The following is a 68,754-nucleotide window of genomic DNA, read 5'->3' on the forward strand; positions in this document are numbered from 1 at the left end:
GGCAGGTGCCCAGCCACACCTCGAGGGCTGTGTCCAGTTCTGGGCCCCTCAGTTCAGGAAGGACATTGAGCTGCTGAAGGTTTTAGCCTGGGGAGACCTTATCACTCTACAAGTACCTGAAAGGAGGCTGTACAAAGGTGAGGTTTGCCCTTTTCTCCCTGGTAACCAGTCACAGGACAAGAGGAAATGGCCTTGAGCTGTGCCAGGGGAGGTTCAGGTCGGGCAGAAGGAATTTCTTTACAGTAAAGATTTCAAACTCTGGAATGGTCTGCCCTGGGAGGTGGTGGGGTGTCCATCCCTGAAGTGTTCAAGGAATGACTGGACATAACAGTGCTGTGGTTTAGTAGACAAGGTAGTGTTTAGTCAAACACCTTGATGTTTGACTAAACACCAGTCAAACACCTGGACTTGATGATCTTGGAGGTCTTCTCCAACTTTAATGATTCTCTGCTCAGTCTGTGTCAAAGTCTCCATTTTGAAGGCAATGTGAGGTGTGTCCTCTTGCTGATGCTGACTTTCCTCCTGCCTCTTCTTACCTTTACTGAGGGTAGAAGAGCCTTTTCCCACAGACTGCATTTGGCATTCTTTCCCCTTCTCTCTCCATCTTTGTGCAAATGTCTGTAAAACTATTTCATGTTTTGCTAATGAGCTGGCACTGAACCAGTTCCTCAAAATAATTTCGCTGCTCTAATGCTCTTTCACATAATAATAGTGTTTAATCTTGTATTAGTTGTGTGTTTCTTTGTGTATTGCACACCTCCTATTACTGCCTTTTCACATGGCCTCAACAGCAGCCATGCCCTTGCTGAGGCAGCCACTTGAGCAGTGCTCTGCAATGCTCTATAGCTCATGGCGTTGCCTGCCCTATGTAGAGAGCTAAAAATGATCCTGCATCCAAATACTAATTGCTGGCCCTTGTTTTCACTGTTTAGATCCTTACTGAATCCCTTGCAGGCAAAAGAAAATCTCAGCAGTCTGTGATTTTTGCCTTGCAAACTTTCAGCTGTACCCTAGGATTATAGTTCATTTCTGCAAATGAGAGAGAGGAGGAGGGAAAATGATTCAGAAGAACAGGCTCTTACAAAAAACAGGCTCTTACAAAAAAAACATTTTATGTTACAAATGTTAAAGGGAGAAGTTGCTCCAGTTGCTTGAATTGGTTCAAGCAGAGGGCAGGGGAGAGAGGGGACTCTCAAGCTCTCTGCACTCTGTCCCTATGTGCACAGCATCACACCCCTGCACCCCTGTGTCCTTTGAGACCCACGAGGCTGCTGTCTCAGCCCACCTGTGCTATCCCCAGCCCAGCACCATTCCTGCAGAGGGATCTCCCTGCACCAGGCTCCCAGGACAGCTCACTGCTCCACACCCACACAGCCAAGCCTCTCTGAGCACTTGCAATGGGTCAAGGTCCAAAAAAAGGGGAGTTACTGAGACTGTTCCCCTCTGCAGATCCTGGCATTCCCCACTGCTGCAGAGCAGAAGCACACATAGCCAGGAGGTGAGAGAAGAGGAGACAGGATGTTTACGTATGCACCTCGTGCCAAGCAGGTCTGAACTGGTTGCTCTGGTTTAACACAATGACCTCCTTGCCCAGGTAATGCCTCCAGCCACCTGTTCCACACACACTCTCTTCATGGGCAGCCCATGGAATGTGGTCATGCTCCTTTTCACAGTCTGTCAGTGGGTTTTAGTTACCTAGCACATTAACACATTTTTAGTAACCTAACACATTAATGTGGTTGTGCTCCTTTTCACAATCTCTCAGTGGGTTTTATTAACCTAACGCATTAACCTCCTATATTATTTGTAATAAAGAAGAAAACAATGCTCCTGGCTGATCACCCGTACCAATTCCAGAGCACACACATCCTGTTTGCCAGCCTTTCCCTTCGGCTGTTGATGCCTTTTGGTTGCCCACCATCCAGGATGAGTGCCAAGTTCCAGAGGACCAGCTCCCAATAAACTCCTCTCAGTCTGCTGAGTGCTGGTCACATTGATAGAATTGTGGAGCAGAAATTAAAACCTTTGAATGGATTTTATTAATATAGGTAATAAAATCCTGGAACATTATGTGTGTTATATTCATCAGTCATCCAGAATTTCCAGCTTTAAAAAAGCGTGAGAAGTTTTGCCTCTTTCTGTGTCACCAAAAACCTACAAAGCAAGTATTTCTTGTTGGGCTATTTACAGAATACTGTGGGCTGCTTCGTAGGAGATCTCAAGCCAACTGTCTTGATATTTTTCATTTATTGGCTGAGACAAAAACAATATACAGAAGCCCATGATTACATTAATTTACTACTACTTTTTTTAAACACAAATATTGCAGTTTGTTATTCCTGCATCATAGGCTCTAGAGAGCTGGCCTCTATTTATAACCATGTGACTGATGACAGTTAGTTACCTTTCCTGTGAAGAAATCTCCCAAAACCAAATTATTATTATTATTACAGTGAGGTAAACTGCATAGTGAACCTGGGAGCTTTTCCCACCCCCTCAGAGGAGGAAGGTGAAGGTTTTATGACTGCAATTATCCACACCACACAAAACCAGGAAATAAAGTGGGAGATCAGGCACAGTATCTAGCCAAAGCAAAGTAGTTTCTGCTACCCAAAACTGAAGGAAATGGTGCTCTAGGTCTCACTCTTTCCCACATGATATTCTCAGAACCACAGGGAAAATGAGATGCCAGGCTGGAAGCAAAAGAGGAAGAAAAGGGAATGTGAAGGATAGTCCCGGACAGACAGGATGCTGCTGCTTTGTAGAAAGGCAAAGCTTAGCTGCTAATGACTACAGATGGGACTTCTACCTCAAGGAAAACTTATTTTCCTCCAAAATTAAATCAGGGTTCCCAGAATAAATAGGATGACAAAGCCCATGATTTCCTACTTTTCTTGTTAATATATTCATGTGAAACAAAGACGGCACATTGCGAGGAAAAATAGATCTTTCTTTGTTCCATGGAAAAATGCAGTAATCTTCCACAGATAAACAATTGAGCAAAAGTCTGTGAAGGGGGGGATGGAAGGGGGGGGGAAGGGGAGTGGAGATTATTTACAGATAAAAGGCATTTTCTCATAAACGAGAAGGATTCAGCTCTAGCTCAAGGACCTCAGTAACCAGTTCAGAAGATGTTTCTTCACAGCAGCCATTCAAACACAGTTTTCTCAGAGTCTGTATTTATTAAATACTGCTTGTTCACACAGATGAGGCAAGGATTCATCCCAAGCATCCTCTGGTTTTCAGATGATGCCTGTGAACTTGATGGGATTTCAGCAGGGTAATGCAAACTTGGTGTGAGGTTCAGTGTGGTAAAAGAATCACCAACTCATAGAATGATTTGGGTTGGAAGGAACCTTAAGGCTCCCAGCCTCCCTCCCATGGGCAGGGACACCTTCTGCTATCCCAGGTTGTTCCAAAGCCCATCCAGCCTGGTCTTGAATACTTCCAGGGATGGGGCAGCCACAGCTGCTCTGGGCACCCTGTGCCAGGGCCTCCCCACCCTCACAGGAAGGAGTTTTCTTCTAAAACTAATCTAAATCTACCCTCTGCTGCACTTCAGCATTAGGTGGCAGGGAAATTTGGGGTCTCTTTCTGCACAGAAATGAACCTACAGCTCCTATTGACTTCCAGCTTAGAAAGATAGAACTTCTGTGGAAACGCCTTATAAGCTTCATATATTGTCAGTATAACCAATGAAAGTTTAATAAAGTGCTTGGTGGTGTTGATGCTAAAAGAGTAGCTACAAACCATTTGATTTCTAGTAATCCCCAGGACACATAGTGGAAAATGTACAGTTATCCAAAAGCTGTTTTGTCTGGCCTGTGTTGAAAACCCTGAAGGAGATCTGTTTATCTGCACCACCTGGATTTAAAAATCAAGGATTTTATTTAGCCCTGAAAAGTTGGAGCCATGCTCAAAAGGCCTTGGTTGTGTTTCTGCAGGTGGGATGATCTCTTGCTCTCTGTGCCTGCCTACGAAGCCAAAGGGGCTGTGTGACAGCATTTATTTCTCTCCACTTTCATTGCCCACCCCTGTGCTCACAATGTGAGGACGTAAAGCACCTCCTGCTGATCTCCCCAGCCATCAGAACTGTGCTGCTGCAATGCCCCCACCCGTGCAGAGAGGGGCATTTCCCCTGCTGTCCCCAGGACAGAGATTCCAGGAACATTTGTGCCTCTCCAGTCCTTTGTGCTCTCTGGCCCAGGTAAAAAAACCTGTAAAAAACCCGCAGCTCGCCTTAAATTCACTGTGGTTTTAGCAGGTACAAATATTCCATGAAATTTAAAGTCCTCGCAGGAGCATCCAGCACTATAATATAAATTTAATTACGGAGCTATTAGGAATAATTTGCATAACAATTAGCAATTAAAGGAGCCACCAAATCCAAGTCACTTCTCTTGAAGCAGTTTTTGTGCAACTGAACCTTTTGAAAACAGCAGGGTTTCTATTGATTCGGCATTAGAAACTGTGCTTTTTGAAATAACAAGGTGATTAAATGTAGCTGTGAGGTTTTATACAGTGCTCTGCCTTCACAGAGATCTGCCCCACGCTGGTGGCAGCAGGACAAAGGGACACAGGACTCCAGCTCCAGGAGGTCTGAGCAGCACAGCTCAGAGCCAGGAGGCAGCAGTGTGGCTCTTCATCTGCTGCAAGGTCTCACAGTTTCCTTTGTGCTGTGAATATTTCTGTGACCTGCAGCTCACAGAAACCAGCACCTGTTTGGGAATGAAAGGAACAGAAGGAAGTGTCTTTACAAACAAACTGGTTCATAAGCCAGATACAGAGAGGTGAAAGAAGCAATGGGAGAACCATAAATTCCATAGGAATTCCACTAATTGACACAGACTGTTACTCACTTGAGATTGTGCTAAATCTCTGGATTTGGAGAAAAAGAATGGAGACACGAGGAAAAACGGGGGTATACGTTAGGAGGGGTTATCAGGTAGTTTGAGAAGTCTGTACCTCTCAAGTACCTCTGCCAACAGGGAAAGAGAGAGGGAAATGTGGCCAGGAAATAGGGACAAAAAGGAGGCTGTGTCCTCTAAAACTTTTGAGAGACCCCAGTGGAAATTCCCCATGGTCTCTCCCTCTTTTTGAATTAAGTTACAGGACTCCTCTGTCTCCTTTTTGGACATAAACTTCTGGTGTCTGTAGATTAATTCTGCTGAGAGGAGTCAGCTTTTGTGAGCCTTGCCTTGTTACATTGTGCACTTTATTGTAACAGAATAGAGTTCTTACTGAATCAAAGTCAATTGCTTCTGCAAAAGTACCTGGCATTACAGCATTCAGGCTTGTTAAGCCAGATTTTTACGTTGTTTTAAATAAGGACTCACAAAGCTGATTGTGAATAAAAAATCCAAACAAAAACTTTCCAGTATTTATGTGTTTATTTTTGCTTGTTTGTGATATATGAAAGCAGCCTGGAAAGTTAACTGTGCTTCTGTATTAACTGTTTGACTTGCATCTGTGCCCCAGAAATACCAGGTTTTAGCTTCCACATTTTTGCTGAGGGAGCCAGGGAGAACTGGAGAACCTTTGGGAGTCAGCCAAAGAAACAAGGTGATAAAATGAATGTCTGGTCTGCAGGAACATTTCGCTCACAAGGGGTAAATGAGTAAAAGGTTCAGCAAGCTTCTAACACTGCTGGGGCTTGGCTTCAGGTGCCAGGGACATGCAGGACAGATTTGCTGTCCCTGGCAGCATTAAGAGCTGTGGCTGTGACAGCAAAAAGGTTGGGGGTGGTTTTGGTAATTTTTGGTGAACATAAATTAACAGATGGTGTTCAGCACTGACCTGCACTGTTCATGTCAGAGAAGTACATTTTTAAAAACCTGTCTTTATCCATAACTAAGATATGGATTAGCAGAATTAATTTGGTTGTAGGCAGTCTGCTCAGGAAGGAGAAAAAAAGCTCCTTTGACCTGCACTAGAACTATCATATTTCAAAAAGCAAATCATACACCACCTCAGAAAATGTCTTGAAATTGCTTAAAGGGAGAACACAATCTTCTTCCTAACCTCTGATGGCTCTAACCCTTGCCCTCCCTCTTCAATTACCTACATCTAAGTTTATATCCTGAATTATTTCTCCAGCATAAGCACAGTGCCCTTCTGGAACAAACTGTGTTTCCCAGAACTCCTGCAGGACTGTGCAAGTGGAACACAAGGAAGCCTGGGAAGAATCAAAGACAAGGAGATGTAAAATACAGACACCTGCTGTAACACAGTGACTCAGTGGCTGCCCTGGGTGGTGTGGGCACCGAGGGAGAAGCAGCCCTGAGGATGGGCTTTGAGCAGCTCAGCTGAGCAGATGCTGCTTGAGAGCAAAGGAGAGAGGGCTCTGTGAGTCCCCAAAGCTGCTGGGGGATTCCTACAGGGCCCTCAAAACCTGCGCAGTAACTGCTCCACTTTTGTGCACACACTGCTTTTCTTTGACTCCTGTGTGTAGTGGTGAGAGGGACCAATCTGATTTTCCCGTATGCCTCAGCCTGTGTTCTGCTCTTGTAGGGGCTGTAGATGCTCTGCTCTCACAGGGACTGTAGATGCTCTGCTCCCACAGGGGCTGTAGATGTTCTGCTCCCACAGGGGCTGGAGATGCTCTGCTCTCACAGGGGCTGTAGATGCTCTGCTCTCACAGGGACTGTAGATGCTCTGCTCCCACAGGGGCTGTAGATGTTCTGCTCCCACAGGGGCTGGAGATGCTCTGCTCTCACAGGGGCTGTAGATGCTCTGCTCTCACAGGGACTGTAGATGCTCTGCTCCCACAGGGGCTGTAGATGTTCTGCTCCCACAGGGGCTGGAGATGCTCTGCTCTCACAGGGGCTGTAGATGCTCTGCTCCCACAGGGGCTGTAGATGTTCTGCTCCCACAGGGGCTGGAGATGCTCTGCTCTCACAGGGGCTGTAGATGCTCTGCTCTCACAGGGGCTGTAGCTGTGCTGCTCTCACAGGGGCTGTAGCTGTGCTGGCAGTCCTGTCCCCCGCAGTTTCTCCTGGGTCAGGCCAGGGAAAGCCTCCAGGCCCGGACTGTCAGTGAGCCCTCACCTGCCCGGAGGCCGCGAAGAACGCAGGGGAAATCAAGCTGCGTGAGGAACCTTAGCCCATCAAAGCAGCTCACTGCGACACAGAGGAGCCATCTGTGCTTTGGGTTTCTTGGAGGAATCAGGGGCTCGATCGGAGCGTCATCTTGGCCCTTCTCCCCCATCCCGCCTTTTCTCCCCTGTGCTCCTGCTTCCCTGCCCGCACCTGCTCTGCCCTCCACCGTGTCCGCGAACCATCTCAGCACCGGGATGACCTCGTGCTCTGCTGCCTCCCGACCGTGCCGGGCACAGCCGCCTCACCGTGCCGGGCACAGCCGCCCCATGGTGCTGCCCGGGCACAGCCATCCCACCGTGCTGGGCACATCAGCCTCACCGTGCTGGGCACAGCCACCCCACGGTGCCTCCCGGGCACAGCCGCATCCTGCGCCCATCCCGCCGCAGCCCCGTGCGCAGCCCAGCCCGCGGGGCGCTGGCCGTGCCCGCCGCTGTTTGCTGCGCTGCCCAGAGCCCCGCCGCAGCCCCAGCCCGCAGTGACCGGCCTGCCGCAGCCCTGCCCTGCCCCGGGAGCCGGCAGCTGCTCCGGGAGCGTGCCCGTGGCCTCGGCAGCCTTTTTCCCTGCCGATGTTAGGGGCACGCAGCCTGCAGCTGCTCGGGAGCCACGCACACACACCGCGGCTCGCAGCCCGCACCTTCCACCTGCTGAGCTGAGGCTGACATATGACAGGGTTCTTGTGGTAACGCTGTCCCTGCCTTCTCTTTCCTTCTCCTCTCTTTTCCCCTCTCTGCTCCTTTTCCTATCCCCCTTTAGTAAAAACACCTTTTTTATCAATAAACCTGTCTCAGATATAATATTGCTGGGTTTGCACTTTATTTTTGTCCGAGAAATCCATCAAAAGGATCCTCCCCGAGTCCCCCTTTTATAGTGGAGCGGGACAAGTGGTAGGAGGAATTAATTTCTTGGGGGGTTCAAAATGATCCTCGTGAGTCACTTCATCACGAAGAGTGTTGCACGGAGAAGTATTTGGTCTCTTTGACCAAACTCAGCTCTCCAAATCTGAAGAATGGATTGCTCCAAGAGAGAGGGCGAGGACATGGCAGGGACAGAGTGGAAAGCCTGAGACGAAGCCAGGGCAACAGAGAGATGAGCGGTGCAGGTCCGGTCTAGTGCCCCAGCAGCGCCGGGAGCACACATGGCTCTGGTGAGCTGTTCCTGGGAAGCTGCACTGCAGCAGAGGGCACCAGAAAGCAACAGAACCGCTCTGTGCTAGCCGCCAGTGAAATACCAGTGTCTGCGTTACCGAGACTGGCGGTGCCCTTGGCTCTGTGCCTTAGGTGGGAACGACGGAGAAAGGCTCCACAGCCCTCTGTTGCATACCTTAAATTAGGATAAACGCGGGCAGCGTTAATGGCCGTGCGCTGTGTCCCGGCTCTGTGGCTGCCGCGTTACAGACACCTGGCACAGGGCTGCCCCGGGAATGCCATGTCCTGGCTCCGTGTGACCCCGGAGATGAGGCTCCCTCCCGCAGCCACGCTGCCCCTTCCCCTGCCAGGCCGCCCGTGCCATGTGCTCGCCCCAGACCGGCCCCCGGCCCCCGGCAGGGCCCGCGGCAGCCCGGGCGCTGCTCCCCGGCTCCCCCGGGCGGAGCGCGGCGGGCCCGCCCNGCGGAGGAGCTCCGGGAAGGGGCCATATTGGATCCATTCAGCCGCAGCCACTCGCGGCGGGCAGCGGCGGCAGCCGGAGCCGCGCCAGCCCGGCCATGGCCGCCACCGACCTGGAGCGCTTCTCGGTGAGCACCGCCCGCTCTGCCCCGCAGGCTCGGGGATCCTGTGCCGCTCGGCTGCGGGGAAGCGGGCGGTGGGTCCGGGGGATGCGCAGCCCGGCGGCGCGGGGGGCGCCGGGGAGGGAGCGGGGCGATGCCGGTGCCGGTGCCCGCGGCGAATGCGGGGAAAGTCCTTGCGGGAAGGTCCTGCCCGCGCCGTGGGCAGGGAACGGCGCGTGGAGGGTTCCGGGGCCTCGCAGCCGGCTCTGGTGCTGGCAGCGGCGCGTTCGGGATGCTCCCGAGGGGTACCGGACCTGCAGGCACGCATCAGCCCCGGAGAGGCGGCAGGAAACGGGGTCAGACCTTGCCCAGGAGCAGCTGTTTACACAGCGCTGGTAGCCAAACACTCCGCAGGAGGAACTTAGCGGTGTGTGTGTAACGCAGGCAGGGGCACGCTGGTTTAAACACGGGCAAAGCAAACCCTTGAGGCTGGCTGCTCTCTGAGCCAGCGTGTGAGGAATGCTGTACGGCAAACATGGAGCGTGACCCGCGCTGCCGCCTCTCTGCAGCTCACATGTTGTATAACTGCTATCGGAAGTCAATCTGGCTAAAATCTGTCGGCCCAAAACTATTCTTTGTCTACAGCTTGAATTTTTTGTTGTTATTGGAAGGGCTGTTCTCGTTAAGTAGCGTGGTGTTGTGTCTTGCACTCTCTCACAGCTAAAAACATTTTTACCGCATTAAATAGCATAGCTCTCCAAAGTCGGAATAGTCTGGTGTGATGTTACTGAATAAATGGGAACAGCAGTGGTGGCTGTCTGAATTATAGTCATGCCCTTTGAGCACAAACAAGTCCCTGCTACTGTTTTCTCTGTAAGCTCCTTTTTGCCAAGGATCTCAAACCCTGCTTCATTTCTTTGAATCCTGCCCAAAAGTTTCCAGCCCAGGAATTACTTTTCAAGACTGTAACTTACTTAAAACCTGCATGAAGGAAAATTGAACTGAGGCTCTTATTTAAAAAAGCTAATGTTTCTAGGCTCTGGGAGGAGTAGATTAAGGTAATGACAGTGACAGAGAATGAAAACACCCAAGACTCTCTCGCTGCAATTTGTTACGCATTTGTATCATATAAAAATACTTTTAATGTTAATTTGGTGTGCCTGCTGTTGCCTGTGCAGGTTTTCATAGGTATTACAGGAATCTAAAATATTGTCTATTTCTGGAGAAAAACAAATTATTTTGCTTTTTTTTGTGTGTACTTACATCAATGTTCTGTTACTTTGATTTAAAAAAAAAAAAGAAAGGGGGAAAAAAGTCCTCCTGGAGGTATTTGGCTGTCATTTGGGCACCAGAGGGGAATGGCTGGGCTCCAGCATGGTTTGAGTGCCCAACTCCATTAGGGAGAAACCTGCTTGCTTTGTGCAGTGAGCAGGGATGGGTTTATAGGGATTTTGGGGGTGGGAGAGCACCCTCTCATTTCCATTTGATGTGGGGCAGACATCTGTCCAGCTGCTGTTTCCTTTACCCTTAGCTTGCATCTCAGCTGTTGTTCCTCCAGCATCATGGAAACCTCATGATTCGGGTGTTCTGAGTTGTTCCTTCTGCAGGGCTTACAGGTTTCTTGTTGCCATTTTATGTTACCATACCTCAGCTTCCCGAGCATGAAGTCCATGTGGGAGTAGCTTGTCACTGCCAAGCAAAGGTGATTATACATTCTCTTATTTTTACCAGCTGTTTGTATTTGCAGAAGGAAGTAATGCTGAACAAGCCTCTGAAGTGGGGTTTTGATACACAATGGGTCATGATTGGTGAGGTTATTTATAGGTGTCCAGCTGACACTGATATCCTGGAATGTAGTGACCCTTAGGTTTGGATAACGTGTTTTGAAAATTCCCCAGATGCACGTTTCCCTTGTACAGTCCTCCTGAACGCCTCTGTCTCCAGCACAGTAAAGTTCCCTTCAAGTGCTGCTGTTGGAAATGACCAACAAAAACAAATTAAAGGAAGCTTGCCCATGGAAAGCTGCCTCTGAGGCAGCAGGATCACACCAGTGGTGCTCAACACCACCTTTGTTTTTGTGGCTGTAGTGTTGTGAGAGGATTTGCTTCAACCCCTGGAGACTTCTCTGAGTTTTCTGCTCATCTGCTCTGCTAGCCACAGCTGTGTTCAGGGCAGAAGTGATGCTGCAGGCATCACTTCTGGAGCTGCTCACCGCCAGGGTGGAAGTAGCCACAGCTGTGTTCAGGGCTTGGGCTGCAGGCATCACTTCTGGAGCTGCTCACCGCCAGGGTGGAAGGAGAACTGATAAAGTTTGGTTCATTTATGAAATGCTTTTATTTTGTCATTAAAGCTCACAGCTTCTCCGTCGCCTGGGCTGGAGTTAGCACACGTGGGGACAGTACTGGGGCAGACATAGCAGTATTAGCTGGGATGTTGGGACGTTGAGTGGGAAACAGCCCAAATACCACATGCAAGTGGCAGCCAGAAGGTGCTTGAAATGCAGAAGCTCTGAAGGAGCTTGGAAAAGCTGGAAAGAGAAAAAGTGACAGAGAAGTGACTGGAGATGCATAGGAGAATAAACGGGATGAGATGTGAGACTGAGACTGTAAGACTTCTGCTTTCCCAAATCTGTTGCTTTCTCTCTTTTTGAATAAAATGCATTGAGCTCACGAAAGTGTTAACTGCCTGCACGAACCCAAGCCTGCCATGTTGGTGCAAAGGCAGTGGGCTCCAAGCTGAGCAGTTCTGTGGGAAGCAGCACGTGCCCTCAGTCTCAGGGCTGGGCTCAGATAAGAGTTCAATGTGAAAACTTTGGCTGATTGCTGTGTGTGGACACCATGACTGCCTGCATGGACAGGGGTGTGTGACCATTGATGCCCAGGGCAGAGAGCACTGGACACATGACATGTACCTGGCAGTGTGTGAGCTGTGGCTGTCCATATGCAATCCTGAGACTTCCCTTCATGTCAGTGATTGACAGCTAGGCTGGTACTGGCAGCTTTATGATAAATTAATGTCCCCTAGAAGATCTTGGAGAGAAAACACCACTTCATACAGAGGAAGGCTGAAGAGCAATTTCTTTGCTGGAAGTAGATGATGGGATTTGCTTTGTCTCGGAGAGTTGCTGAGCTTGGGGAGGATCTGGCAAGTTTGTCAGCTGTGTGTGAGCTCTACCTGTTTACACACCACTGCCTTCTTGTCACCTGCTCCCAGCTCTGTGGGAGGAGAGGAACCTTTGGATGGTGCCTGTTCCTGCCACAACTGCCATTTGTGATAAACTTTGTGTGTTGCTGCTGCCTTCTGCAAGCTCAGGTTCACTTAATGATGGCACAGCCCAAACCCACTCTTCTATGTATGGGGCCAGTGTGATGCCTTAGTCTGTGAAAGATGGGCTTGGGGAGTGAGCTGAGAACAGCTCTGTGTTTCATGACTAGAAGTCTTATCACTGCAGGTCCTAAGCACAGGCTTACATTTCATTCTAAATAAACTCTCAAGGAAAACCTTTCCATGGCTCAATTCCAGTGGAAAACGGGGTTGATTTGAATTCAGACATTCCCTCTGCTCTCTTTTTCACCCAGGCAGTTGGCAGTGTTTGGAAGTTCCAGTATTAAATCTCTTTGTCTGTTTCTGCTATTCAGTTATTTTACCTTTTGCCTGGATAAACTCAAGTGGTCCCCCATGCAGCGTGGAGCACAAGTGACAGATTTTTCTCCAAGCTGGTAGCAGGCACCAGAAAGCCAACCCAGCAGGAGCAGCCCTTTTCCTCCCTATATTGGCCAGCTCTTCTGCCTGTAGTGTATACTTTTTTGGGAGGGAATGATGCAGAAAATGGCCTTCCACTGGAGGGGACAAATTGCTGGTTGCATCTCCAAGCCCGCGATCCCTCCCCTGCTCCCCTGGAATTTCGCCTGTCCTCATGCAGGAAGCCAGCTCTGACTGCCCCAACCACAGAATCAATTAACCCAACCACAGCCCATGGCAGTTTAACACTTATTTCCAATGTATGCACTGGCTACAAATGTTGCCCAGAATAAGACGGTTTTTGGTTTTTTTCTCTTCCCCGCTGCGGTGCTGTCGCTGCTGGTGAATCCGGAGTGTCTCTTCCTCCCGCAGCAGAGATGCAACATGTTGTTGTGCGTGGGAGCTCCCGAGCTCTCCAAGCACCCAGAACTGCAGTGAGTGCTCAGGCAGTGGGCGGAAGGACGTGAGCTGGCGGAGGCTGAGGCCGTGTGTGCCCTCAGCATCGGCAAAACAACCCGGAGCCTGAAGAATAACTCCCTTTCAGGAGGCCGGCACGGTGTCAGGGCTTGTCGTCTGTGCTGTGGTGGCAGCTGTCAGCCAGTCCCCAGCGCTGCTGGAAGGCCAGAAGCTCCCTAAATATTATCTTCTGTGGCAGAGCACCAGGGCTGTGCCCAGCTGCGGGGAGAGGCACAGCCGTGTCTCTGAGTGCCCGCTGTGCCCAGTGCTGTCGTCTCAAGGCACCACTGTGCCCAGCACAGGGCTGTTTGTCTGGCTGCAGCAGCGACTCACGCTCATCTCCTTTCCTTCCACGCTCCTTTGGCTCGGAGCTTGGGAGGGGGAGAAACTGGCACGATGCTGGATTGGCTTCTCCCGGGTTGTGCAATGAAGAGGAGGAATTTGGGAGGTGATGGGACTGAGGGAGACGTGCAGGGCGTGGGCAGGCTGCACGCTTCACCCCACCTGTGTAGGGTAAGGGCATGTTTCTGGGATTAGTTTTGATTATTCAGAATGTTTTGAACACACTTCAGGCTGTGGATGGGAGAGGCTGCCCTGTTTGTTTCAGATGCACTGTTTGTGCAGCCTTTGGAAGTAGCATTGTCCTGTCCCATACTTGTTTTGTTGAAGTGGGCCTTGTGTTTGTGCAGAATCTGCTTGTTTGCCTTCTTCCCCACATCTGCATAGCTGCAGTGAGCTCTGGGTTTATACCTGAAGCTTTGCATTTGTATTCACGTATCATAAAAGTGTCAGACAGCTAAGAGAGCCCACCTCTTCTCCCAGAGCAGTCCAAGTGAGGAGAAAAATCCTGAAAGTGCTCTTTGTCCTCAGTCCCAGCCACGTGCTTTCCTTCCAGAGCTCTTCTCTGGCATAAGCAGCCATGCTCATCCAGTTTGTGACATTGGGATGCAGAAGGTAAACCCAGACAGGGAATCAGCATCCTCCCAATGGGGTGATGGGAGACTTTCAGAGAGGAGTGGTGTCAGCGAGAACCGCAGGATTCTTGGACACAGCCCTAATCGCCGCTCTCGGCTTGTGGCTGACCAGGTCAGGGCTGTGAAGGCACCACTTTTAGATGTTCAGATTCCTTTGTGAAACCAGAAAGTGTCTGTCTCCCACACGCATGAAATTCCAGGGATGTCAGACAGCTCGAGCAGGGCTCCCATCAGCGCCCTGTCTCGGCTCCTGCCCTCTCTGGCTGCACCGCCTCAAACCAGACTGTCACAGGGAGCTGTGGAGCCAGGCAGCCTGGCCTGGGTTTCCATCCAGGGGCTGGGGTTCTCCATCCTCATCCCCATTGCAGGAGGTGCTGTGATGAGTGTGCATTTGGTGTGCAAACAAACGTGGGGAATGCCTCGAGTCCCCCGCGTGAGCTGGCTGTGGGTGTAACAGAGGCAGGGCTCAGCCCTCAGCTGCTGCTCTGCTGGGTGCATGTCTGCCTGCACAGGGCTGTACAGGCATGCCTTCAGCTCTGGCTGCTGTGCAGCATGCTCCCAGAGCTTGTGGTGGTGCTGGGAAATGGAACCTTCCCGTGTCTGCCAGGAGCTCCCTGCAGTGCTCAGCTGCTGGGAGAGGAGACCATCCCCTGTGCTGCAGTGTGTGCACTCCCGGGGTGCCCAGGGGCAGGAGGGCATGGCCAGGTCTCTGCTCCAGACCCTGCTTACAGCAGCCTTCCCTCCTGAGCCACACTGATCCTGGCTTTCAGCTCTGCCACAGGAAAATGCTGCTTGGGGAAGGTGGCAGCTGGCCTCCCAGCCATGTTCCCCTTCCCTTTTTCTGCAGCAAAGGTGCTTCCAGCTCGTATTCCTAAATATAGATTTATTCTGTATTTTCATACAGAACAAATAGTCCTTTCAGCTTATCTTTTTGCTGTGAGTATTTTTCAAATAGAGGTTTTCTTTTCCTTTTTCTGTTGCCTTGATTCTTCAGATTAAAGGCATTCTGTGCTAATACTTGGAGGCTTTCTGGAGGCATGTGTTAATAGGATATATAGCAGTCTGCTTATTAGTATGATGACTGGTGTAGCCCTCAGAGGAGCTGAGTTGCTATGGTATATTGTGGGATATTCTCTTTCTGATGTCCTCCAGGCATTATTACAAGAAGATGTGGTCAGTGGCTGGAAGATCTGTTGGTGGAGAAGCTGTGGGATGGTTGCATAAGGCAAACTGGGAAAAAACATAGAGTGGTGACCAAAAGCTTTTGGGTTCCCATTATATCTCTGTTCCCTTCTCTAAAAATATACTGGATAATAGTATTTATTGTAATTGGGCAATAAATTCTGGACATGTATGTGGGAATTAGCCATGTTTATTTTAAGTGGTAACTAAAGCAAATAAGCTTGGTGACTGCTATCCAGCATGGCTTGTTTGGAGTGATGGGGATCCAGATCCTTTTTCCCTTCTTCCACACTTCTTTTAAACTGCTCCAAACCTTTTTCATTTCTGTCCTTAAGGGTAGGCACCCCGTTTATCTCCTGGCTTTGTCCCACAGCCACTTGTGTTTGCCAAGTGTCTCCTCTTCCTGATGGAAGGATGCTGGGAATCCAGAGAGATTGCTCAGCTTAGAGCAGCTGAGCAAACTGGGAATGCATCGCTGCCTCGGGTGAACCTGGGGAAAGTCTGTGCTAGATAAGATGCTAAGATTAGGCTCTTGACAGGGTTAATTGGGAAGTCCATTAACTGAAAAGCCTCAGCAGCTTCTGAATAAATAATTTTAAAAAGAAACTGACTAGGGTACTGTTTGGTGGCATTGTTTGTATTTCAGGATCTTTTTTTTTCAGTCTGTTTAAAAAGTTTTGTTTGTGTTTTGGACTTTGCTTGGTTTTGAATAGTTTATGGGGGATGGAATTCTCAGGCTGCCGAGAAGCTGAACTTTCTCATCCTTTAAGGTCATTTTGGAGGAAATGTCTTTCATTTTTGGTTCCATAGCTTTCTTTATTTTTAACCAACTTTCCTTATTCTCAAAGGCAGCCTTCATGTTTGCAAAAACTATGTACATAATGCCTGGTAAATCCTGCTTTCCTCCGTTGTAAACTCTCGTCCAGGACTTGTGATAGAGGCAAAATGCCCATTTAATCCTCTCCTGGTAAAGAAAAACCTCACAATTAATTAATTAGGCTTTATAAATGGTATAGGGAAATCACTAAATAACAGCTTAAGAAAAGAAGCATGTGGGAATTTTGCCTGTGGTGAAAAAAAGAGAGGAATTTAAGCCAGAAACAGTCAGTTTGTTTGCAGAAAATTAAAACTGATATTGCATTCACAGGTTGTGAATGGATCAACTTGGATGTGTGTGGTATAAGAAGATGAGGAGCTTTACTCTCCCTTGAGACTTGGCTTTGAGCATCAGCAAAAACTGTTGCTTTAAGCCTGTGCCATTTGATTCTGCAGATGCGTGTAGGATTTTTATTTTGTGTTCTGTGGCTTGTGGTGTTTTTTCTGAAGGAGGAGAGGCTGCTGGGGCTGAAGTGGCGCTGAAGGCAGTGCCCTGAGCTGGGCTGTGTGCTCCCGAGTGCTGAGGAGCAGGCTGGTGCAGAGGATGCAGTCCCTGCTCCGGGCTGGCTGCTGGGAGTGCTGGCATCCGCCCGGTTGCTGGGATACAGCACAAGGTGTGCCCAGGAATCCACAGTTTGGCACCAGCGCCTTGGATACAGGAAAGCAATTAAGGAGTTTGCCTAAGGAGTTCCTCCCTTCAGAGGAGCTTGGCTTTCTCACTGAAACCCCTGTCCACCTAGTTAGGGAGAGGCTGCAGTGTGTGCTCAGCGCTGGGCTTGGCCCTGTGCAGCAGAGCCTTTGCTTCCCGAGACTGCCCTGGGGCACGTGGGACATTGTGAAACCTTGGCACTGGCCCAGGAGTGTTTTGAAATATTTGTTTTCCATAGGTGCTGAGCATTGCACTTCGAAGTGCACTCGCTGGTCACTCGCTGGTTTGTGAATTGCTCTTAAAAATGGGACCAAAAGATAAAGGCAGGAGCCTCAGCGCCTGACCCTTCTTGCTTCTGTAATATAAGTGGCTCTGATTTGTACTTGGCATGTCTTGGTGGTGACTCCATATGCGGTTTCTTCAGTGATGTTTTTGCCTGCCTGCAGTGCAGCTGGGAGCCAGGAGGGATATGAATAAAGGCTCGAGTGTCTGGGAAAATTCTTGGCATTCTTAGAAGAGCGGTTTAACGGGCTAGGGGGGCTGGGAATTGTGTTGGTTTAGTGTGAGGTTTTTTGGGGGGACTCCAGTGTAGGCTGGAAGCTGATTGTGAGCATGCAGCAACTGGAGAAGGCTGGCTGGCACAGCATCCCACGCACGCAGAGCTGGCTTGGATGTGGCTGTGCTGCTGTGTGCTGCCTGTTGGAAAACAAGGAAGGGAAGGCACTTGGGGCTCTGCCCTGCCATTGCTGGAGGGAAGAGCAGTGCTAGGCATCACCATGTTACCTTTTACAGCTCCTTAGGGTTGCTGCAGCAGAGGAAAACAATAGTTGCCCTCCCTGCACAGGCGTGGAAGGCTCATGGTCTCAGGTGCATCCTGGTTGAGTGACCATGTACCACCACCAGAGCTGGCAGGAGGCAGCAGAGAAGATGAATTTCTTCATCTTCTGTTGTTGGTATTGTAAGATAAGTGGTAAATCAGCAGAAACCCCACATCTGTGGGCTTGGTTTTTCTTCCTTTCTTCTTTCCCTGGCCTGTTATTAAGTGCTACATGATGAGGATCTGAATTTTAAGCCCATGTTTAAGATTAATTGAAAACCTTCAGACCTGGCTGTGTGCTTGCACTTCACAAATCTCCTTGAGATTAGGTGCCATTTAGATGTGACCATCCACTGGCCAGCCCCCTGAATGTGCTTCATCTTGTCTCCAGTGCCAAAGGCACCCACAAGGTCACGCCTACACCACCTCTGCTGAGCCCTCTGCTAAGACTGACTCTGCTCAGAATCCTCTCACTGTCAGATCTGGTCTCATTACCTCTCTTGGACCATCTCCTTCTGCTTAATAGGCTGCAAAGTGCAATCTCATTCACTGGTGCTGTTATACATCCAATAGTTATTAGCCTGTGAGTACAAGGTAATGTTTTCATGTGTGTTAGTGAGCGTTTTGAATGTTGCTCACACCACAGAGGTGTTTTTCTTATATGGGGTGTGGTGTTGCTGTTAAGTGCCCCTCAGCTCTGAGCTAGGCAAAAGAGGTATTTTCTTCACGGAAACATGAGTCCACGCTCACTGCTGTTGCTTTGTGGATGTCAAGTGGCATTTATTGAGCCAGCATTCAGAGATGGAGAGATTCTCCAGAGAGGTAATTTGTCAAATTTTCCTGCATTGATCCAGAAGCTGGGCCAAGCCCCAGGGAGTGCCTGCTTGGACAAAGAAGCTGAATTTGGCTTCTGACACTGTTTGCCCAAAGGTCTCTAGGCAAGTACTCAACTGCTCCATGACTCAGTGTACTTGTGAAATGATGATAACTACAAGGCCCTTGTAAGGAATCTTGCAGGGGTGGGCATTTGGGGGAGGTTGTGGAGCTGGGCTGGGGTCCTGCATGTGCTGGACCCTGAGGTGCCCCTCTCTGTTTGGTGGTTTGTGGAGCTGCTGCCCAGCCTGAGAGGGGGCCAGGCAGTGCCTGTGGCTGCCCCTGCAGCTGCTGCCGTGCCAGCACACAGGAGCCTGTACCTGGGACCAGCTTGCCCTGCTTGGGCTGGGTAAACAGCCCAATGTCACTCAGTCCTTTCTCTGCTCAGCTGCAGAACCACACTCCCTGCACCAGGATGGAATGATTCCTGGTTCCGTGTCTTTCCATGCTGGAGACAAGGGAATAGCATCCTACAAACGCCACTGGGGCATGTATTAATCTTTGTGTTGCACACACTGTTGTGGATTGTGGCTGGGGCACCGAGGGTGAAGTCATTGTTTTGTGCCCACAGCAGTGCCCAGCTGTGCCGGGTGCCAGAGCTCTGCAGTGGCGCCGTGGCCGTGCAGGGTTTGGGGAGCCCCCCCTGCTCTTCCTCCTGCTGCTCTGAGTCACTCTGCTCAGGAACCTGCAATCTGCTAGCTCTGCTTTTTCCTTCTGCTTTGACTCGGCTGTGAATCGGAGGGGAGAGGATCTGTGTGTGCCTGGCTCTCCACAGCCACGTGTTCCCTGCAGGGCAAAGCAGTGCTCCCCTGGGAATAGCCAGTGCCACGGACCTGCTGCAGGGCATCGTGTGACACAGATGATGCCTGGACCCAGGCTGCAAAGCACTGGAGGATTTGTCAAGGTGTCATCCAGGATTGAGGAATTTGGAAACAAAAGTCTGCCTCAGTAGTGGGAATGGAAGTGCTGTGGAAAAGCACCATGCAGATGTTGTGTTGTTGCTTCTTTGTGTTTTCTAAGTGTGCGTGTAAAATGTAAATGGGAGAACTCTGGGAAGAGAAGGACCTGAAATACAGCTGCCTGGTGAGCTCTTGGAAGACACAAGCTTCTCTGTGTGGGGCTGGCATGGATGGGGCTGCAGCCTGGTCACAGGTCCTGGGCTGGTGGTGCAGAGGTGCTGGAGGCAGGGTTTGGGGCAGCAGGCACCTTTGGGTTGAAGGTCACTGCTCCAGTGTAAGCCCTATTCATGTACTAGAAAGGAGAGAAAACTCAATTTCTTTACTTCTTCCCTGTAGGTCTTTGCTGTTTGGGCTTGGAAAATGTCAGCTATTCATCTTTTCACTTATGTTCTGCTGGGCTGTAGAAAATGGAAAGGGCAGCTCAGATAGAGAAAAGTTCTGTGCTATCCCTCAGGGTAAACGTCCAGGAGGCATCACTGTTTATCAGCTAAAGCATGTGATGTTTTGTTTTTCCTCTTGATTTTTTTCACCAGTTCCTTGTACGCTGATGAAGCAGGGCCCAGAGTTTACAAGTCCCATCATGCCAGGTTCACCATTTAAACCCTCTTGATTTTATTCACCAGTTCCTTGTACACTGATGAAGCAGGGCCCAGAATTTACATTACAAGTCCCATCATGCCAGGTTCACCATTGAAAAAAAAAAAAAGTATCACCATTTATGATTGAGGCATTCAATTACGCTTTTGTTTACCCATATGCTTTCACCTGCATCATTCAGGAAAAGAAGCCCAAGGGCTGTCTCAAGCAGGAAACACAAGCACATGTCACTAAGGAGAATTTTGTGGTGGGACTAATTGAAAGATGATACTTCTAGAGATATTTATTTTTTTTTAACCAACTGATATGAGAGTGGTCTTCTCAATACAAGGTCCACTCTGTTTATAGTGCTCCTGGTGAAAGCAAAGGAAGCAGGGCAGCACATCTCAAAGCAGTCAGCTGAACGTGGAGCTGGTCCCGCTGCTGACATTCCCCTCTCTGCTCTGCACCAGGAGCCCCAGCTAGGAGCCCTGCAGCTGAACTTGGAGCTGGTCCCGCTGCTGACATTCCCCTGGGTTGTGCAGGCAGTGGTAAAACCACTTTTCCTGGAACGAGCTGCTGAAAAATGTAATGACGCAGAGTGAAACTGATGCTAATTTGGAGGTGAAGCATGAAGAGAAACTGTGATCGGGTTTTTATTTTTTGAAGAATCATAGGCACACAGTTTGAAGCTGTAGCCTGTGCACTTCTCTCTGGGTTTCTTCACTGTCTATGAAGAAGAGCCAAATTAGTATGTGATGCTGTGTTGACCCTCTTATGGGGATCTGGATTTGGTCTTCCTGATTGTGTTTCTCTGCTGCCTTTTCTTGTTTGACTTGCAGTAAAGGGCCAAATAACATCTCATCTGCAGTGGATGTGGTCTGTGGTCAGCAGCCCATGGCAGCTCTGCTCCATCTGCCTGCCAGCCCCGCGGTCCTGCCGCCTTGGCGACCTGGGCTCTGAGCTGGTGTGGGTTTGGAGGGCAGATTTTGGTTCCCTGGGCAGCTCTGAGCTGGCGTGGCCACAGGAATGGGCTGGTGTGCCATTGTGCATCCCAGATGCATCCTCAGCCTCCAGGAGGGTGTGTCCAGGAGCTGGGGTGCCTGGTGCATTACAGCACATTTCAAGCACTATGGTTGGAGGTTTCATTTCAGTTCTTGTGGTGCTCGGCTCTTGTGGTGTCCATCTGTGCTACCAAGGACATGTCTGTCTTTCTGCCCCTAAGAAAAGGGTTCTGTGATGTTGCTGTTGAATCAGAACTAAAGATACATAAGATATCTGATACATCCCTCTGGGATGGCTGTTGTTCTTGTGGCCATGCCCCAGATGCTATTTCTGTGCCTGTTGCCTGGACAGAACATTTGTGAAAACGTAAGGACTTAGGATTTGAAAATACATAAGTTCTGCTCTGACCTTATGACGAATCTTTCATTTCCCACAAAATTCCAGATACAAAATATGATTTATCCCCTTGGCTCTCTGCTTCAAGCCTGAAGATCAGCTCAAGGCGTAGAAATCTTTGAAGAGCATGTTCAAAACCTACAAGTAAACCCTTGGCAGCTGCCCCATCATAGGATGTTATTAATGACCCAAGAAGGGATGTTCAGGGCCGCAGTTGCTGTTTGATGTGAGAGTTCCCACCTGGAGCCATTGCAGACTCTTAATTATCATGTTGTGCAATGGTGAAATGGGCTTCAGGAAAGGTTGGCTGCCTCGTGGTTATTTGCAGCCCCAGGATGGGGTCCTGGTAAGAAGCAGCAGAGCTGTCTCTGCAGGCTGTGAGATGGAGGGAGCTGGTTCACACTGGGTGCTGTGGAGGGCAGGAGTGTGCAGGACCAGTGCAGCTGGAAAGGGCAGGGCTGTGTTCCTCCTGGCTCTTGCCCTGGCTGATCCCAGCTGGCTCTGCCGTATGACCTGCTGGCAAAGGTATGGAGAAAGCTCTACTGAAATCCTTAGCTTTTGGTTAAAACAAACAGAAACACCAACAAAACCCCCCCTACATTGCTGCATTAGTGCTGCCCTCATTTATTGCAGCATTCGTGTTGTGGATTGATTATTTATGCTGAGCGTGGCAGGCTGGCTGCTTCTGCTGGAAGGGGTTCTATTTGGAGTGTGACCTTGTCTTCACTGGCAGGTGAACTTTCAAGCTGTCCTTGGGCCACCCAGAAGGGCTGGTCATTTGGGGCTGCTGACTCGGGCTGTGGGCAGGTTCCTCTCCAGCACAGCTCCACACACCAACTCCACGAGTGAGCAGTGCTTGTATTCACGAGGCTGTCAGGTTTCCAGGCTCGATGGATTGGAGGGAAGGAATAAAACAGTGTCAACTTTCCCCCCCCTTTCTTTATTTTCCTAGTCTTCCTACTTCCCAGCAGCTGTTGCCATTGTTTATCCTAACACAGCGAAATCCCTTTGGAGCTGAATGACAGCTGAACACGCTGCAAACACAGCAAATGGTTTTCTGCTTTGGTATCAGCAGTGCCTTGAACTTGAACCAGGTTGTTTCTGCTGCTTACAGAAATAAAGGAAGCTGCATTTCAAGGTCACTGGTAAAAATTATTCCTCTGAAGTTTGGCTCATTGATGTAACAGCTTTGAGAGATGGCAGGCAGCTCTGAGTAGGTGTATTCCTGTCCTGCAGTGAGCAGCAACTGAGTGCCAAAAAAAGAAGAGAAAAAGCCCTGTGTGGATGCATTTGGGTTTCCTGCAGCCAAGGCATGACCGAGTTCTCAATGCAGCCTTGCCTGGCTGGAGCCTATTTAAATGCAGCCTTGCTGAGCTGGAGCCTATTTTAAATCTCCAGCAGTGGTGCTGCCTGTTGCCTGGAAACCTCCTCCCAGCCTCAGGCACTTTCAGCCTAATCATAGCCATCGGCAGCCTTTATTTATTTCCCATCCAAAATGTCATTCCAGGCTTCTGGTTTGTGTTTTTGTTTGCTTGTTTTTGTTTATTACTTAAAGTGAAAAGACACAGAGTGTAAGCCTCAGGCCCGGTGCCTTTCTGTGGGAACAGCCTGCCCGGCTGTCACCGCATTGCAGAGCTGGGAGCTGGCATGTGGAGCTCTGGGAGGTGGTGCCTCAGAGGGACACGGGCAAGACGAGAAACAAGACGAGAAACAGGGGCTGAGAGGTTGGGCTGAGAGCCTGGGGAGCCCCCGAGCTCTGCTGGTGCCTGCAGTGGCTCCCTGTGCCTTGTGACAGCCTCTGCTCCGGGGAAAGACAGACCTCACCAGCTGTGAGTCTGCCCAGCTCAGTGTCCCAGGTTCCCCTTGTGCCACCCCATGTGAGATCCACAGCTCAGCATTTGGCTGACTGGAGCGGCACAGGTTCACCTTTAAAACACCCTGTGGGCTCTGAGTTGCAGCTCCTTTAAAACATTCTGTACCCCGGGCTCTGAGTTGCAGCTCCTTTTAAACACCCTGTAATCTGGGCTCTGAGTTGTAGCTCCTTTAAAACATTCTGTACCCCGGGCTCTGAGTTGCAGCTCCTTTAAAACACCCTGTGTACCCCGGGCTCTGAGATGCTCACAGCATCTCCCTGTGCTGACAGGGGAATGGAAGAGAGTTAAACTTGGAGATCTCCCTGTCTTAGGGGCTGTTTTTGTTTTTAATTCACTTAAACTCTGGTCATCTCACAACCTTAATTGCTGACATCAGTTACACATGGAAACTTTAAATGGTTGTTCTTTCTGCTAAGTTTGTGAGTGTGATTGGTCCTGATTGGACAGAATAGGATGGATCACAGGAGCCCAGCTATGATTCAATTGTGTTTTTGTCCAGGGAGTCTCTTGGGAGAGCACTGGGCTAAAATAATCTGAAAGTGGGTAAAAAACGCTAAATGGGACAGCCAGAAGGTTTGTGTGTGAGGCATGGAAGTTGTTTCAGCTGTTTGCAGGTTGTTCTTGTGATTTAAATTATTTATTTTACAAGACTGAGAATATTTGTTCTACCAAAGGCAGAGCTGAAGGGGGCTTTGACTCAAGATGCAGTTGAACAAAGGTTTGTGTTTTGTTTAGCAACCTTACTGCAGGCACAGAGCAGTACACAAGGCTTATCACATCATTTATTTTCCTCTTGACTTCATTTAAGTCTGACAGGCAGCTTAGGCTCTTCTCGGGGATGCTCTTGTCTCTCAGTCTTAGTGCTGGGACATTAAATTCCAGTTGTCAGGAACAGACAGAAGAACCAGAGCCAAACCAAGGGCAGACATTTTTTTTCCATTCCCATCTTCTGTATGTGCTGGTGATTAAGAAAAACAATCAATTGCCAAAGAAATTGTGGGGGTGAATTAATCACAATTCATTCTCTGAAGTCCTGTCTCCTTGCTTTTCCATGGGTGAATAAGAGTGCCAGAGGGGCTCTATGGACTGGTCTGTCCCTGGGTTCAGACATCATTTCTTAGTTGTGCAGAGAGGTGTGAATCTGTTGAAATTCCAAACTTTCCTGGTTTTAGCCACTAGAAAGAGAAATTATCCTTCTGTCAGCTCCTCTTTGCTGGACTTTCTAGCTGCTCTGCCTTACCTTTCTGTACAGCACAGGTCGTAGAGCTGCTGTCTCTCGGATTTTGTTGTCTTAGTTCCTAAGCAAAGCCTCTACAGGTGATCAGCTTCTGTGGGGGAGGGAGGGAACAGAAGGGAGAGCAAAGTGCACACGGGGGAGGCAGGAACAGGAACAGCAGAGGAACAGTGGAAACTGTGTGGTCACAGATGGTGAAGCAGGAGGGTTCCCTGCCCTGCCCGAGCCACTGGCACACCCAGTGCCTGAGCGAGCAAACCTCGCTGCTTGTGGCCACAGCAAAGGGGCAAAGACAAGTGCTCAGGGAAAATGCACAGTCTGTCAAGCTGAATTCAGTGCTGGAGGATTTGAGACAATAAAGTACAAAAAGAAGTCGAAGAGAAATGAGTGCTAAAACACACCATGGTAGGTTTACTTTCAGTAATCTCTCCCAGCTGCAGTAGTTGAAGCTCACACTAATATTTTCTTTACTTTGGAGCCTGGTAGCCTGGTTCTCCCAGCCCCCCAGAAGATCAGTATTTCACACCCTCTTTCCTGTTGTTGGTGGCTGTTGGGGGGTTTGTGCTGTGGTGTGCCAAGCACAAGCCCTTGAGGGCACCGCTGGGCTTTGCAGTGCCCAGGAGGGTGGGTGATCTTGGTCTCATCAGCCTCATTTGCCATCTCAGTGCAGTTTGCTAATCTGGCTTCTTCTCCCTGGCAGAATGAAGAGAAGAGGAACCTTTCCCTGGGGGGCCATGTGGGCTTCGACAGCCTCCCGGATCAGCTGGTCAGCAAGTCTGTCACACAAGGCTTCAGCTTCAACATCCTCTGTGTGGGTGAGCACAGTCCTTGCAAACAGGCATGGGGGAGGCTGGGACCAGCATTTGCTGAGTGTCCTGCTATGCCACAAGCCTTGGCAGTGACTGCAGCAAGTCAGAAATGCCAAACTCTTAAAAAACACATTGAGTCAAGACAGGAGAATTTCTGTAATCAGTGGGTTATTGCTCATCATCTCTGCTGCAATAGCTTTGCAATAGGAGGGATCAAAGGAAGGCTGTATATAGCAAGTTAAGTGTTTCCATATGCTGACTGGGGTGGCTGCATGAGCAGCTTTTGCTGGGTATGATGTCTAGGTAGATACAGTCAGATGCACCATGGGTTATGTGAGAGCTGCTGTTGGTAACTTGGTTATTTCTGAGTGTGAGCCTGCCCCCCAAATCTGGGCACAAGAGGTTTGTGTCTGAGCTGTGCCTAGTCAGTGCTTTCCAGGTGAAGCATGGTCATCTCTGTGCTTAGAAAGGGAAGGGGACTGTTCCTTACTGACTTTAAAATAATCTCATCATATTCTTGGCTTTTAATTTTGATATTGATGTGATCTAGCAGGCAATACTTGCTGGAGTACTAGAGACCAATTCCTTTCAGTGATGAGATGAACATAATTTCTTTTTTGGCTGGTTCTTTTATGGTGTATGGGGTCTGAAGTATGGTAACCTGCTAGACCAGCAGAAATGCAGCAGCTCCTACAGCTTTCTATAGACTGTGCAGTGAAGGTTATTTCCTTAGATTTTGCCTCTCTTCACCCCCATGACCAATAGGGCTGTGTGTCATGAATAAAGAGTTTAAATGAGGCTCCTTCTAGGCCAAACTGGAAAATATCAGTCTTGTTTCATTACCAGGAATAGCAGTTCAAAGCCTTTCTGGCTCACAAACAGCTTGTCAGCCAAATATTCTGGATAGAGTTTTTTTGTGATGCATCCCAAGTGTCCTTCAACAGCTACTAAAATTGTCCTCTCCACAGCTTCTCTAGTGCAGAATCCCAGGCAAAGTCAGGGGTCATGGAGAGGAGAACAGTGTGCTGCTGTGATTTGTGTGACACCTGTCTGTGTGACACCTGTGTGACAATTACATGTCTGTCCACGAGCAAAGGTGGCGACCTTCCACAGTGCCATCCAGTTCTCTAATTAATTATTAATTATTCTCTAACGTGCTTTGAAGTACCTGTGGCAAATTCACGCTGCAGTGAGCTGCTGGTTTGTCCTCCCCAGGTGAGACTGGCATTGGGAAGTCCACGCTGATGAACACCCTCTTCAACACCACCTTTGAGACGGAGGAGGCCAGTCACTACGAGAGCGCCGTTCGCTTGCGGCCGCGCACCTACGACCTGCAGGAGAGCAACGTGCACCTGAAGCTGACCATCGTGGATGCAGTTGGATTTGGGGATCAGATAAATAAGGACGAAAGGCAGGTCTTGTGCCATCTGCTCGGCGTTTCTGCCTCGTGCTTAGGCATCAGCTGCCTGCGGTTCCCCTTGCAGCGCTGCAGGAGTGTCTGTGGCTCTGGTAAAGGAGTCGCTGCATGAGTGGCTCTGGGGACAAAGGGTAGAGGGTGAGCAGCAAAAAGAGAGGTCACAGGAGGTCTTTGCAGCAGAGATTGCTGTCCTCCAGGAGTATGAGCTATTAGCCAGCTGTCCTTAAAGCAGGGTCAGGAATTATCTGTTCTGAACTTGTCTCATTTAACTACACAGACATCTTGTTCAAGCCCCAGGTAAAGGCTTTCTGGGATTCCAAGGTGTCTCCTTGGTCATGTTGCATTGCTGCAGAAAGATGGCTGAGCCCTGAAATCTGGGCAGAGTTTGATATGGTGCAGTAGTCATCTTTCTGTGCTCCACTGTCCTTAGGCTTTGCAGTGCAGCCTCAAGAATCTCCTTTGAATTATAATGTCTGTGTGTAAACACCACACTTTTCCCATTGCAAAGCTGAATTATTTGAGTCTTATAACTTGTTTTTAAGTGATATCGTGGAACGTCTGTGAGAATTCCTTCAGCCTTTAGACTTAGATTTGTGCTGCAGTGGCTGGTTTGCTAATGGGATGGTTTTAGTTACAGGCCAATCGTAGAGTACATTGATACGCAGTTTGAGAACTATTTGCAAGAAGAGCTGAAAATCCGCCGGTCTCTCTTCAACTACCACGACACGAGGATCCACGTCTGCCTCTACTTCATCACCCCCACCGGCCACTCGCTCAAGTCCTTGGACCTGGTGACAATGAAGAAGCTGGATAGCAAGGTAGGAGCCTGGAGACTACGGTCCCTCTTCCTGGAATGCTTCTGTTGGTGCTGATTGTCCTGTGGAAGGTTTTGTTCCTCCTGTGCAAGTGCTGCACTCCTTCCTGCATGGCAGCTGAGCCATTCTTAGGACTCTGGTAAAGCTTTGTCTGGCCTGGGGGTGTTTTCAGTGCTTGTTTTCTCACTGACTTTCCTGAAGAATGTCAGGGAAAGCCTCTTGTCCTGTTGGTTGTGTAAATTCCAGAGTAACTCTACTGTAAGAGTCTTACCCAGATTAGCTGATATTTATCAAAGCCATCAGCTGCAGCTCTGTTGGGTGTGCAGGTGAGGATGCCTTCCAGCTTCAGCAGTTAAATTGTGGAGTCCCCTTTGCTGCCCTGACCTGTCAGCAGGCACAGAGGGGCTGTCCCAAAACTGTAATTGTCCTAAGGTGGTGGTCAGTGCCGAGGAGACAAGGCTGAGAGAAGCATTGGCTGTGTGTGCTGCTGCACAGGGAGTGTGTGAGCTGGCACTGCCAAGTGATCTGGGTAGGAGATCACAGTATCTTCTTAGAGTGTAGATATGGTGAGGAATTCCCAATGCCATAGGAATCCTAGCAGTGGGTGATGAGAGGGTCTGCTGGGGTTGTTTCTTTGTGCATAAGCTATTCTGCCTTAGGGGGCAGGGTGTTACCTAACCAGCTGCTTGCTTATGTTTCTTCAGCTGGGAGCAAGTTTCAGACATAGTTTTGGGTGTTCCAGCTGGCTTCCAGGGAGCTGCAGGAGGCTTCAAAGGTCACTAGTGGCAGCAGAATCTTTTCTTTTCTTCTCAATGATTTCCTGTCTTTCAGAGTATTGTTTTAGCAGCAGGGTGGTTCCTTTCAGGTGGCAGGTGCTGTTCAGCCTGCAGAGGGACAGACATGGCAGGTGAGGCCCTGCAGGACCTGGGGATCCCCTGCATTACACTGAGGGAGCACTCTCCTCTCTGGCTGTTCACGTGCAGCCCTGTTGGGCTTTCCTGCTGGGTTGAGTTCCCTGTGCAGTCCCTGCTTGCCCTTGCCACCGAGGGCTCCTGGCCTGCTTTCCCTTGGCCCCAGTCCAGGCCAGACACTGGCTTCCTGTTGCAGTGGGCTGTTTGTAGCTTTGGCTGTTACACTGACTTCATCAGGAATCCAAAAACTTTCCCTTAATAAACTTTTGTCTCTTGGTACAGTGCCAGCATTACATATTCCCAGAAATATTTTTGGAGGAAAGCTTTTGCACTATTGCCCTTGATGCTGGTAGTCCCACAAAGCATTTCTCTCCTTTCCTTCTCATTCCCTACTTTTCCCATCTCCCTGTGGTTGCCTTTAATGTGGTCCTTTGGTAGTACCAAAATAAATCCTTTGTGCTTGTGCACAGATGAAAACTTTGTGCTCAGGCAAACTTTTTATATTTCCAAACTTCCACTTTAATAGCCCTCTCTGGAGTCATTTTACGCCTTTGTTCTCATCTCCCTTCTTGCCACAGCATGAGAACATCCTGGATTTCATGCTGTGGTGGCCTCACACAAGTGGGCACATGGAAATGAATAAGTAAGTGGAGCCCATTGATATTTTCTGGGCATCAGGGATTTATGTTGCATTTCTGCACTGGTGTCATCCCAGGACACGGGAGTGCTTCCCAGGCACTCCCTGAGGGTTTGTGCAGGCAGTGCTGTGCCCCTTTCCCAGTGCAGATGAACCATTTGTGCTGGGGGCAGGGTGGATGGGGGTGTCAGCAAAGCCCAGGCAGTTCTGCCCTCTCAGTGGGAGCCCTGGTGGTCTCTGAGCAGAGCTGATGTGCCCTGGCCCCTGTCTGCTGCTGTGTGAGCACACCTGAGCCTGCCATTCTTCTTGAGAGCTTTGTGGGGCCCTTGTTTTACAGCTGAATGGAGCCTGTGGAGGTGGAAGGTACATCAGAGGCAAAGCTTTGCTCTGTGCTCTGCTGCTCAGCCTCTGGGACTGGTTTAACAGGGAGTTTGTGGGACTGTGGCTCAGTTTCACCTTTGCTTTAGCCCACAAGTGACATGATGTGTGGTCCTGGGCAGGCTTTTGACTCTCTGTGACAATTTCAATAACCAGTCTTGCTTTTAGTGTAAAGTCTACGAAATCCCTTCTGGGTAAAGCTTTGTAAACAAAATCTTCCATTGTACTGTAAGACAATATCTGTTTGGCTGAGCTCATGGCCAGCTGTTATCTGGGCTATTTGGTTACAGCCAGAGAGCAGAAGCATCTTCAGAAGTGGTTGTAGGTAGATGGAATTTGGCTGGCTGCTAGTGGGAAGCACATAGGGCCTGACAGATGTAGACTTTCCCCTGGGTTTAGCCTGGGAAAAGGAGGAGATAAATCGTAGCGCATTTGTATCAGATGAGAAGGTGATTTATTGATTTAAAACCCAGCCCTGCCAGGGGAAATGGTGGTGCAGTGTGTGCAGCCATAAGGTCCTGTGCTCGCTGCTTGTCCTGGATGGTTTTCAGTCACCATGTGCTGTTTGAGCTGTGCCCTCTGAGAGATGACACATCCTGGGCAGGTGGGGATGCTTCAGGCAGCCTGTGCCTCAGCTCTTTGGCTTCCAAAGTAGGATTTGCCTGCTGGCTTCACTGCAGCTTGCATTCAGGAACAGTCTGGAGATGGGGAAAAATTCAGCTGTGTTTCACAGGGCAGAAGTGCCTACAGTCTTATTGCATCAGCAGAATTATTTTCTACCAAATGACAAGTTCTTGTAAGTTTTATTTTTGGAGATGAGAAGCAACTCTGGTCAGAAAGACTTGAGAAGGAGGTTAATTTTTGTCTGTGTGCATGGGAGCTCCCTGTCCTGTCTGAAGCACAGACTTCCTCTGGTCATAATTCCAGCTCCAGCAAAAGCCTCCAGCCCATGGACTGACAGGCAAGGGCACACTGCACCCCTGTCACATTCAGTGGGGTCACCTGCCAGTAGTTAACTGCATGATTATATGACTAGATATTTAAATAGAGAGTGTTGCTCTTCCATCATTGATGAAAGAATGTTGCTCTAGGATTTTGCCTTCAACCCAAGACCAACATTATTTGTGTGGCCAGAGAACCCTCATGTAGTTCTGGCATTCCTTCCTTTTATTTGAGTTTTGAAACCTGCTCAGAAGAGGTGGCTTTCCTTCTCTAGCTAGATAAATATCAGTTTGTCACTAATCTCTGTGCCAAGGCTTGGCCTTGGCATGGAGGTGGGTGTGGGGAGGGTGATGTGGGGAGTAGGGTCAGACAAGCAGTTCAGGGCTCATTGGTTTCTTCTTTCCAAACTTCTATCCCTTGTTCCATCCCTTCTGTGTTGTGAAGGTATGAACCCATTCTAGACTTAGGACACACCCAAATGCCATCTCCATGCCTCCCCAGTGTTGATGTGGCTGTTGATTGTTGGAAACACAACTTGTAAAACCCCTTTGTGCTGTGAACTCGGTGTCAGCAGGTGTTCACTGAGTTGCCTTTTCAAAAGACAAGAAATCTGGCTGAGGACACTCCAGCCAGCCTTGGTCTGTGATTTGAGTGGTGCTGAGACCACAGTGGTGACCACAGAGCAGAGCCTGTCTCCTCTGCTGCTAGAAAGCTGCTCCAGGCTCTGCACCCCTGCACTGCTGCCAGCAGGGCTGGACTGAGTCCCTTGGAAAAAGAAGGTGAAGTTGCTTGGGCTGATTGAAAAGGGATGTGAGCCCTGAGCTGACCCTTTTTCTGTGGGAGATGGTGAATCCAAGCCTCCTCAGGTCTTGGCAGGTCAGGGAGACACCCAGCTGTGGTCATGGCCCTTTTGCCTTTGCAATGAGGGCATGGACCTGCTGAGCAGTGGAGGGAGCAGCAGGCCTCGTTCTGTGGCCTTTGGGAAAAGAGTCCAGGTCAGTGGCTGAGAAAAAGAGGAATTTATTCTCTCAGATGCATTTGCAATGAGTAAATTTAGACTGTTTTAATTCAGAGCAAGTAAATGCTTTTGTGTTTAGTGAGTGCTAAACCACTAAACAGAGACAGGGAGGGGGGGTGATGGTGTGGGGAGAACCCAAGAAGTGTGGAAAAAACACTGACCTATGAAGAACTTGTGCTGGGAAAGCAAGGCCATTTATTTTAATAGGTACCCACTGCAGAGCAACTGGTTGCTGTGAATTTCAGCTCTGTAGGACAAAAAATGTTGGCTGTGAGGAAATGTTAGATGGTAAATCAGACTTCCCCCTTATTTGTCTAAATGCTCATGTTTCGCTGCTGTGAGTTTGGCTGCTGTTCAGACAGATGAGTGCTGCTGTTTGTTTAAGCAGTGGTTTCAGTACCACACGTGGCTTTTCTGGGCACAGCAGTGTTATCTAGCACAGGTTCCTGTGACAGATCCAGCCTCAGTGTTGCTCTCTTAAGCAAGAGGCCATAATGAACCCCATCACCCCTGATGGATGTGGGATGTGGCCCGTGTTTGCTTTTGATCTTGTGGGTGCTGGGCACAGGGAGACACCACTGTGCAGCTGGTGGGTGGCTTTGGAGCCCAGGTGGATGAAGTTGTGTGGGGTACAGTGACTGCTGGCTGATGTGAAACCAAAGCTGAGCAAGAGCAGCATGAAATGAATATATCTGCTGTGTGGCACCCTGCCCCTGTCTCCATCTAATCCACGTGGCACAGCCAAGTTGTCATCCTCACCAAGAGGCTCACGGAGTCCTTGGGGAGGGTCATCAGCTGCTGTCAGAGTGTCTGAGGAGTCCCTGCTCTCTGCCCTCGAGCATGGGAAGGTCTCACATCAGCTCAGTGTGCGTTTCACCCTTGTGCTTGTCTTGTAGAACATGCTGCCAGCACAGGCAGCGTGGATGGTGACAGCTGGCATGTGACAGCTACACCGTGTCTGCCTCCCTCCTGGTGTGTAACAAAACAGGGAGAGCAGGGCTTTGCTTTGCTCCTTCTGTGCTTCCTGCAGGGTGTGGTGTTGATGTGTTTGCAGGTTTTAGAATGAGCAAAGAGATGAATTTGATTATATTTCTTAGAAGGTTGATTTATTATATTATTATATTATATTAAAAAGTTTTATATTAAAGCTATACTAAACTATATAGAGAAAAGAATACATTAGAAGGTTAGGAAAGGAATGAATAATAAAAACTCATGACAGACTAGAGTCCTGAGACAGCTGGACTGGGATTGGTCATTAAGTAAAAACAATTCACATGGAACTAATCAAAGATGCACTTATCATATTCCAAGACATCAATTAATTATTGTTTACATTTATTTTCTAAAGCTTCTCAGCTTCTCAAAAGAAAAATCTTAAAGGGTTTTTTCATAAAAATATCATAATAACAGTGTGTGGTTTATCTAAGTCTTGTACCAAGTGAGTCCTGGAGAACTCTTCCCTCTAGTGTTCAGCTGAGCTGGGCTGCAGCTCCTGTGTGAGCAGAGCTCCAGGGTGATTTTGGGAGATGTCCAACAGCCAGTGGGGCAGGATCTGGGTCACCCCACACAGCTGCTCACCCGTGGGGTGTTTGTCCTGCCTTGCTCCCCTGTGCTCCAGGTGAACATCATCCCCATCATTGCCAAAGCAGACACCATCTCCAAGAGCGAGCTGCACAAGTTCAAGATCAAGATCATGAGCGAGCTGGTCAGCAATGGGGTGCAGATCTACCAGTTCCCCACGGACGACGAGGCAGTGGCTGAGATCAACTCTGTGATGAATGTGGGTAACGCTGCCCCTCCCATCCCTGCCAAGGCTGTGACCAATTAAATTGCTGCACAAAAACACGTCTGAAGGGCAAGTTTAATTGGGAATGTCCAGACACTGAATCTGTTGGAAAGCTGAGCTGTGGGTCTCACAGATGCCAAAGGGTGTTGCATACAGAATTAATTAAAATGTGGCTCATGTTTAATCTGGGGGCTCTCTGAAGAAACTTAGCTCTAGAATTTATTGTATTTAATTTTTGAAAAATACTTTCCTCAAAATTAATTCTGTCTGTTCTTTGGCTACTTTGTGTTTGAGGAAAAAGGAACTTTGAATAAAATGTGACAGTTAAGATTTACATTAGTCTTGTGACTTAAGGAGGCTGACCAGAGAAAACCCAATTTAAAGTAAAGAAGAAAAATCTTTAATCTCCATTTTGTCTTTTTTGAAGTTCAGAGATCAAATTCAGACCTGACTGAAGCACATGAAAAAACACTTTTAAGCTTTTTGTCTCCGAAATCAGAGTGCAGCAATGGCAGTAGAAAGAACTGAAATGTTTCCATATTCATTTTATAAATCAAAAGTAGCTTTTTCATCAAAATGACTGTTTTCCTGCATAGCTGTTTCTGATTAAATGCTTGGTCTTTTCTTTCACTCTTCCCCCTGCCATCTTTTTTAAAAAAACAGTCACCAGTTGGTTTCTGGGTGGACTAGATACATGTTTTCACTCTAATAGTTCCTTTTCGCTGAAATCATTAAAACTGTGGAGGATTCACTCTCACTTAAATAATTGCAAGCTGTGAGTACTGGGGAGAAAAACAGGAGTCATGCTTGTTTGGCTTTTTTTCTTTCCCCCTCCTTCTTCCAATGAAAATATATTTGGCCACTTCTCTATGAGTTCCACCCTTCTGGATCCATTTCTTTTTAAACGTGAAGGATTTTGTCAGCCTCACCCTGCTGAAGCACCCAGTCCCGAGCTGGGTGTCGTGTTTCCTCCCTGTGCCTGCTGCCTTGCAGGCTTGGCGGGCAGTGGGGACATGCTGTGTCCTGCACGTGTCCCTTGCAGTGCCCACACGCTGCCTGCTGTGCCAGGGGCTGTCCCTGCCCGTGTCCCACTCCTCAGCCTGGCAGAGGGATGGAGTGGAGCACTAATGACCATGGTGTTCCTGCAGTGTTCCCCAGCTGGTGCAGCCCAGCGTTGCTGGTAAGCCCTGCTGTGGCCTGGCACCCATCTGTGGTAAAATCCCAGTTTGTAGCAGAGATTGCTGCCAGTGTCAGAAATCGGGAGGTTCAGAGAAGGGGCTCAGGGAAGCAGCTGCTGTGCCTGGGTGAGGGGGAGCTGAGGGCCAGGCTGATCTCTGGGGGCTGCCCCCTGCACTGAGTCCCTGCCCTTGGCTGTGTTTCAGGCTCATCTGCCCTTTGCTGTGGTCGGCAGCACGGAGGAGGTGAAGGTTGGGAACAAGCTGGTGCGAGCTCGGCAGTACCCCTGGGGAGTGGTGCAAGGTGAGGGCCCAAGGCCACCCCAGACCCTCCCAGCTCTGCCCTGTGACAAGCAGTGCAGGCGTGTCCCCTGCAGCCCTTGTGGGCTGGCTAGCCCTTCCTTTGAATTGCCACTCCTGCAGCAGGGAGGAGGCTCAGCAGGAATCCCTGCATCCAGGGGCTTGTGTTGTGCCCTGAGCAGGACAGCAGGCTCCTCAGGATGGGGGGATCTGGAGCCAGTCACGTGTGCCCTTGTGTCCCCCCACCACACCTGCAGTTTGCTGACTTGTCCCTTCCCTCCTGTCAGTGGAGAATGAGAGTCACTGTGACTTTGTGAAGCTGCGGGAGATGCTGATCCGGGTGAACATGGAGGATCTGCGCGAGCAGACCCACACCCGCCACTACGAGCTCTACCGGAGGTGCAAGCTGGAGGAGATGGGTTTCAAGGACACAGACCCAGACAACCAGCCCTTCAGGTGAGTGGCTTTCACATCTAGCATCAGTTTAGAGCAAGGCTTTGGTACTGACAGCCCCAAAAAGCGGGAGGTTTGTAGGTAAATCTACAGTGCCAGGCTGGAAAATGCCAGTGCTGGGTTTGAGCTTTGCAGCTGATTTGGATCTTCCCTTCCCGTCCCTGCCTGTTTTTCCAACAGCACAGACAGGCATGCATTTCCCCATCACTAACTCATCAGTATCCAGAGAGTCTGCATTTCATTTGCTTTCTTCCCCAGCCTCCAAGAAACATACGAGACCAAGAGGAAAGAGTTCTTGGGTGAGCTCCAGAGGAAAGAGGAAGAAATGAGACAAATGTTTGTTAACAAAGTCAAGGAGACAGAGGCAGAGCTGAAGGAGAAGGAGAGAGAGGTGGGTGTGCCAAAAATTTGCAAGGAACCCAAGCTGCAGCCAGCAGGGAATCTGGGTCTGGGCAATGCATGAATCCTGGAAAGCACATTCCAGCAAACCTCACCAGCCAAAGCACAAACACATCACTGCTTTAGGTGCCTCAGAAACTAGCCCTCCCTGTGCTGTGCCACGTAGAAACACAGCTGCTGCCTGGGGAGTGAAAGCCAGTGGCAGGAAGTTTAGGTGAGCATCCCTGGCACAGAGATTTCCCTCTTGTGGCTCCCTGGACAGCAGAGAAAAGGGGGCAGCTGGGCAGGGGTCCCCAGTCAAAGTGAGTCTAGTGGAGACCCCAGTGTGAGGCCTCAGGAAGCAGCTGTGACTGGGGAGGAATTAAATGGGCCATCCTCAGAACTAGTGAGGAACAAAAGATCCTGCAATGCCCCCAGCCCCTGTGCAGAGCCAAAATCCCCTGTGCTCATCTCCAGGGTTCGTGCTGCCTCTGGTTTGCTGTGTGGTGTCAGGCAGAGCTGAATTTATTGTGACTTCCCTGCTTTTGGTGGCACTGGGTGCTGTGTTCTGCCAAGTCCCTGTGGTGGGGATTTGTGTGGGAGGTGTGGCAGGGCTCCTGGGGCAGGGTTAGCACAGCCAAAACGAGCTGGATGCCGTGCTCAGAGGGTCTGTCTCCTGCCAGCTGCATGAGAAGTTTGAGCACTTGAAAAGAATACACCAGGAAGAGAAAAGGAAGGTGGAGGAGAAGAGGAAGGAACTGGAGGACGAGATGAACGCCTTCAACAGGCGGAAAGTGGCAGTGGAAACCTTGCAGTCCCAATCCTTGCAGGCTACCTCACAGCAGCCGCTGAAGAAGGACAAAGACAAGAAAAAGTAAGTGTCTGAACTGGAGTCTTCCTCCTCTGCCACTGGAAAGCTGGGGGTCTGCTCAGATGCTTTAATGTTTGCTCGGTTGTTTAAACATCACACAGAGAAAAGCGGATTTTGGAATCCTAACTCCCATCCTTCTGATTCTTTGCTGAAAGCAGAGGAGGGATGAGCCCCTCTGTGCCCAAGCACTGCCCAGAGAAGCCTGGGCAGCTGCAGGTGGGAGGGATTTGCAATTTGGGGCCTTTCTCTAACGAATTATGGTGCCAGGGGGTTCACTCTTGCCTCTGTGCAGCCAGCTCAGGTTGTGAAATGGGGCTCCAAGGCACAGTTCTGATTACAAGAAATTCTTTTCCCCTAAAGGCAGAGTTCTTATCTTAGCTTGCTGCACATTAATTGACGTTGCTGAAGCCAGCAGGAACAGGGGTATGTAAATATTGGTGTTCCAGCCACCTGATTGTGTAGTGATAGACCAGGAATGGGACAAACGAGTTTAAAAAGAAAAGGTGTTGGGGGGGTTATCCTGCTTCCAATTCAAGCCAGTCTCTAATTAACACTGGCTAGGGAGCAAAATAAGGAGCACTATCATGCAAACTGGTAATTCTGCTATTGCAGCATTTTTTTGTTACTTCCTATTGCATGAAGGAGCTCAGGACTCAGAACTGCATTCTGTCAAACCCAGAGCAGGCTGGTGGCAAGGTTTTCTGAGCCTCTTAATGATGGCAAGAAAAAAAGGACCACGAAGAGTAGCAGTACCCAAGTTTGTGCTTGACAGCACAGCATTCAGCTTCTCACTGCTGATGAGATCTTGTGGTCTGTCATTCCCTGCTGTGAGCTGCAGCACCAGAGGAGCTCATTCTGTGTACTGACATCCTAGCAATTTGTTTCTTCCTGTGGAAGATAACGGGGTAGATTACTGGAGTGTTTTGTTGGAATGTAAGTGTGCTGGTGCTAAAACCAAAGCCTCTCTTCTGCTGACGTGCTCTGGGTGTGGCCCACCTCACACACAGTATAGATGGTTTGTAAAATTCTGTGCTGAAAATAGGGTTTGATCTCAATTAGGAGCTGAATCCTAGGGCTTTCTTGGACCCAGGACTGCTCTGGGGAAGGTGAGCACAGTGGTAACTTGTGCAAGTGATGCCAGCAGCAGGCAAGGAGTGTGAGCATGGGCCAAGAAATGCTGCAGCTTCCCCTCTCTCCTTCTGGCTGCAACAGAAGAGGTTTTTCTGCACTTTGCTGGGTTTAGCCCACCTCCAGCTGTGAGTCTGGATCATTCCTCTTCAGGGTAGCAGCAGAAACGAGCCGTGCTCAGGAGCAGGGCTGGGAGGCAGCTCGGTGGCACGCAGAGATCCGAGGGGCACCCACAGCCTGGGCTCTGCACACTGGGGACCCCGTGGTGCTGGGGCTGGGGGCTCTGGCTCTGGGGCACAAACAGGGGAGGTGCACCAGGATGGCTTTGGATTGGGGTACTTCTTGGTTTTTTTCTTTTCAAACCTGTGAGATAGCTCAAAATACGGGGTTTTGGGATTTCTGCTCAAGCGAAATATTTAGGAGAGGTAGTTGAACTCTTTATCATCTCCTGGTTCAAGGCAGTGTTCTTGGTAGCTTTAATAAGTAAAAAACTGTGATAGAAAAATTGTAGAAGTTGGGGGAAAGAGAAGAATGTTTGTGGTGCTGAGCAGGTTGTGCCAGGCTGCTCTCACCTGAAGCCTTCAGCTGCCCCAGCAGTGTTTGTCCTCCTCCTCCTCCTCCTTTTTTGTTTTAACATACTTCACTACACTTCGCTTTTGTTTGATTTTGTTTGATTTTCATAACTGTAATTCATGCTTTTTTATGTTTTGTTTCTTTCAGTTAATCACACACAGACTTTCAGGCCAAGAGTGGACTTGGTGCTTTCATGTGTTAAGTTGCTTGAGTTTCCCACCCTGAGTGACCCTTCTCATAACATTGTGTGAGTGGACCAAAGTGACAGAGAATGAGCATCTCCGCTGGTTGCAGTGTCCCGACCTGCTGTTTTCTTTTCAGAATTGTCAGGAGGTTTGCAGGAAGTAACCTTACACGTACATTTTGTTAAACAAAGCCAACTAATCCCTCAAGTAAGATGTTTTGTTCTAAACCCAGTGACTGAGCAGCCGTGTGTGAAGTGACCTGACTGAACTCGTCTTACCACCAGCTAAATAATTGCTTTCTGCATTTTTTTTTAATTGGCCAAGGTAACTGCTGGAGGCTCATTGACCTCCCCTGTACATGCACAGTGAGAGGAGTGGTCTGAAGAATGCTAAAATGTTTGTTTTTCTAACAAAATTCTCAAATAGTTTTTAGAATGGGTGGAAAAACACAGCATTTAGGCTTTCTGCAGGAATCTTAGTCAGAGTAACCCTCATTCCAGTAATTCTGCATTAATTCCTGAATTACTCTAAACACTATCTACATCATTTATAATTATATATATATATATATATATAAGGAGAGAGAGAGTGGTTAATAAAATTTATGGGACAATGTTTTGAATTTTCTTTACTGCTAAAGTAGAACATTTATAGAGAGATTATTCATAAGAGTTTGTTGTACAAAGTGGAACTACAGGATTTGTGTAACATTTCAGTTGTCACTTACCAATGTATTTACTGTTGTGGAAACTATTTAAGCCAACATCTTTACTTTTACTTTTTAACCTTAAACCTAATATGTGCCTAATAAGGAGAATCCCCTGCTCCTGAGCTGTGCACTGTATTTATGCTGACAGGCTCTGTCCCTCTTAGAAGGTGCTTCTTTTGACAACTCCTCATGCCTAGAAATCACAGCCTGGTTTTCCTGGGCAACTGAGCTTAGAGGAATAATTGGGATCAATATTAATTTTTTCCACTCAAACCATTTTGTGAATAGGCAGGGCAATAGCTGAACAGAGAGTTACTAGCTGTGTTGTCATGGAAAAACAGTTGGACCCAATTCCATCCATCCATCCATCAGATCCCAGGCTAGATGAAAGGAAATATATTAACCCTCACATAGTGTCTTTAGAGTTTATAAAAACACTGGCTGGCTAAGTGTTAGTTGTGAGTGTGTGTGGTTTTATTTAGTTATTAATGTTACAGGATTTTTCTGATATGTTTTTTGTTAAAGACTTGTTTTAAGCTGTCAGCAAATTCCTGATGTGCCGTGCAGAAGGAGAGGCAGGGCCTGGGTCTGAGCTGTCACAGGGCAGCATTTTGCTGGATTCTGAGGTTCTTTAACTGTCATATTCCATTAATGCAGCTTTTTTTTTCCCTTTCTAAATACATGCTCAGGTATTAAACTATTTTCCAATGGACATTGGCCTTTTCTGTGGGTATACTGACAGTGCTGCTTCATGCTTGTAGAAGAACCTCACAAAGATCTCACTGGTACCTTTTAGAGCAGGCTTTTGTTGAAAGAATAAAAATTCTGCACTTGTTGGGAGTCTGCTGAAAGCTGGACATTTAATTTTTAAGGCTGTGCCTCCAGGTTAGATGTATTTTAAAGAGTAACTATCAGATGTTAGGAGGGTTAGTGTGGTTTTCTCAAACACATACAAGGAACCCAACCTTCTGTTATATGCAGGACAATTCCACCTCACCTCTGACTACAGACCAATCATGTAGCAGATTATTTTTTATTGATCTTTTGCTAATGGGAGAAACTGTGGTTTGGCACTAATTGCCTGAGCAGGCCATGCTCTGTGGTTCATTGTTTTGCTTCCCAAGGCCAGTGCTGGGATGAGACAGTGACTGGTGGTACTGGGGTGCTCCCAGCTGCCTCGCCTGTGTTCCCAGGCAGCAGTTCTCTCCTGATCTCGTGCTGCAGCCAGCAACATCTATGCAAACAATTTCTCTCTGCCCTGGCTCATCAGAGATTAATTATTTTTTCCTAGAATGACAGGTAGTTAAAAATATTATTATAACAAATAGAAAAAAAAATCTTCAAATCCATGGGCTTTGTGGAGAAATTTACAACATTTTCTGAAGAAGACATTCAGAATGTATGTAACAATATTTTCATGATGATGATTATTATATTACTTTGACTTTGTCACAGACATCCTTTGTCCTTGCAGTTGCTTCTTCAACATCATAATCTCCCCAAGTGGACTCAGTCATATTTTTTTCCCAAGTACTTGTTTTTTCCTTTTGGCTGAGACAATATTTAAGTATTGTGGTAGGTAGTTCTGTGTCTTGCTTTTATTTAACAAATTACAAATACATTGTGATGCTGATCTCACCCAGTCTGAAGACTTAAAATCTTGTAGGCTAGAAAAAGTGAAAGAAATACCCTTCAGAAATTATTGAAACCATCCAGTTACACATCTTTCAGCTGTTTTATATATTTATCTGTAAAAGATTGGTATTAATGGGAAAAACTGTCCATTTTTTTATCATTTAAATGTTTGCCGTCCTGTATGTTGTCTGCTTTCTAAATTAAACTGTGTTTTGTGGGTCTCTGGGGGTTGTGCCCAGGGGTGTGGAGGGGGTGGTTTGGAGCCCTCTGGGACCTGCTGCATCCCTTTGCTTTGTCATTCCCAGCATGTTGGGGTTCATGGTTTGTTTTGGTTTTTTTTCTTTCTTTTCTTTCCACTCACTTTGTACTTTTTTTCTTTTATTAAATCTCACATGTATTTTGAGTTTTTGTGGTGTCGTTTATTTAGTGGTGCATTTTCTGTGCAATCTAGTTATTTTCTGTGTTATCTGTCACAACAATAGTGTATTATGATTGCAAGCTTACCACTCACAGGCTGTCTTATGACTATTTGGGACATTCAAGAATATAATTAGCTAATTAATTAACAACTAGGTAATTATAGAGTATGCAGAAATGTACTTTCTATGTAATCTGGGGAGAAATTCTTAGGTATTAATCCAAAAGCTATCAGTGTTTGGGCAGAAGGAGCTTTCAGGCTTGTTGGTACATCTCCTTTGAGATCTGGTGACTGAGCAGGGGATGTACCAGCAGCTTTGCTGATTTCCTGGTGCCCAAAGAAGTGATTTAAAGGTAGGGTGAGAATGGAGCAGAGGTGGAGAGGTTTCCTGGTGGTGCCTGCAAAGCTGTGTTCCTTGTCTGGAGAAGGACAGTATACACTTGGGTCAAAGTAAAGCACAGCTTTAGTTTGGTGCTCTGCTGTCAGAGAGCTGCTGAAGCTTTACCCAAAGGTTTGTTCTCAGGTTTGTTCTGGGCCATTGCTACGTACCAAGTTCTATTCACTCAGCTTTGGGTCCTTCTGGGGTTTCTTTGGTATTGGACTGAGATCAGTGCTGCACTTCAGACACTGCCAACTGGAGTTTGGCTGATGCACAGTGTTTGCTGTAGCAGTGCTTCTGGTGGGAGGTTTTTCTGCACCCCAGCTTGAAGAACAAAACCAGGCTGGTGATCCTGGCTGCCTCTTCAAGCTCTTTAAGAATATGCAGCTGGAAAATTTTTAGGCAAAAGCTTTAGTGGGGAATTACCAGTAGATACCAAGTTGATACCTCCTTTTCCATCCCAATACATTTTAAAGCCAAATCTGGGAGCCCAGAGAGCAGCACGTGCATTCAGAGTTCAGGGAACTGAAGGTGGTGGAGCAGCTGGTGCTTTTACAGGTGGGCCACCTGGTGATTCAGATGATGTGCACTGGCAAGTGTCTTCCCAGAGGATCCGTGTTAAGAGCATTCATTAATACTTGTGCAGAGCTCCTAGAGATGCTCTGAGGAGGAGGAGAAATGCATGGTTTGTTAGGGAAGCAGTGAGGTGGGTGCTGCCTGTGCTTTGCAGTTCCCAAGGCCCTGGGACATGACATGATGGCACTTTCCTTCAGGAGACAGCCCCACAAGCCCAGCCTTGTCCTCAGCTGTTCCCTCTGGAGAATTCTGCAGCTGTGAGGGGTGGAATGGAGCAAGGACCCTGCAAAGACACTGCTCTGTCTGTGTGGGCTGGTTGGCTGCTCCTGCAGGTCTCCATCACCTGGGATTTCTCGTGTTCCATCAGCAGTCCTTTCTCATTTCCATTAGCAGTCTTTTCATTAAAATTGTACATCAATCCTTTGATTGCCAGTTCCAAACAACATGTTGGCAGCTGTGAGAGCTTCTCCAGGTTGCAATGGGTGAAACTCAAATGTCTGTACAATAGATTGCCGCTTTGACCTTTCATGTTGTCTTTACTTAATGTAAATAACTGAAACTTAAACACTGATTCTCTTTTGTTCTTTCTATAGCTTCTTTAGTCTTCCCAGTGCGTACTCCATAACAACAGGAAGATATGTTAATTAGAAGATTTATTAAGGCCAAAACATCTCATGCAGAAGAAATTAATTGGTGCTTACACCTTTAAGCTTGCAATATATTGCACAGAAGAGAATATGTAGCAAGGACTAAAATTCACCGTGTCTTTTGATGGGGAAAAGTTTGCTAAATCAGGTTTCTTGGTAAAGTTGAAATCCAAGATACTTGCCAAAAGGTAAACTGCTAATTCACACTGCTGCACAGCTGGCACTAAATCCAGAATGCTTATTTTGGGGCTCTTAGCCCAAGGGGGTTAACACTGACTGACTCCAGAGGTGAGGGACAAAGCTGGGGTACTGTGAGGAGCTTTCAGCTTTGCTGCTCGAGCTGCTGCTGTAACAGGGTCCTGCAGGTCCTCTCCTCAGGTTTTGGGGTGTAACTGGGGAACCTGATGTCCCTAACCTGACATCCCTAATCTTTCAGCTGGATTCTGACCTTTCATAACAATAACTCTTCTGTGCATCTTGCTTCTGTATACTTACAGGTTTTATAACCAAAACACCCCGACCTTCATCTCTTTTAGTTTTCTGAGGGCTGCACGTGGTGCCTCACACCGTAACCCCTTCCCCAGAGCTCCCTGCCCACCTCCCATCTGCTGCTTTGGGGCCAGGTAACCCTGCCTGGCCAGCCCACGCTCTGCTCGTCCTGCTGGGATGTGATGGGTGAGAAGGGAGCCATGTTAAAGCACAACTAAATGTTATTTATTAATGGAGGAGAAATGGTTTAAAGCTGGAGACTCAGTGTTCCTGGTGCAAGTTCTGTGTTTGTAACAGACTGACTTCCCCTTACACAAACACTTTTCTTTAAAAAAAGGAAAGGGGAAAAACAAAGTGTGATGTCTGTGCCCCAGTAACTTCACACAGGAACAGGGAGAGGCCCCAGTTTATCTTTGTTTTAAACAACCTTGTAAATGAACCTCAGGAATGACCTGTACCAAAGCTGGGTTTAATAAAAACAAAACTGACTTGTTTAACAAACATCTGTTAAAACCATGGTTTGTACACCAGGTATAACCAGAACGATGTCCTCTGTCCCTCTGTGATCCCAGTTTCCCCTCATTAACCCCGTTGCCCTCTGATTAAAATGTGATGTCCCCTGTGCACCCCGTGTCTTGGCAGCTGCTGTCCCCAGTCTCCCTCCCTTTTTCCCGACTGCAGCTTTCCCCACTGTCCCAGGGCTGAGAGGGTAGGAGTGCCCAAAATCCAGTCTTTGGCAGGAGGGTTGAAAAAGTCTCACCCTGTGCCCCTGCCTCATGCTGGTGGTGACCACAGTGGGACAAGGGCTGAGAAGGGGCAGTGTGGGTGTGTGACAGGGGCCCTCCGAGGCTCCCAGGGTGGACACAGTGTCTGTAACCCCCCAGAGACAGAGAGGCTGGTGTGGAGGTACTGACTGCCCCAGGCACTGAGAGCCTGGCCCTAGGGTGTGTGACAAGTGACAGTCTAAACCCTCTGGATGCCCTTAGCCTAAGCCAGAACTGGGAAACAGACTGCAGCTGTAGCAGGTATGTGGCCTGAAAGGGACTCAACGGGACAGGTGGAGAAGCTGTGGAGACTGCTGCCACTGCAGGCAGGAGGGGTGGAACCCCACAACAAACATGTTCAGCCCATGTTCTTCACCCCTGCCTGTCCCCGCTGCCACAGTGGCAGGGATGTGGCACCACTTGTGCCAGGGGAAGTGGGACCAGGTGGGGAGCACCAGGGCCTGACTCAGCTGTGGCTTGGGGGCCACGAGTTCAGAGCTGGAAGTCTGCTCAGGGGGACTCTGTCTGTCCTCACGTCTGTGGTGCCCTGCATGGAATGTGGGAAGGCTGAAGCTGTGTGTGACCATCAGCCTGAGCTATGGTACAGCCTCTGCTGCTGCTTTGAGGACTGTTTTAAACTTGCTTGTGTTCTCTTTTGAGGCTGCCACTCTAATTCCTTTGGCAAAGCTTTCATCCTGCTTGGAGCTTTTGTCAAGTTAGATTCCCAGCAGGATAGGTGAATTGGGAATAGAAGCTTTCTGTTCTTTTTCCAAATTGCTCAGATTTGATTAAGTTCTGTTTGTCATGACCATAGTTCAGTCACCAGGGGGATTCCAGTTGCACATCTTGCTGAGGAGGAATGGGAGGGGGCTCTGAGAACTGCCAGAAGTTAATGCATCTCTCCATCTCAGTGCACTTTTCTGCTTTCCTAAAGAATTGAACTGTAAGTACTGCTCAAATTCAATTTAACACCAAAGTCAATTAGCAGGAGAAAAAAAAAACAACTGCACAGCTGCAATGCCACAAATGAGGTATAACTATTGCATTATGCTTCCTTTCCAGTTTTCTTGTCTCTTGGTCAGTTCTCTGACCACAGGAGTTTATTTGTGCAACTGTGTAAATGAACTCTTCTCCTAGGTCATCACACACCCTCCACAATTAGTGACAGTGAGTCAGGTTTATTGGCAGAAACACCCCAGTGAGTGCTGTCCTGGAATGGGGCAGCTCCCTCCTCACCTGCAGGGGATCCTGGTGACTGCATGAGCTGTGACATGGCTCCTTCAGCTGGGGGTTATGAATGGGGGACATTGTGGTGGGTGGGAGGATCTCAAATGCTTTGCTGTTTCTGTAGGTGGTTTAAAACAGCCTCAGAAAACAGTTGTCTGTGTGCTTACCATAGGGGATTTCAGGTGTAATTGCAGCTTTGTTTACAAGGTGGTGGTAGCTTCAGGCATCTGGAAATCTGGTCTGAATTGAGGCAACAACAAGAAGAGCCTGGGTTTGGGAGGTATGCCTCACCTGGGCTGAGATCCCCCAAGGGAAGGGACCTTACCAGGTCAGAGCTCTTTGAAAATACTTTATAAGCATTCTCTGTAGTTTTTCTGGGAGTGAATATTCCCCAAAACAACAGAGCTAGCCATAACCACATCAGACCTGTGCCAGCACTCTGAATCTGGCACATTTTCACCAGTAACTGGTGTGTAGCAAATGGGATCTGCAGTGGTGAGTTGAGCTGCAGCTGGAATAAACTTGTGTTGTACACACAGTCCAAACAGGTAGGCACACAGGTAAGCTGTCATCCTCTCTGAAACTCAGTGGGCAAAGTAATTATTGTTGACACTGCTGTGTGTGGGGAGTGTTCATCTTGTCACTCATTACTTGTCCAGGCAGGGAGGGGAAAGGTGTTAAAGCTTCTCACCCTGTTCTGTGAGAAAAAAAAAAAGAGAATTGGTGCTATTCTCACTATCCAAAAAGCTCCTTCTGTGGCAAGAATGGTCCTGTGCAAGAGCAGCTCCTTCCTGTACCTGGTAGCTCATTCTCTGGGGAGGAAGCTCCATTCTGAGCAATGGCAGAATGAAAAGGTAAGTGACAATTTTAGCCTGTTGGAGCCAAGACAGAAGTATTTGTTCCTTCATGGTAACTACAGTGCTGGAATAGGTGTGTGGCAGGGAGCTGTGCTGCCAGAGAAGCAGCAGTGTGTCCTGGGAGCACAGGCAGGCTCCAGGTGAACCGTTCCCATCCCAGTGTGGCATCTTGCACCCTGACTGGTAACACAGAGCCCTGGAGGGCCTTCCAGCACTGCTTTTATCTTTTAGAATTAACCCCTGTTAATGTTTACTTTTGCATGTTGATCATAGAGATCCGCAGAGATTTTGAAAAGCAGGTTTGTTCATGGGTTTTAACACATCATCCAGCTGCAGGCAGGAACTGTATCCATAGGCTCACAGCTGTGGGGGGAAAACACCAGGTTAGGATTGTTGTGGTGTAGAGTTACAGCATGTTAATTACTGTGTGCAGAACTCTGCTGCTGGCATTTCCACGGGTACACACAGCTGGTGACAATGCTTGGGATAGGGCAAAGGGATGGGAGGGAAGCAGAGCCCATCACACAGGCCAGATTTCTGCAGGGCTTGGTGTGGGCATCACCTTTCAGCTGGGCTATTCCAGGGTCACAGCGAACAGGCAGACCAAGCTGATATTTTATTTAGTGGAAACTATAAAAGACAACTCACCTCCTTCCAAAAGCCAGGCAGTCAACTCACAGCTTGTGAGAGAAAAGGAAGGCACTGCTCAGGAGGAGGGAAGACCCTGCCATTAAATGAGAACCTTCCCTGTGGTAGCAGAAATAAATATCATGTTCCAAGCATGCTGCTGCCTCTCCCCTGAGTATGTGGGGACCTCACAAACCTCTTGTGGTCTAAACCAGCCCCAAGTCCTGCTCCTGCAGCATCTCAGGCCTGGGCAGGGCCCCCTCTCAGCACAGCATCCACAGCTTGAGGTAGCTTTGACCTGGCTCAGGGGAGTTCTGTGGCTTTCACTGCTGGTTCAAGTCGTATCTGTTCACACAGGTTATTTGCACTAAGTCTCCATTACTGGATGCTACAGGAACACTTGGGGGCTTCCTTTGTGGTTTCCAGAGCTGCATGGCTTTCTCCCTGCACACACAGAGCTCACTCTGGAAAATTTAACACTTGAGAAAGTGTGAACAGCTGCTCAGCACATCAGTCCTGCATGGCTGGTGCAGGAATTCCTCTCCTACAAGATAAGATAATGAAGAAAAGGAGAAGGCCAGAAATATTCTTCTTGCACTGATGAGTTCTGTAGTTGCACAGCACTATCTCCTTGTTCCTGTCCCATCTCTGTCTCCAAGTTATTTATCCCATGTCATTGCTCAGTATTTAGCCTGTGCCAGTCCATATGAACCCCGCTCCTGTTCTGTGACAGGATGGCAGGTATGGTGCTGTTACCCATCCCCTACTGGCTGGATTATACCCTCAAACTAGGGTAACAATCACCTAAAAATGCCTATTGTTTAAAACAAAAACACTAATTTTGAAAGGATTTGTGAAACTGGTTTTTAAAAGTGCAAGACTGGTTTTATCTGACCTTTGTAAAACCACTTTGCTATGAAGATTAAGCAATTTGTAAGAAATAATGTGGTTGTAGTGGTGGGGGGGAATTATTAAAGGCATTTTATTTTTTCTAGTCTGGTAAGACAGAATAAATTTTAAAAGTCCTGACCAGCACATGGTCAGGTGAGAGCTCAAGGCAATGGTGATTGCAGACAAGAAGTGATTTCCCACATTTCATAGGAACTGTGATAGAGTCTGTAATGGCTTAACCAGGAAAAAGCCCAGATCCCAGGCCCCTGGATTACAAGGTAAGGCCTTAAGGAAAACTGGGAGTTTGATTGAAGCTTCTCAGTGCTGAATCAAAACCTTGGTTCCGTCTGAGATCTCTTGCAGAGGCAGCAGTGGGGGCTGCCCATTCCTCGACAGCAGCTCCTGTTCAGCTCCCATGGGCAGAGCCAGATTAGCTCTAATGAGGGAACAATGGTATGAGCTGGATGAAAGGCTCAATCTGTCAAACTTCATCATGGCAGTTTTAAAAATAAACTCTGAGGCATTTGGTTCTCCATGAAGTTTGTAGCTGCCTGCCAACTGGATCCCTGGGTTGCAGGACTGTGACCAAGTCCCTCCCCTCCCCAGCTTTCTGTCTTTACATAATCTTAAAACTGAGGGGTACCACATACTGCTTAAGAAGGACATAAAAAATGGACTGATAATACCAAGTGTCTTTGTCCCCTGAGAAGCACAGTGCCACTTTTGCCCTGTTATTTTGGCTGTTCTGTTTGCTGGGACCTGCTGGTCTGAAATATGGGTGGATGGCAAGCTGATAGCCTGGGTGTTTAGCCTTCTAAGTGTGCTTTCTTAGAAGGCATATGTTTTATGAAAATGGGGAAAAGCTTTTTTCTTTAAAAAAAAAAAAGAGCTTGTCTTAAATCATTAGAAGTCAAGCTGATTGTATTTTTAGAGCTATGTGACTGTACCTAAAAGTTTCCTCAGTTCAGAGGGAGGAAGCTGGGCAGATTTCTAGGTGCTCTCAGATTCTCCCATCATGAGAGAATTTCTCCTGGCTCAGGATGCAGGCAGCAATCTCTGGCCAAGAATTTGGAACCATCCCTTCCCTGCCAAAGGGATGTCCCTCTCCCCAGTCCCACCCCTGAACTGCACTTTTGTTCCCTTTTGTTAGTACCAGCAAGGGCTGTGGCAGAGGCAGGACAAGGACACAAGTCTCAGGAGCTGCTGAAGTGCAATATTGGCTGTAAATACACATGGCTTTATTCTTTATCATGTCCTGCCTCCAGGATTTGTGACCAAAGGCCGTTTTGCTTCCTACCTGTGCTTTTTTTAGCAGATCAGTAATAACAGGAAGCCAACCAGGAGTCTGCCTCTCCAGCTCCAAGGTGATGATCACCAAAGCCCACGTGGAGCCCTTAAACTGCACAAGTTGGTGGCAGGCCATACAGTGCTGCAGCTGCTTGGTCAAGAGTGCAACGTGGAGGGAAGGATTCCTCTGAGGCAGTCTGGGTGGGAGATGGGGCCAGCTGGACATCACCATGGCATGGAACTGCAGAGAAGACAAAGTGTACATATATATATACACACATATATATATGAAAAGCAGAGGTTAGTGAAGTTTATATGTTTTCATGTCATCACCCAGAAGTACAGATGAATTTCATCTCATATCAGGAAACTTGAAGGCTTCCCCCACCTTTTTTTTTTGTGTTCGTACTTGCCAATCATTGAACTGTTTTTTTGAGGTGATAATGAATGTACGAGGTCTATGTTTCCTAACAATTTCTGAGGTTTCTACATTATCCAGATTGCTGTCCAGGAGATTCAGTTCAGGACAGCAGCTCCAAATCCAGTAAAACCAGGAATACTGCACTCCGAATTCACCAAGGAAACAAGTACCTACGAAAGGCAGTTTTCACAATCAGCAGCCTAAAATGGCTTAATATTTGCACATAATCTTATAATAGGGATCCAGGATATGTTCATATCACATGAATTTTGCCTTACTAGTACATGATCATTTCTTGAAGACAAAGTTTAATTGTTTCTATTAAATCTTTAGTAATTGCAATGTGAACTAAGTGCCAGACCAGGGTAGTCTCATTGCATAAATGAATAATTAGTGGGATGAAAAGGAAAATGTTTTAAGAAAAGACCTATGTGGGAAATGTAGCAAAACTGACAACTTTGTATGTACAGTATTAATAGAAGGGAAATAGTTAGAATTATTTTTGCAGCTTGTATTTAAAAAAAATAAAGAAGGCATATGGTTGTGCATTATGAGAATCTTTTTAATGTCCCTTCAGTTCTCCTTTAAAGATGAGAGTAAATTTTTTTTAGCAAAATAGAAGGTTTTAAATAGTAGAAAATTTAAAAAAAAAATTTAAAATATAATTATTGTAATATTCTTTAAAAGGCTTGAAGATAGGTAGGAATAGGTAGTTTGCCAAGAATCTTGGGAAGGATGTGTGGGTGGGTGTGTGTGTGCATCTGTGTTTTTTAGTCTTATTTGATAAGGAGTTGTTTCTTTAAAGAAAAAACATTGCAAAACATAGTGCTTACAATGTTTAAGAAATCCATTGGTGTTTCTGTGTAAAGATCCCAGTGAAGCTTATCCAGTAGAATTCTTTCCATTCTCAAGAACTCGGCTGGAGAGTGTTTACATCTGCTCCGCACCGCTAGCGTCTGCACTGATGGTATTACCTGTAAAAAAATTTTTAAAAATTAAAAAAAAATAAAGAAACCAACGTCCTCTACAGTACTGTGTGCGCTTCTCTGTATTGTGAGGGGATCTGACAAGTTTACACAAGTTTATGTTGAGCAGAATGCTCATTCAGGAGATCTCATCCTGGGTACTTCCCATCCTAATTAAAGAGTCCCTGCTCAGCCCAGGGCAGCTGCTGCAGGCCCAGCCCACAGTGAGAATGATGCCATGGGCCTCCCCAGTGGGGCATCAGTGATGCACCTGCCCTGCTATCACTAGTTTTCAGAGGAGGCTTCCTGTCAGCCTGTTTCACAAGGCCTGCTGTGGTTGTCTTGTTTCCTGTGGTCATTGACATAGTATTCTTTGTAGCTGAGAGGAAAAGAACAATAACATCAGTGTAACACCACCTAAGAAAGGCTGTGAAGAACATTTCACTACCACAGTGGCTGTTTGAAGAGATGTGTATGTCTGGCTCCAGCTCCTGGCTTTCCTCTTTTGCAAAGCAGAAGGAAGGAAAGAGGAGGAATGCAATCTGAAATGCTTTTAGCTAACGCTTGTAAATGCCTGCAGAAGTCTATCACTGCATTTTGCCATGAGAGCTATCCTGTGTAATTTCTCACTGGCTGCTGACTTTACTTTCTCATCTTGAGGTGCAGACATGAGTCAGTTCCTCACAGGGTTCAGAAGCCAGTTTTGGCTCCGAGCAAACTCATCTATTTAAATCTTCCTCTGAAGAGCCTCTGCTCTTCACACTGCTGTGCCCTCCCAGGAGCTCCAGCATGGGAATTACAGCCCTCTGATGGGCATCTTGACTGTCCCCTCAGACTAGCTCTGCTGTGAGCCAGGGATTCTGAAAAGAGGAGAGAGTCTTGGGGACAGGACAGAAACACATCCATGACATAAACAAAAACAAAAGGTCACAATTCTTTGGAGCAACAGTGAAACAGGACTGAAAATGCTACTCTCACTTCTTTAGAACTACTTAGGGTAAACAAATTAACACTTTTTCATTATGTCCAAGTTGTTGAAAGACCTGGAAATATGAACAATTTTTAGTGTGTTTAAAATGAAACATACAGACCTCATCTTCATTGGTTTTTGCTGCAAGGACAAGGCAGGAAATTGCAATGCACTGCAGATATTTTAATTGGGCCTGAAGGGAGAAGAAGAAGAAAACACTGAGTAAAGAAGATAAGAGTCCTGGGGGAAATAATTGTCATTCATACATACAGAAGTTTCAAACTTTCATTTAAGTTACAGTTGCTTCTGAATTAGTTTAGCTACAGAGGCTGGAAATAGAACAAAGAAATTCAAAGTGAAGCAGAATAAATCCTCTTATAGGTGCCATTTTTATTCATGTCTCTCACAACTTTTAGACTCTGAAATATCACAGTATTTACACTGCAATGTTGCTCTTCACTTTCAGATATTGGTTCAGGTTGGACTTCAGGAAGAATTTTTTCCTGGAAATGGTTATTAAATATTGGAACAGGCTGCCAAGGGAGCTGGGAGAGTCAGCATCCCTGGGGGTGTTCAAGAAATAACTAGATGTAGCACTTAGTACTGTGGTTTAGTTGAGAGGGTGGTGATCACTCAAATGCTGGACTTGATCTTAGAGGCCTTTTCCAACCTTAATGATTCTGTGATTCTATATGCCAGTATCAACCTAAATAGAATGGGGAGCTGCAAGGCTCAGCTCAACTCCTACCTTTGCTGTAGCTTCAGTGACAGAAAAGCTCAGCCCCACAGTTTAATTAAAAATAGTAGTCTAAAACACAGAATATTAGAAGTGATAATGTGAATAATTTCTGTTTAGCAGAGAAAACCAGATGAGTTCTTTGTACTTACCACAGCAGTTGGACTAAGTTCACACAAACAATTCTAATGAGGTCAGTGGAACCTCATCAAACACCCAAGTTCATACATGTGTGTGTATATATATATTTGCTTAATGGCCTTCCCCAGCAACGACCCTGACTGCTCCCTAAATCCTCTGCCAAACATCATCCCTGCTTTGTCTATAAACTGATTACATGCTCCTTACATTCCCAGTCAGTAATCTAGCCAGGGAAAAGCTGACAGAGATTTTTACCTTTCCTGATGCCAACAGAGCATTGAAGGTTCTGGTGGCTAAGGTGAACGTTTATGGGTAAAACTGGAACTGGGAGCTGATTTCTGCAATCCAGAGAACTGCTTTTTTGTAACCTGACAGAGAGATATCTGTGCCCCGAGGGGAAGGAAAAGTTGGAAGAAAAATACAGTTACTGCTTTGATGATTTTGTTAACATATCTCCAAAGGAAGACTCGAATCTTTTTAAGTGCTCTAATTAGCATTTTAGATGGCTGGAGGCTTGAAATTAAGGAAGTTGTCAGCTGTGTCCACAGAGGGAGGGCAAGGGCACGTTCTGGAGTAGTTTAAAGCACGTGTTCCACTCAGCCAGCCTCAACAGAGAAACTGAAGTCAGGAGTAGGTTTTTATTTAGTCTGCAAGAGTTTTAACAGCCCTTGGATTTGCTGAGTGTTTGGACCAGAGCCAGGTTTGTGACTCCCCAAAGGTACATGACAAAATGTACTGAGTTTTCTTTCTTATATCTTATTTGAAGCTGCATTCAGTGAATGGGAGGACCATGGCTGCTGTGAGAATAGCACCCAGGAGCCATGGAACACACCTGAGCATTGTAGGAGGAGTAAAAAGGCCAAGCAGCTACACAGAACAGACAGGACTAAACACCAACTTCTTTAATAATACTCATCCCATTATCTGTTTCACTATTTTGCTTAATTCAGTAGTAAAAGTGCTAGATAAAAGTAGCATTTCTAGACTACTGCAAAGAAGAGACAAGGCTGTCAAGGCACTCCTGTGCATTCTTCCATGGTTCTGCTGCACTTACAGAGGCAGCCAAGTGAAACTGTTTTGCATTGTACACAGAGGCCACGGAGTCTTGCAGCTTCCTAAGGCAGCTTGGAATGGGGCTGGGTTTCTGTTAGGCCCCAGTGAATTCCATCTTCTCCCACCTTAACAGATGGCATTCACAGATAGTGCTGAACACAATATGTCAAATGGTTTTATTACCAAATGGCTGCTGTACCATGTTATCCCAAACTATTTCACATTTCCCAAAAGTACTTTTCTGACTGAGTCAGAGCAAAATTCAAAGCCCCTGGTTTATATAAGGCATCAATAAAGTGTAAAATGGGATAAATACAGAGCCTCCTGCCCCTCCATTCCTTAAGCCTAGCCCATGAGGGATGACTTTTGCATTCAGGTGTATCAGATGACATGACCAGCACTGCATCTTTGCAGGGTCCTTTAGGGAATTCCAAAGAGGACAGGGGAGGATACCTTCACGGTGAGGTTCTGGAAAACTGGCACTTTCCAAATCCTGGCCTCTCTGGCTAAGGCATTTTCCAGAAAAAAAAAAAAAAAAAAAAAAAAAAGGCAAGTCATGAGCTCTCTATATGTCCAGGACACTTCATGGCAGCTGTTTGAGTTAGTTTCCTGATGAGAGCCACTGACAAAAACAAACAAAATATAAAACAACATCCCAACTCCTTGTACTAAGGATGATTTCCTCTTTTGATGCCTTTCCAGTGCTGAGAACTGAAGAGCAGCTACAGGACTTGTTTGTTTGCAGACAGAGCAATCCTGATATGCATTTTCCCTGGAAGTTCCTGATGAAAGAAAACACGTCAGATGGCTGAACGACAACACAGTCCAGCTTCTTCACTGCTGGGCTGTGTGATGGCTAGAGAAACCTTGGGTCAAGCACTCCAGATTACTCCATTTATCCTGTTTCACACATTTGGCTCTCCATTTGCTGAGCTATTACTCTGCAACCTGTCATCACCTGATTTCAAGTATCGGGCAAATAGAGGCTTATGGTTTCCATAAAAAGGCTCAAAGTTGATTGTTCTTAGGAGGTTTATGAATTCCCAATTAAAAGTTTTCCTCAGAGCAGTTTAATCTTTGGAGATACCACTTTGGAAATCCCACTCTCCAGACTAAGGGCAGCATTTACAGGAAATAAACATCTCTGAATCACCAAGTGAATGAGAGCATCCAGCCTGAAACTATTTCAAGGATTACATTTTGGTGTCTCTTTAACAACAGAAAAGAGATGTTACTAGATATAAAATTCCTGCTTTTCTTTCCAAGGAGTGATGAATGTGGGCTTCCTCACAGTTTTTTTCTGGAAGCTCACACCATTATCTCTGCAGTTCCATTTAAAAACCCAAAGTGACGTGAATCCTCTGGAAACTGCTCTACATTTCTAAAGCTGGAGCTCTGTGAGGTTTCCCTGGAAGCAGGAACCACATGTGACTAACTTCGGCTGCCGCTGGATGTCAGAGCATCCAAAGCCGGACCGTCTCACAGAGGGAGAGCTGGCAATGATTTATCTGACCGGTTTGATGCACGGAGAAGTTTACTCTTGCGTAGCTGGGGGGGAATAATAATTAAAATCTCGCCCTCCCTGTGGCTAGTTTCGACTGTCCTTGAGGACGCCACCGAGCAGCTCCCGCACCGCCGGCGCTCAGGCAGCCCCTGCAGCCCTGCAGAGAGCCAAGGCGGCGATGGGGACCCCGTCCTGTCCTGTCCTGTCCTGTCCTGTCCTTACCCGCCCGGAGCAGCCCCGGCTGCCGGGCCGCTCCGCAGGATCTGCGGGGCACGGGCGGCTGCAGTGCCCAGCCCGTCTCCCGGGGTCCGCTGTCTGGCCCCTGTGGGTCTGTCCTACCTGTGCAGAGATCTTGTGCCAGGCAAAGCGGGATCCGGATGAAATTCTGCCGCGGTGATAAACACTGTAACTTCTGCACGGCCCCCAAATCCACTTGCTCCTTTATCTGGCACCGGTTATTGCCTTGACAGATGTGCTGTCCTTCTTCTCTTCTTGGCCCGCTCCAAAACATGCATTTGCTGGATCCACACAATCCCAGCACCTGCCAGGACCTATTTTCCAGTATCTTTTCTCTGTGTTTTTCATGGAGCATATGCACGCTTGTCCCCTCCCAGGGCTGGACCCCTCTGCCAGCATCCGTGTTTTCACACCACGTTTTCTTCCACCCAGGATCTCTCCAGGTCGCAAAGCCACGCTCAGCTTTCCCCTCAGATCCTGCACCCCTTTGTTTTCCTCCTGCAGCATTTTCTGTGGGAAGCTGGTTCCAATATTTTATGTTAAACGTTCCTCAGCTTTGCGTGCCTACACTTGACTCTCTGCTGTCTCACCAGCCCCTTGGGCTATACATTTTCTGGTGCTAAATTGTTAGTCCCTGAATCTGTGCGTGCAGCACAGCTCTGACTAACACCGCGGCAGCGTGTGAAGAGCAAGGAGGCTTGGCTGAATGGCTGGTGCTGAGGTTCCTGACTCACCTGGGCTGGGGAATGGCCCTGTCCTGTCATTACCGGTGTGCCCGGCCCTGGGACACCCAGTCAGTCTGCTGGGCTCCCATCTGCCAGGTGCACAGCAGCTCTGTCCACATTCCTGCTGCTGCTTACACCCCTCTGGCAAAATGCAGCACGACCGAGGCACAGCCCTTGGTTTGTGTCCGTGCCTGGTGCTCGCTGCCGGGGATCCCGGGTCCCAGATCCACAGCAAAGGCAGGGAGGGGAGCAGTGGGACTGCAGCAAGGCTCTGTGACCTGCCAACAGGACTTGGGTGTGCAGGAAGAGCTGGGGGAAGCGAGACAAGTGTGATTCAGGGCATCGGGTACTGGGGAAGCTATTCCCGGACCTCTCCTGTTCAGTAAAATTGACCCTTAAGGACATAGATTATGAAAGGACAAAGATATTGAAATAATTTAATCTAATTCATTTAAGTAACTGACACGTGGACAGTGTGATGTTGAAATGCTGGGAGTAGGAGAGGAGCAGGTGAGGCTGAGGAGGATCCCAGCAGTATGCTGTGAAACTTTACACTAAATGACAAATAACTTGGGAATGTGCTTCATTAGTGCAGGACTAACTGATTTATGTGCCACTTGGACTGTATTGCTTGTTTATATTTAAGTTATTCTGCAGTCCCTCTATTTCACCAGCAATTCAAAACGTTACATTCAGGAAAAGAAGGAGATGGACATTCTTTCTTGTGTGGAGAACGGGTTGGGGCTTGCAGCCCTGTCAGAGACCCAGAGCCCCTTTAGACCCCCGGGAGCCATTCCAGAGCAGTGGAGCCTTGGCAGAGCTCTTCCAGAGCTCTGGAGCACTGTCAAACCGCTGGAGACCCCTCAGAGCCCGGTCACCCCTCACAGCCCGTCGGAGCTGTCCGCGCTGTCAGCCCGGTCACCCCTCCCATGTGCGCGCGGGAGCCGCAGGGCGGGCGGTGCCTGTCAGGCCGAGCGGCGCGGGGGTGATGAGGGGCTGCGGGCGGCGCCGGGCCCCGCAGAGGCGGCGGTGCCTTGGCAGCGGGGAGTGGCGGTCCGGCCGCCCCGGAGGGTCCCGACCGATGTCCTGGGGGCTCGTGGTGACGCCGAGTCCCGCTCCTGGTTTTGGCTGGCGCCTCGTGTGCCGTCCCTCCCCCGCCCAGGTGCGGCTGAGCCGCTCTCGGCGTTCAGCAGCACGGCAAAAGCCGCTGCTGAGGCCTGGGAGGGATCGGGGCAGGGGCCAGCTGGAGGGAGAGGCGCTTGGGAAGGGTTTGTTTCGGCTTGACATGCAGCGTAGCTGCTCTAGGAGCAGTTAGACGCTGAGCTGCAGCACCTCTAGCCCACGGGGGTGTCTCTTAACTGATTCATCAGCCGTGCTTCAAAATTTGTTTTGGTAACTACATGAAAGAAAATGAATGTGAGGTTTTATAATGCAACATTCAGGTATTCTAAAGTACTAAACTTAAGCATGTATACTGAGTGTTGTAATTAAAATGAATTCCCTTCAGCCAGCACTCCCTGGCATCTGATTGTGTGCTCTGTGAGGTTTGAGAGTGTATAGTCAGTGTTACTGAAGAAGAATGTCATAGCTGCACCGAATTCCAGCAAACTTTTTGCAGGTTGCAAGGTGAAATTGTCTCTTGAAAAAACTCTTGTGAATGTGAAATGCTCAAGGTTTACTCGTTCATGGTTTACTCGGTTTCCATGTTGGCCAACTGAAGAAGATCCCATTGCCTGAATAAGTGTGTTGTTCTCTCAGCTTTAATTAAAAACCGGTCCTGGTTTTCAGTCCCCACGTTCATGATCCTCTGGAGACGTAGCTGCCCAAGCTGATTCAGCAGTGTTTGTGCTTAGACACACAGTGGTTTTATAGTGGGAGATGGCAGGGCTAGATTGGCTATTAGGAAGAAATTCTTCCCTGTGAGGGTGGTGAGGTCATGGTATGGGTTGTCCAGAGCAGCTGTGCTTGTCTCATCCCTGGAAGTGTTCAGAGCAACCTGCTCCAGTGGAAGGTGTTTCTGTCCAAGGCAGGGGTGGAACTGGGTTTCTTGCACCCCAAACCTTTCTGTGGTTCTGTGTTAACACTAGTGTTACAGCCTGTGCATTTTTGTTTAAATAATTACAGATTAACAGGCCTGAGAAGCCGGACAAGCCGGAAAGCTGTGACAATGTCAAGGTGGTTGTTCGCTGCCGGCCTCTCAATGACCGGGAGAAAGCCACGGGCTACAAGATGGCAGTGAACGTGGATGAGATGAGGGGAACTATAACTGTCCATAAAACAGACTCATCCAATGAGCCTCCTAAGACATTCACATTTGACACAGTGTTTGGACCAGAGAGTAAACAGCTGGATGTCTATAATTTAACAGCAAGACCTATTATAGATTCTGTCCTAGAGGGATACAATGGTAAGTCCCTTGTTGTAAGGGAAGGATCTTATCCTCTCTCCTGTTTTTTGCTTTGATAAAATTCCTGCTGATCTTGTTTAAGGGAGTTTCACCTTCTGAGGGCTGCAGCCTCAAATAATTTCTGTTGTGGCCTCTAACTTAAAATAGCCTGAAGGCACTTGCTGTTCTGAGTGCTCCGTGGTTGTACCCAGTGCTGTCTTTAAGAGTGTAGATGGGTAATGAAGGAGACTCCTTTGAGGTCAGCTAGCTGCATGTTGTTATCCTTTATCTTCTCTTTGCAAAAGATAGGCACTTATGTCATTATCAGTGGCTCTTCACTGTGGGGTTTCAGTACCCAGTGGAACTGAAGTGTACTAGCATCTCATGCTTTAGTCACTCTGCAATTTTAAAACAAGCTGACTTTTTATTAGATATCTTGCAGGCTGGATTAAGCAGCAGATAGGTCGTGTTTGCCCAGCATTTCTGTTACTCCAGCGTTGTATTCCAGTAGCTACTGGAGTGGGTGGAAAATTTTAACTCCATGAAAACAGAGGTGTTTGGTGCTATCAGACTAAGAAGGGATGAAGTAAAACTGCAGTTTGAGTTTAGAGAAGACTCAACTTCCTAAAGTTTGTTCTTTTTTCTTATCCTTCAGGTACTATTTTTGCATATGGGCAGACTGGAACAGGCAAAACCTTCACCATGGAAGGGGTCCGAGCAGTTCCTGAGCTCAGAGGCATCATTCCCAATTCCTTTGCCCATATATTTGGTCACATTGCCAAGGCAGAGGGGGATACAAGGTAAATGTCTTCCCTTGACTGCTTCTGGTTTTGGTTTTGGTTTGGTTTTTTTTTTTTGTTTTTTTGTTTTTTTAATGTGAGTCCACGTGTAGCAGGAGCCTGACCTTGACAATGACAACAGAAAGGTACTTCTCCCAGGGTGAAAGGTTCCTGCTTAGGTAGTTCTTGAGGGGCAGCAGGACTGTATTGGTATTTCAGTGTTTTCTTTGCACTCTGTGTCTCTGTTTGTGGGACTTCAGCAAATGTTTTGCTAAGTGAACTACCCAGCTGTTCATCTGCAGGTTTTTAGTTCGTGTCTCTTACCTGGAAATTTACAATGAGGAAGTGCGGGACCTGCTGGGAAAGGACCAGACACAGAGGTTAGAGGTGAGCCTCCTCTCCTGAATGTGGTGTTTCTTTTGAATCAGAGCAATATTCTGTTTTAAAGCTCAGAGAAGCACTTGCAGGGAAGTGGGAGGTTGGGCCCCTTAGCAGTCCTCTTTCCTTTGCTATGCAATAGCTGGATGTCACTGCTGGCTTCTTTAAATTTCTTCCACTTGGTCAGTTGCACAGATTGGCTGGTCCACCTGAGGCAGTTTCATACCTGCAGTTCTACCCCAAAGGCCCCTCAGCAGTCCTGCGAATTGGAGACTGGCATTTAAAATTATGTCTTTACAGAGGGAAAACTGTAGCATATTGTCATGCATGAGCCTTTATTCCTTATCGGCTCTGATTCTAAGTGGAGTGTTTTATGTGCAAGCCAGAAAATGGAGGAGTAAACCACTGTACTGTTACAGTATCACTGGAATTGCTGTGGGGGAATCTCCTAGGGATGCTCAGTCTGAACTGTTTCTCTCTTAGGTGAAAGAGAGACCGGATGTGGGAGTTTATATCAAAGACCTTTCCGCTTATGTTGTAAACAATGCAGATGATATGGACAGAATCATGACTCTGGGCCACAAGAACCGTACGTAGCCTTGCTGTGGGCAGGTTTATAGCTCAGACAGAGTAAAGGTCTGGTTGCCAGACCACAGTAGAAGCTCCTAGTCCTGTTGCTGGGAAGAGTGTTTGGCTGAACAGAACAAAAGAGTATCTCCTCCCAAGCCCCTTTTGTGCAGGGCCAGGTAAAGAAGACTGTGCTTGCCACATCAGCCAGTGCCAGTGGGGATCAGCAAAGGGAGGATGCAATGAGGGCAGTCAGTGTTGTCAGAACTGCTTGTGTGTCTCTTGGTCCTTTTTCCACTTCAGTTCTGATCAGGATGAACATCAGCCCTGGGAGTGGGAGGTAATTTATGTTCTGGAAGGCTTCTTAGTTAAGCTCAGATTATTTAATGACTTAAATTTCTGATTCCTGTTCCCCTTGGCATGGATTGCTGTGTTCTTATTTCCCAAAATACATCTGTTTTCAGGGATCTGCTGTGAACACCTTAAGCTATTGATCTTTAAACAGATGAGGACAGTTGCTGGTCTTGGGAGTTTGTGGTTGGCTTAGAGCTATAGCAGGCTGCAGGATCTTCTGCTAGTCCAGGTTGGAAGTGTACTGCAGCTTCAGTGCCCAAGAACAGACTTTGCTGCTCAGTCTGAGCATCCCTCTGCCATCTTCTGGAATACAGGGTGGGGTAAAGAGGTGGGAATGAGTCTCCTCTGAGAGCAGGAAGTTAGAAGAAGATGTGATTAACTCTGAAGACATCACTGCTTTTTTCTCTACTAAAAGGTTCTGTTGGTGCCACAAACATGAACGAGCACAGCTCTCGCTCGCACGCCATCTTCACTATCACCATCGAGTGCAGCGAGAAGGGCGTCGATGGCAACATGCACGTGCGCATGGGCAAGCTGCACCTCGTTGATCTTGCTGTGAGTAGCACCAGCCAGGTCTTTGGCAAGACATTGGTTTGGGTTGTTGAGGATTTTCCAGAGGGTTGTGACCATGTTGTTCGTCACTTGCAGGTTCCTTCCCTCAGTGTCACACTTTGAACCAATGTAATTGTGCTGGTAAAACATGGCTTTAGCCCGAGATTTACACAGAGGTACCTTTCCTTGGGGAAGATGCAGAAAAACTGAGACTAACGACATTCAGCTTATTTACATGCATTTTAACTTATTTACATGGTGTGTGCATAGGATGCTCTATGAAACTCTACAATAATTGCAGTGTTGCTGTTTGCTCTTTCTCTGCTGATAGGAAGGGCTGTAGATGGCAGTTGGCAGCTCCAGCTGGGGTGCCTTTTAACTGCTGACTGACTTCCCATAATGTTTTTGTTCCTGGGGAGGAGAATCTCCATTTTCCGAGCTGCATTGCTTTAAGCAATCCAGAATTTGCTGGCACTGAAAGCTTTTGTTTAAGACTTGTCTGACTTGTCTCTTTAACAATGTCTGAGATACTTAGCCAGGTTCTCTAATAATGGATGAAGTGGTTAGTAACATGGCTGCCAGCAAAATTTCACAGGTAGCTGATTCTGTTTGGAGGGGAGATGTATTAGAGGATCTGTTTTACCTCCTGCTTCCTGTTCCCTTTGCAGGGTTCTGAAAGACAGACAAAAACTGGAGCCACAGGGCAGAGACTGAAGGAAGCCACTAAGATCAACCTGTCCCTCTCCACACTGGGCAATGTTATCTCTGCACTGGTGGATGGCAAGAGCACCCACGTGCCCTACCGTAACTCCAAACTCACACGGCTGCTGCAGGACTCCCTGGGGGGCAACTCCAAAACCATGATGGTAAGCTAAGAGATGCCCTTTCCAGTTCCAGCTATTGGGCTGCATTTTTGCAGGGGATAGCATGGTGATTTGAACAGCCTGGCATTTACCTCAGTAATCCTAAGCTGTTTGCAGCTTAGAGAACCTTCTGTGTGTGTCTCTTTCTATCTTTTCTCTCCCTCTGTATAGATGAGGTTCTAAACACAGCACACACATGCATGAGATCAAACAAAAGCTATGCTTGGGTAGCCAAATGTGGCTTCAGTGTAGAAGCAGCAGGAAAGCTTGTGAAAGAGTAGCAGTGTGAGACTGTCAGAGCTGGGGTTGCATTGTGCAGTGCCTTGTGCTGGGCTCTCACACTGTCCTGCAGTAACTTGGTCTCCATGCGTTACAGTGTGCAAACATCGGACCAGCAGACTACAACTATGATGAGACCATCAGCACTCTCAGGTATGCAAACAGAGCCAAGAACATAAAGAACAAGGCCAGGATTAATGAGGATCCCAAGGATGCTATGCTCCGCCAGTTCCAAAAAGAAATTGAAGAGCTTAAGAAAAAACTGGAAGAAGGTGAGACTCTCCTTCCCCCTTGTGTTCCTCTCTGCACCATGCTTGTTCTGTTTGAATGACAACATTCTTTGCTACTTGAATATGTATCACATGAGGTTGGCTGCTGGTGCAGGTCGGTCTTCTGGTTTTGTTTGCCCTTCTGGGTGCCAGGGGAGGTGTCTAAGGCTGCTCGTGGGGGTCCAGCTTTCCCACTAGGTGGCACTTGGCACTAGGGCGAGTGGTGTCCTCCGGGCTGGAATCAGTGTGCCCAGGTTTTACTGGGTTTCCCTAGCTTGCACAGCTGACATGGTATAGGGAAATAAACTGAACTGTAACAACAGATCACACTTCTTCTCTGACTGGGGAGGAGGGATGCATTTATCAGCAGGAAAATTGTACCAAATTTGTGGAGCTGGAGCTGGCTTTCTAAACACTGTAGAGCAACAAGAAACCTCGTTAAGCCATGTAACTTCACAGACTCATGTCTCTTATTAGTCCATCAATATGGAGTGACCCTGCTAGAGGGATGCTTGCTAAATAGTGACCAGATGTCGCAGCATCTCTCTCCAGAGATACTCACAGAACAGCTGTAGCAGTAACTCCAGCATGACTTGCTGTTTGCTGTCTGCCCCATTCAGGAGAAGCAGGAAGTGGTCATTAATGCTTCTTTTTCTTTCCTCTGAGATGGAAGTGGGAGGTGGAAGAGAAGGTATGGTAGAATCCTGCTAGGGAAACTTCATAGCTTCAGCTGTGCAAAGATGCTCTATTTTCCATAAAAAGTAGCTCTTGAGCTTTAATACATACACACTGAAATCAAGCATTCAGTTGCTTATCTTGATTGTCCTTAAGTTTCCTGAGCCATGGCAAGCTGTCTGCTTGTGCAACAGTTAAGGACTTCTGCAAGTACTCATAAGCTGATGTCTGGCACTGCTGTGTTTGGATGAATGCTGCTGTCAGAATAACAAGCTGATATGAGGTGAAGGAAAGCTTCTGATAAAAGCACACTCTTTTCTTCTAGGGGAAGAGATCTCTGGTTCTGAAACCAGCGATTCTGAAGAGGAGGATGAAGATGGGGAGATCGGAGAGGAGAAGCGGAAGAAACGGCGGGGTAAGGCAGTAGAGATCCCTGCCAGTGCCACCAGTCTCCTCTTACCCACAAGCTGGTGTAGGAAGTGTAGCCAGAGCCAGGCAGGGCCAAGAGGAGTTGTAGAGATGCCCTGTGCCGCTGCAATTATCATGCCTGTCCTAGAAACGAAGCCCTTTGGTGCCGTCTGTGCAGATGGACAGCTCCAGGCCTGTGTAGTACCTGCTTCCACTTGGGTAGCTGTGCTTGTCTGACATCATCCTTTGTGGTGGCTCCCGGGGTGCCGCAGGGTGGCTGCGTATGGCTTGTGGTGGTGTGGAACTTCCCCTGCTTACGGAGGTGGGAGGAAGAAAACACCAAAGATCATTTGTAGGCAGTGTGGTTTTTATAGCCATGGGTATGATTGGAGGGGAATTTTGGCTGTGACTTAGGCAAAGGATTCATCTGTCTTACAGATCTTCAGTTACTGACTCTTCTGGTGTCCTATTTTATAGAGGGAAAACTTGACCTTTGGGGGTGTCTTTGTGTTAACTGAAAAGCTTAATGGGAGCTGCACTTGCTTTTTTTGGGGAGCAGTGTGAAAATCCCATGGTGGAGTTTCCTTTGTCCCATATAAGTGTTAAACTGCTGTGTATAATCTAAACTCCAGGGAATGTTGCTGAACCTGGAACTGCAGGTCACTGTGTACCATGGGACGCTGTGGCTTCTTGGGAGCTTGCTCTTCTCCTAGCACCCTGCTGATAATTCACATGGATAGTAGAGAAAGTGCCCAAGCCTAGTGCTACATCCCAATTTGCATCTTCTCTCCTAAACTTATTTTGACATTCAAACTGCCTTCCTGTCCTGAAGCACCCACATCTGTTGGAAGAAATTCCTGTTTAAAGCATTCATGCTTTTAGGTGTACTCTTTTCATTTTGGTGTCTGTCCAAGTAGTCATAAATTATTTTTGCCATGCCTTTGGTGATAGTTGTAACAAGTTCATTTTTCACCTTTTGGTTATTTCTAGAAGTGAAAAGCTTGACCACTGTCTCCAAATGTCCTGCCCAAATCTCCTCCCAAGAGGAGACCACCTTCAAAGTGCTGCTTGGAAGGAGCAGAGGGTGAATAACTGACTTACTCAACTCCCAGACAAGTTACTCTAGTTAAGTTCCCTAAGGGAGCTGCTTCACAGGGCTACACACTGACTGTCCCTGTGTAAGCTGATTCTGCCTTCCAGAGTGAGAAGTGCACATTGCCATGTGTGTAAGACTGGAAAGGATTCATGGTCACTGAATCCTCTGCTATGGCAGATATCCACAGCCTTCTCCACTATGATCTGGTGTTCTCTGCTGTTGTTGCTTGAAATGGAAGCTGCCTTGGCATGTTGTTTTAAGCTGTAGTCCGATTAAGATGGGTTTTAACTGAAATGTCTTTCTGAGCATGCAGTTTTGTGCTGGGAAATGGTGGCTTTGCAAGCTGAGTCTGGGAGGGATCCTAGCAAGTGCTTCCTGATGGGAACTTGTGCTTTTTTGATCTAGGTTGCTGGCTCTTCTGGGTTTCTTTCCTTTAGAACTAACTTCCCATCTGCATGTTTCTTCCTCTCTGGGTTTTTCTGTGGGACGCATTTCTGTTTTCCAGGCAGTAGCAGCAGCAGTAGTTCAGACTCCACATGCTCTGTCATAGAGAAACCTCTGGATAAGTCCTTCACTAGTGAGTGGGAGCTCTTAAGTCCTTTAAGCTTTGGCCTTTCCATAATCTGCACACTCCATTTTGCAATGTTGCACTCTTCCCTGCTTTGTCTGTTGGAAAGATAAACCTCAGGCTGTAACTCTGCTAAAGCATGCCTTTCCTTTGCTGCTTCCATGCTTGAAACAGTTATTCAATGTGCACATTGTTAGCCAGATACATGAAAGAATAGGAAACAATGCAGTAGTCTGCTTGAGCAAGATTTAAAGGTAATTGAGAAATAATAGGTTAAAAAAATTCAGTTTGCAGCTTGTGTTAAATGCGCCTTTTAAGATACAGGGGAAACAACTGAGCTAAATTTCTAATGGGAATTGCTACAATATGAATTCATAAAAAGGACTGCTAGAAATGTATTCTATATTATATTGGACTCTGCCTTCTCAAAATTAGTATTGGAGAACAGTCAAACAGCATGAGGTTTATACTAGCAAAGAAAATATGGCAGTGCTTGGTCAATTGGCTTTATTTTTGTGGATACTTTAAAAAATATCCTTGGTGGTTGGGGTTTAAGTGCCCCACAATACTGAGTTCTTGATCTCTGTGGGACTTAGTTCAGAGGAGGAGGAGATCCAGATTTTGTTCTAGCAGTAAGGAAAGTCTGGGCTGCTCCTGGGCAGAGAGGTCACTGTGCCTGTAAAAACCTACAGTCAGTGAGGACTGAGGAAACAAATCACATCTTGGGACTTGGCTTGTGGGGACTTCACCTGGTGTTGTTTTTATCCTGGACAGAAGCACTCCACTCTTCTCCCTGTGTGGAGAGACCCTGGAAAGTATTGCTGTGTAGTTCATCACCTTTACACTAGTGATATTAGTGGAAAGCCTCAGCTCAGAGAATGGTGGTAGCAGGGTTAGAGGGAACACAACCCAGGGGAGACCTTTGGTGGATCATGACTGTAGTCTGGGAATTCCAATTGCTTCAATCCTGCTCCTTTAAAGCTTGCTTGGAATCTGTTTTATTTGGATGAGGACAGTTAATAGCAAACTGCTGATGTGTCAACAGGTGAATGAGTCCATCTCCTGCAGGTTTGGAGACAGCTCTGTAAGGGGAAGTTGTGCTGGGCTTTTGGCAGTTGGGATAAGCATAGCTTTTTGTAGTTTGGGATATTAACTGTCCTCTAGTGTGGCCCTTCTGCATGTGGTGTCTTTCATTATCCCTTTCCTATCCTCCCTTTTTTGTTGCACTTGCTTGAATAACCAAAAGTGGCTCTATACCTCTATGGAAGCACCAGTTACTGCAAATTAACCTACTAATCCCGTGTGTGATTAAATGGAGGAATCTTGTGTTGAGACTCCCTGTGTGCAACTGTCTTGTATCTTGCAAAGAATTGGCTTGGAAATCTTGTTAAAACTTAGAACATGTATTCTGGATGCTAATATTTTACAGGTAATATAACAGAATTGGCTCTCTTGAGTGTGGGGAGCATTAAGTTTGTTAATTGAAGGAGAAATCCACCCTCTTTAACTGTTTCTTAGGTCATGATCCTTGCAGCTGGCTCCTAATGTTGTGTTTAGATCCAGCATTGCACTGAATGGGCAGAAGAATGCAAGAGTGAGCTGAAGATTGTCCTGGATTTGCAAAACACTCTGAAGCACAGACACATTCTCTGCTTTAGCATAACATGCATTAGTGTTTGCTTTAATAGAGGGGTTCTTAGTTATGATTCTCATATTTTCTACCCTAGAAACATGAATATAAAATTTGTTTTTTGTTCTGGTGCTGATGATCTTTGTCCAAAATGATCAAAGCAATAACATTTTCTCTCCTCCTCTTTTTATGTGTTTGCTGCCTCTCTGCGATTTGCTTTCTACTTCCTCTTAATGCAAGATCAAGCAGGTTGGTGTAATTGATTTTCACCTCCTTACATTTGCAAAGCTTGTAAAGGGATCTTACAACTTGCTTCACTTCACCTTTTTCTCCTAAACTGAGAATATGTAGGTCTGTGTCCTAATAGTAAGAAGCCTTTATCTAGCTTATCTCATATGATGAGCTCTGTATAGCACTTCCAGAAAGCTTCTTACTCAAAGACTAATTAGTGAGAGGTTTTTGCACCACAAGCCCAGAAAGAAGTGCTCATTATCTGATTCTGAAGTGTGGCAGATTGTGATGAAGATGTTTGCTGTACTGGTGAAGTCCTTGCCTTGCAACAAAAGTAATTAAAGCTGTTGTGCACATGAAGAACTATGTATGCAGATGTGAAAATGTGTTCATGCATGTTTACATATGCAGTACACTTTGCTGGAGTGTTTATGTATATAATGTATATATTATTATAAAGAAAATACATCTATATAAATGAAGCTGAATATCTTGAAGACTGGAGGAGGAGAAGCCTTTTACTGAACAGCTTCCTTGAGTGTGTTCTGACTGTGTGCATTATGTCCCTGGGAAAACAGTCAGATGGCAGTCAGTGGCTCCTGTTAGTTTCAAGTGCAGCTGGATTCTACAGGGTGCGTTTTTTTCATGTCTGGAAAAGCAAAACAGAAAATTGTGGATTCAGTTGTGATTAAATGGATATTTAGGAGTTGTAGATTTGAGGAAATTAATTCTTATACCACATAACCCCCCAGGATCTCCATGGTCACCTGCCTTGGACACTCCTGGGATTGCAATGAAAGCTGGCTCAAGACTTGCAGAGTCTGGCTTTCTAGAGCAGCAGCCTCACACTTTGTTTCAAATTTGGAGTGTTTGGGACCAAATCTTGAGGTCAGTGGGTTCATTGAGTTGCTCTGGCCACTGCCTTGGTAGCCCCACAAGACCTGGAGTGCTGCTCTGGTAGTTCTGCTGTAAAGACACAGCTGATTAAGCCAGAGCCAACCTTGATACCTTCAAATCTGTGGGTAGTCACTGTTACATAGAGCAATTACCATCAAGAAGTTTCTTTAGTTGCCTGGTTTTCATAGGGCTGTTCTGATTTTCTCTTATTTCCGTAGTAGTTTCTTAAAAATACCTACATGCCCACAGAACAGTTAAGCTTGTAAGGAGGGCAGTGAATGAATGGAATGGTAGAGATGCTAATCTGAAATTTGAGTATGTAACTCTTGGTAGCTGAGCTCTTGTAGCTGTAGGTCAAGGCAGTCTTGTATTTTCCTTCCTGTGGCCTGATCTGTATTGTTAGAACATCAGGGTTTCCAGATTGGGCTTCTCTACAAGCAGTGATCCTTCTCCAGTGTTGTTTGTATGTTTTGTATTTTGGGGGCATTAGGTTCCAGTGATAGTTACACAGCACTGCTGTTCAGTAGGAGCTGATGTTAAAATGGGATTTGAAGGACTGAGTTTTGCCCATTTTGAGGCTGATACCTAATGAAATTTTTGTTAATTCCAAGTATTGAATCTGAACTTGGAAAAAATGCTGTGATACAGAGGTTGTTTTACTTTTCAGTGAACTAACTTATTTTCCCCATATCTCTCAAAGGCAAAAAGAAAGTTTCCCCTGATAAGATGGTAGAGATGCAAGCAAAGATTGAAGAGGAGAGAAAAGCTCTTGAAACTAAGCTTGATATGGAAGAAGAAGAAAGAAATAAAGCCAGAGCTGAACTGGAGAAGAGAGAAAAAGACTTGCTCAAAGCTCAGTGAGTACCATGCTCTGAGCAGGTTGTTCCTTCCTTAATCATACAAATATCTGGAGATGCATGGTAAGGTGCCTGTCAAACTTTGTACCAAGTGAACATCACCCCTTGCTATTGTCAGGGTGAAAGAGGGGCTATTCTGCTTTGAGAGCATGGAGTATATGGGAAAGACAAACTTTTATCCTTTTGCCATTTCTTTTCTTAACTTTACTAGTTGTGCAGGATAGCCTAGAAACATAAATTAATCTCCCAAGAGCTGTGAGGGGCAGCAGAACTGTTCTGTAACAGGCCAGGTTTCCTGCAGCAGCACAGTCACAAGGGTGTAAGGGTGCTCTATTCTGAAGCCAGAAAGCTGCTAAGGTCACACTACCCTATGCAAATAGACTGCTCCAGCAGCAGCCAGCATTCCTGGTTTGCACTTCAGCAGCTGCCTTGACTCTCCTCTATTTCAGCAGCTGCCTCTGGGCATTGCTGTGCTGGCAGGGCCCTTTTGGGCAGAGGGTGCCTTGAGTAGCTG

General features: G+C 47.4%; 3 protein-coding genes and 1 long non-coding RNA gene across 8 annotated transcripts in view; 3 read left to right on the forward strand and 1 right to left on the reverse strand.

The window, feature by feature from the left end:
- The first annotated feature begins 4,105 nt into the window (after positions 1 to 4,105).
- Positions 4,106 to 6,403, forward strand: LOC120498431. Its single transcript, XR_005626679.1, has 3 exons — positions 4,106 to 4,207; positions 5,479 to 5,562; positions 6,097 to 6,403. It is a non-coding gene; the product is annotated as an uncharacterized LOC120498431 (long non-coding RNA).
- Positions 6,404 to 8,710: 2,307 nt separating this feature from the next.
- SEPTIN8 (septin 8) lies at positions 8,711 to 47,538 on the forward strand. Of its 2 annotated transcripts, none has more exons than XM_039701399.1 (10): positions 8,711 to 8,829; positions 25,115 to 25,229; positions 26,439 to 26,634; positions 27,272 to 27,458; positions 32,963 to 33,124; positions 34,513 to 34,609; positions 34,893 to 35,061; positions 35,317 to 35,449; positions 36,120 to 36,310; positions 42,504 to 47,538. In XM_039701399.1, exons 1-10 carry the CDS (start codon positions 8,800 to 8,802, stop codon positions 42,556 to 42,558), a joined length of 1,335 nt encoding a protein of 444 aa, XP_039557333.1. In that variant the 5' UTR covers positions 8,711 to 8,799; the 3' UTR covers positions 42,559 to 47,538. The 2 variants fall into 2 exon arrangements, with proteins under 2 accessions (XP_039557333.1, XP_039557334.1); XM_039701400.1 differs by lacking the exon at positions 42,504 to 47,538 and adding an exon at positions 38,156 to 40,940.
- On the reverse strand, positions 46,252 to 53,543 carry CCNI2 (cyclin I family member 2). The gene is made up of 5 exons (XM_039701598.1): positions 53,439 to 53,543; positions 51,177 to 51,248; positions 49,954 to 50,094; positions 48,710 to 48,940; positions 46,252 to 46,257 (listed from the first exon to the last, which is right to left on the reverse strand). Exons 1-5 carry the CDS (start codon positions 53,541 to 53,543, stop codon positions 46,252 to 46,254), a joined length of 555 nt encoding a protein of 184 aa, XP_039557532.1.
- A 4,003-nt stretch (positions 53,544 to 57,546) lies between these two features.
- The window catches only part of KIF3A (kinesin family member 3A), a 22,307-nt gene continuing 11,099 nt past the window's right edge, over positions 57,547 to 68,754 (forward strand). For all 4 annotated transcript variants that reach the window (XM_039701426.1, XM_039701425.1, XM_039701427.1 and 1 more), the window contains exons 1-11: positions 57,547 to 57,858; positions 58,493 to 58,637; positions 58,919 to 59,003; positions 59,478 to 59,583; positions 60,331 to 60,470; positions 61,136 to 61,333; positions 61,707 to 61,881; positions 62,879 to 62,968; positions 64,563 to 64,634; positions 66,496 to 66,504; positions 68,084 to 68,240. In XM_039701426.1, the coding sequence (XP_039557360.1) occupies positions 57,681 to 57,858; positions 58,493 to 58,637; positions 58,919 to 59,003; positions 59,478 to 59,583; positions 60,331 to 60,470; positions 61,136 to 61,333; positions 61,707 to 61,881; positions 62,879 to 62,968; positions 64,563 to 64,634; positions 66,496 to 66,504; positions 68,084 to 68,240 (1,355 nt within the window). In that variant the 5' untranslated portion in view covers positions 57,547 to 57,680. The remainder of the gene's footprint in view (positions 57,859 to 58,492; positions 58,638 to 58,918; positions 59,004 to 59,477; positions 59,584 to 60,330; positions 60,471 to 61,135; positions 61,334 to 61,706; positions 61,882 to 62,878; positions 62,969 to 64,562; positions 64,635 to 66,495; positions 66,505 to 68,083; positions 68,241 to 68,754) is intronic.

Source organism: Passer montanus, unplaced genomic scaffold, assembly GCF_014805655.1.
Source record: "Passer montanus isolate IOZ18808 unplaced genomic scaffold, ASM1480565v1 scaffold15, whole genome shotgun sequence".
Classification (NCBI taxonomy): Eukaryota; Metazoa; Chordata; class Aves; order Passeriformes; family Passeridae; genus Passer; species Passer montanus.

What these genes read in the sequence shown, in the direction of transcription:
- SEPTIN8 (XM_039701399.1), top strand. Translation starts at nt 8,800, where the DNA reads ATGGCCGCCACCGACCTGGAGCGCTTCTCG. An exon ending in CCGACCTGGAGCGCTTCTCG is followed by an intron (nt 8,830 to 25,114) that starts GTGAGCACCGCC and finishes TCTCCCTGGCAG; the next exon opens with AATGAAGAGAAGAGGAACCT. An exon ending in TGAAGAAGCTGGATAGCAAG is followed by an intron (nt 27,459 to 32,962) that starts GTAGGAGCCTGG and finishes CCTGTGCTCCAG; the next exon opens with GTGAACATCATCCCCATCAT.
- CCNI2 (XM_039701598.1), bottom strand. Translation starts at nt 53,543, where the DNA reads ATGACTTGCCTTTTTTTTTTTTTTTTTTTTTTTTTTCTGGAAAATGCC. An exon ending in TCCAGAACCTCACCGTGAAG is followed by an intron (nt 51,249 to 53,438) that starts GTATCCTCCCCT and finishes TTCTCCCTTCAG; the next exon opens with GCCCAATTAAAATATCTGCA. An exon ending in CAAAAACCAATGAAGATGAG is followed by an intron (nt 50,095 to 51,176) that starts GTCTGTATGTTT and finishes ATTTTTTTACAG; the next exon opens with GTAATACCATCAGTGCAGAC.